This window comes from Ornithodoros turicata, chromosome 6, assembly GCF_037126465.1.
Source record: "Ornithodoros turicata isolate Travis chromosome 6, ASM3712646v1, whole genome shotgun sequence".
Taxonomy (NCBI): Eukaryota; Metazoa; Arthropoda; class Arachnida; order Ixodida; family Argasidae; genus Ornithodoros; species Ornithodoros turicata.
In genome coordinates, this window is record NC_088206.1 from 20,971,755 (window position 1) to 21,041,761 (window position 70,007).

A 70,007-nucleotide genomic window follows, 5' to 3' on the forward strand; every position below is an offset into this window, starting at 1 on the left:
GAAGCTCGAAACGGCCGTCTCCCTTCGATCTAATGATCGCCGTGGAGGGAGACAATGAAGTGCATGCCTGCTCTTCGTTTTTAGGGCGAGGGCAGTACTATTTTTGAACCGTGATGTGGACAAGCTTACGCTTGTCCCATCCTACAGTTGGCAATACAAAACTGCCTCTGGCACATCACTATCGTTTTGAAATCTCCGTCTTCTGAGATCCCTCTTCAAGTTTGAGAACAGGAAGTAGCCACACGGTGTCAAGTCTGGACTGTAGGGTGGGTGGTGGGTTTCTTCGAAGCCGCACTCCTTCAGTGCAGCCTTGGCAACGGAAGCCGTGTGGACAGGGGCATTGTCCGGGAGCAACCGGACACCTCGACTCAACCTGCCGCGCCTCTTTTCCTTGATGGCGTCTCGCAGTCGGTGCAGGTGTGAAGCATATAAGTCGCATTCACTGTGGTGTTCCTCTCTTTGAAGTCGATGAGGAGGATCCCGTGACAATCCCAAAATATTGTTGCCATGATCTTCTGTGTGGATTGTGTGACCTTGGCTTTTCTTGGGGGTGCTTCTCCTGGTTTGCGCCATTCCATCGACTCCTTTTTCGAAATGAGATCATAGTAGAGCACCATAGTCTCATCCCCTGTGACAATTGACTTTAATATTTCTTCTTCGTTCTCTTGACAGAGCTCCAAGAGACACAGACGACGGCACAGACGACGCGCTGTTGCTTTTGAACTGACGAGAGAAGTCGTGGCACCCATCTCGCACTGACCTTTTTCATGTGAAGGCCCTCGCCGATGATGCGAAAAACGTTTGCTTTGGGCCCCAGCCTTTCTCAGATATCCTTCACCTTCAGGCGCCTGTCGCTCAGCACCTCCTCCTCGACAAGAGAAAAATTTTCTTGTGTCACCACTTCCAATGGACGACCATCGCGTAGATCATCTTCAATGGACTTTCGCCCCAGTTGAAACTGCTTAGCCCAGTCTTTTACCGTTGTGTACGACGGAGAGGCTTCCCTGTACACGTTGTCCAGTCGCGCTTTAATTTCTTTAGGCGAAAGTCCCTCTTTTGTCAAGAATTTTGTTACAGCGCGGTACTCGATTTTTTTTTTCATTTTAACTGAAGAGTGCACCCTGGCTGTTTGAAATGCCGCTCTCCAACCGACAAAAGCATGGAGAGGGTTGAGGGTGGTGCTCCGGCCCTCCAACAGATGGCGCCATGCGTCCTTAATCGCATTTTTCAAATTCGCTCGCATTTTCTTCCTCGCGCCGGAAACTTAATGTGCACACGTTTGCGAGAGACCATCTGCAGAAAGCTTTCACACGTATGAAGACTCGCTACGATCGGGCGGCGTCCGGAGGGAGGTTCGAGGAAGGCCAATCGGTGTGGCTCTACAACCCTGTTCGGAAGCGGGGCCTATCTCCCGCTCCCAATATCCGGCTGCTCCCCAGTTGCAGCGGCTGTGGCAGGGACCGTATGTCGTCGCTAAGCGCCTCAATGACGTCGTCTACCGGATCAGGCGGACAGGCCGTGCCCGGCCCCTTGTCGTTCACGTCGACCGTCTGGCACAGTACCGTGGACTCACAACCGGCAACGAGGCACCCCAGGAAGATCAACGCAACAGTGCCAGAGGGGAAGAGAGGGTGTGATGTTGCGAAGACGAAAAAGACGGGCGTGAAAATGGGCGGGCGGTATCGGACCGTCGCGTGGGCATTGGCCGAACGAACTTGGGGCGAGCAGAACTCATCTGGGCACAGACTGCGATCGCATATTACCAGCTCCCGTGGCTCAGTGGTTAGCGTGCTGGCCATGTCACGTCGAGACTGGGAGGTACCCGGGTTCGAATCCCGCTGCCGGCTGTGCTGTCTGGGGTTTTTCCTGGGTTTTCCTCAGACGCTTTCTTTCACACATATGTCGGCACAGTTCCCTTACAAGTCGGCCCAGGACGCACATTCCCCCAGGGCGTCAGTCGTGACGTTGCCCACATATGTGAGGCCGACAACGGCAAGCCCTATCACCACCACCACTGCGATCGTCTAGCATTATGGAACCACCCTCGTATGCTTCATCTGGACTCCCACCGCTAACTTACCGTAGAGAGGTCTAGCGTTTAAACTTTCTTCACAGTACAGTGCGTGGTAAAATTGGATTTAAGTTTCATGGTAACTGAAGTTATAGTACGCGTCGTATAGATAGATGCGTCATAAACGGATCTGTGAGCTTCGTTGCAGGAAACAGCTAGGTAGTTTTTCTTTTCTTTTTTTCCTGGCAGAGTGGGTGAGTCGAGTAAGTGCCCTTCAAGAGCAACAAGCATCTCAATGTTACCTACTTTCTAGGCTGCTCTTGAGAATTTTCTTTGGAATTGCATTGGCTAAGCAGAGTCACACTATTTTTCGGGCATGTGTGAGCGGTGGTTTATCCAGAATCTCATGCAGGGGGGTGTTCATACTACAGTCGACCCCCGTTTATCCGGACGGTGCCGTTCCCGGCGAAATCGTCCGGATACCGGGGCATCCGGATAAATGAAACGACCGAATAGAAACGTCCTACAGAGCAAGGTTTAATTAAAACACAGAAATCTCGTCAATGACAGCTGTTACATAGTAGTGTAGGCACTCGATTCCTGCAAACTTTTGCTAGTTGCATAGAGTTGAGCCACGCTGTTGCGCTGCTCGAAGAATGTCAGTGCGGACGCAAAGTGTGAATGTCGGAGCCTTGTTTCTCACTGGCGTCATCGGCACCGTCTTTCTGCACATCATCGGAGGCAACAGCAGCAATCACACCGTCATCAGTCATAGCTGCACACGCGTCATCATCCTTATCAACGTCAACGTAGTCAGAAACCGCAGCATCATGTACGGCAGTCGCAGTGAGCCTCTGCATCAGGGATCGCAGCTCAGCTAGGGGAATGTCTTCATCGGCCAACGGGCCGTAAGCAGCAGGCCCTCGGGTTGGAGTTTTCCCCTCTAGAACCGGACAGTTGCTCGAGATATTTCCAAATGACTCGACTGGTCAACGTGACCCAACGCACACAAATAGAAAAGGGGGTCATCGTGCACAGTTGTCTCCCCTATGGAGGAATGTAGGTCCCTGACGTGTGACGGGATTCCGGAATAACCCCAACACAGCGAAAAGGGTGACGAAGCGGGGTCAGCGTCTCCTCTTACTCACCGTAGTCCGGATAACTGAAGCTGGATTACAAGAATTTTCCACTTTCGTTCCCTGGAATTCTTGTCCGAGTCCGGAAGCTGAAGTCCGGATAAACGAGAACAAAATACATGGAAGAAAATCCGTTCCCGTGCCTTTTGTCCGGATACCGCGGGATCCGGATAAATGAAGTCCGGATAAACGGGGGTCGACTGTAATTGGTTGGAGTCACTGTTACACCTACGTTGTAACGTCTTTACAAATCACTGTGGCATATCTGGCTGAAAGGCTGAAATGACTCTGGCTCCCCTGTAGGGGCTGTTCAGGAAAGGAAGGCACGGGGTGAAGATTTGGGAGGGGGGGTTGGGGCAGCGTAGGGGTGTAGGTGAAAGATAGGAGGGCGAGCGTCGACCATCCGCGTCAGCGACACTATAGGGCGAGATGTCCGCGGGCGAGAGCGAGGAGGAGTGCACGATTTTTAGCAACATGTCGCATATTCTCGACCAATCAGGAGGTCAACGAAGGTTGCGTCACGCTCCAATTTTCTTTCGGCCTCCCGCGCGGTCACGAGTAGCATAGATTGTTGACAGAGGCGTCAGCTGGAATGTACGAAGGGTGTTGAAGTCGAACCGGGACTTTTCATTTTTCGCAAAAGTAAAATGAACTTACAGACGAGAAATTAGTTTTATTTTTCAACGTAATCTCCAGCTGCGCTAATGCACTTGTCCCAGCGTTTTACGAGGCCTTGGATGCCAGCAGCGTAGAAATCCTTACCGGCGCGTAGCAACCATGGTCGGACCGCATTCTTGACCTCGACGTCGCAGCTGAAGTGGCGGCCCCCAAGGAACGCCTTCAGTGGCCCGAAGAGATGGAAATCGCTGGGGGCGAGGTCTGGACTGTAAGGGGGATGTGGCAGCAACTCCCAGCCAAGCCCCTGTAAGGTGCGTGTCGTGAGATGCGCGGTGTGCGGGCGTGCATTGTCCTGTAGGAGGAGGACTCCTTTGGTGATGACGCTCGGCCGCTTTTGTTTCAGCGCCTTATGCACATCCCTGAGAACCTGGCAGTAATATGCACTATTGATGGTAGTACCACTGGGCAGAAAATCAACATGAACAACGCCAGCCTTGCCCCAGAAAACCATGGCCATGACCTTACCCGCAGACGGGGTGCTTCGGAACTTCTTGGGAGCTGGCGAGCCCGGATGCTTCCACTGTTTTGACGGCTCAGAAGTGAAATAGTGCACCATCGTTTCATCGCACGTGATGATCCGATCAAGAAACGGCTGTCCTTCAGTGTCGAAACGGTACCTTAGCTCTTGGGAGATTTCCAGTCTTCTCTGCCGGTCAAACACGGAGAGCTGCCTCGGGACCCAACGGGCACTAACTTTCCGAAACTGGAGGTGTTCACGAATGATAACAACAACTTTATTTTTTGCTTTGGAGAGTGGGGAGGTTCGTCGCCACAGGCAATACTCTACCCCATTGCTGGTGGGAATGTGGGGAATAAAATAACGAGCCCCTTCACAATAACGATCGAAGTCCGACGGTGTCCAGAAATGTCAGAGGAGCTTTGAGCGCAGAGCGTTGCTGGGCTGGATTAGGCCAGGGACCAAGCAATTTCGTTAGGGAGACGGGGCGAGAGTCCAGCTGACGAAGAAACTCGGAGAGTGTGGTTCGTTAAGGTTGGTAGTGGGAGCAATGAAGAAGAATATGCTCCAGATCCTCAAGAACACCACAGTGGCAGCAGGTGGGAGAGTCAACTTGTCTCAAGCGGTAACGCCACTGAGCTGTAAAGGCTACATCCAGGCGCATTCGGTGGATTAATGCAGCATCTTGACGAGAGGTGTTCCGTGGCATGCGGAAAGCGAGCGTTGGATCAACTCTGCTCAACATAGAGGGGGAAAGAATGTCTGTTGTCCATTGGCGGGAAGCAAGGGGTGTCACTAGGCGTCGCAGAATTGAACGGCGGTCTCCTCTCAGCAGAACAATATTGGCCCCTTTCCGATACGAGAGTGCTGCTTCTGCGGCGCTGTCGGCCTGCTCGTTCCCCACGACACCACAATGGGCTGGAACCCACTGGAGAACTAGCCTGTGACCTGCTGCGTAGATAGTGTGGTAAGCCTCACTTGTGACTAGGGGTGCGGAGGGGCCTCGTGTGCCGGAATTTTCAATTGCTTGAAGTGCAGATTTGGAGTCTGTGAAGACAGCCCATTCCCGCGGCGTAAAATCAGCGATGTGTTGTAGAAAGAAAAGGATGGCATACAGTTCCGCAGCTGTGGAGGAGGTTGGATGTGAAAGGCGTCTTCCATGCACTACGCCTTCGGATGGAATGATGAATGCTTAGGCGGACTTGTTGTTTCGGGATGCGCCATCGGTATATGCTGCCGTAAACGTAGAGAACTTCTCGTCTACCAGAGCATGAAAATGGGCTCGGAGGACTTGAGGGGGGACCTGATTTCTTCTTTCCAGAAGGTTTGGGAGGCGTACAAAAGTGGGCGGTACCGGTAGAGACCAAGGGGTTCCTGGCGGTATAGTGTCCTTAGTTGTGAAGCCAGTGAGAGTCTGGCGTGTCCTCTGCGCTACTCCATAGAAGTCGCTTTCAGGGCGGTATGAATCTTTCGGAGGAGCGGGTGGCGGGGAATGTGAGCACGTAAACGGAGGAAGTGCCGAGTCGTTTCACGTTCACGGAGAACCTCAATCGGGAGCTCACCAGCTTCAGCCAGTACTTGCCGTGTTTCAGCCATTCTTGGAACTCCGAGGCATCGACGAAGGCTTCGAGCAAACAGGGACTGAAGTGTATTTAATGAAGTTGTTGATATCCTGTGCAGAATAGGAAGGCTGTAATGCACAGTCGCCCTCACCAATGCCGCGTGAACCGCGAGCAGGGAACGCTGATCACAGCCTCATCCTGAGCCAGAAAGATGTTGAATTGCGGGGAGCCATCGCTGCACTTTGGTTTCAAGGTGTTTAATGTGCCGAGCCCAGCGCAAGTCCGAGTGATTACCACGCCAAGGAAGCGGTGGAAGTGTACCGGCTCAAGCTTCTTTGTACCAAGCCAAAGAGGGAAATTGACCATAGCTTTGCACGTGAAAGGGAGCTCGACACACTTTTCGGGTGAAAGGTCCATCCCAAGGTGCGTGAGGTACGAATGGATATTATTTAAAGCGAGCTGCAGGCGGCGTTGTATGACTGGGCGTGATTTTCCTACTGTCCAAAGGGCGACGTCATCTGCATACACGGAAAACGGCACTTTACGAGGAATTACTGATTGTAGGCCGGCCATTACCACGTTAAAGAGTGTCGGGCTGAGAATGCTTCCTTGGAGGACTCATTGTGGAACAGGATGCTGAGGGCTTTGGCCTTGGGACGTACGGACAGCGACATTTCAGTCCGTAAGGAAGTCTTGGAGCCAGATGAAGAGCCGACCGGTCGAGAACTGGATCCATGGAGCTTCGGTGGCGACGAAATCCAGCCATTTCGCGAGGGAACGCACGTTGTTTTTCGAGCCACCAGTCGAGGCGATGCAAAACCATTCTCTCCATCAGTTTCCCCATACAGCTTGTCAGGCTCACAGGGCGAAAGGAGGATTGGGCATTTGGGGGCTTGCCTGGTTTCAGGATGGGAACAACCAATGCCTCCTTCCATGTATGTGGTAAAAATCCTTGTTGCCAAGACGTATTATACACATGAAGGAGAGCTTGGGGTGACCGCCCGTCAAGGTTTCGCACGGCGGCATAGGTGATTTTATCGGGTCCAGGGGACCAGCCGGCGATCACAAGCTTCAACGCTGCCTTTAGCTCGATTAGTGTGAAGTCGCGGTCCATAACTTCCGGAGGACTGGACCAGTCTTGGTGAAGTTCAGCTGTCAAACTATGGACAAAGCTGCGATGTAGTGGCGTGGTCGAGGCAGCCGCCGGATTTGTTAGTACCACACAGAAGTCCGTCGCTAGCGTGTTTTCGTCTACACCCTTAACGATAGCCAAGGCCGCGAGAGGATTCTTTTGAGGGGTGCCTCCTTCAGAGATCGGATTGTCCGCCAGATCTTCGTGGCCGGATCAAACGGTGAAAGGTGGTGGCAAAACTTACGCCAACGCTTCCTGTCCTCTTTCTTAAGTTCTCGTGTTACTTTAGCTTTCATCCCGCGATATTCCACAACGTCCATAAGTTGCCCTGTCCGACGAGCCGTTCTTTCTGCTCGGCGACGTAATGCTCTAAGGTGGTTAATTGCTGGGGAATGACCGACATGGCCTGTTACCCTTTTAGACATGACCACCGCTTCCTGAATACCGCGGGTAATTGCTCGAGAGAGAGCCTCTGGGGGACATACCGATGTGCACAGATGTTCTGAGGCCCGCACGAAAAAGTCTCCAGTTTGTGAAAGAAACCAGTCCAGTAGTTGCTGAGAGGGGCAGTCTGTCGTGCGAAATATATAGAGGAAAATGATCGCTACCTCTATTGTCGAGGTCCGTAGCGCACGACAAGTGGCGAATTATGTCGGTTGAGCACCACGAGAGGTCCAATACATCGAGTGACGTTGGGAATCGCATGTAAGTGGGCTCGCGGTTGTTCAGGCACATGTTATTATTCTCCATTGCCTCCAGCAACCTCCTTCCCCTACCGTCCGTCCTTCGGCTTCCCCAGGCCAAGTTATGTGATAGTGTTCACGAATGATAGTGTGCAACGTTCCCGCAGAAAGGTCCGTCTTTCGAGCCAGTCCGAGACATGTTATCCGTCGGTCCTTGAGGATCAGGCGCTCCACAAGTTGGATGTTCTCAGGAACTCTGACACTGGGCTCTGAGCCGCCCCGGCCGGTATTGTCCTACACTGATGTACGGCCGTCTCGGAACCGTTTGTACCACTCAAACGCATTGCTGCGACCAGTGGCGTAGCCACGGGGGGGCTCGAGCCCCCCCTACCTGCCACGGACCGACCCACACAAATCGTGCAAATCCCAGAACATAATATATGGGGGGGACCAGCGTGACGATCATGAAAGTTCTTGCAGTTCATGGCATCTATCTAAGAAGCATTCTTGAATGGTTTTCAAAGTATGACCTTCTCAAAATACTTCCAATCTCGTAACACCACCTCATTGGTCATGACAGCCTATACATGTAATCGTACTGTGAAACTGTGAACGTCTAAATCAACTATTTTCGTTCCTTTTTTTAATCTTCAGTTTGCAGTGTGCACAAGTATGTGTGTGTTGTCGACACAGGATCAGCGGGGAGGGGCGAGTTTTTGTATCGAGCCCCCCCTACCTTGGAGGTCTGGCTACGCCACTGGCTGCGACTAAGTGTATCGTGACCATACTGAGCCTGAAGTCTTCTGTGAATTTCAGATGACTTTACGCCTTCATTCACGAGAAACTTCATGACAATTCGCTGTTCGATGTGCGCGCTCACCTTGTTGTCGGCCATCTTGTCCAGCACGTGTCTTCTTTGTCCGTATTGCACGTTGCACGTGTCAGACTCTTCGGTCCAAAAATTGAATAAAATTTGGGAAGGGGAATGATGTTGAGGGAAAGCGCGGTCAGCCTGTTCGGGGGTGGCGGCTCGGTGCCCCCAGGGAGGGAGAAGACGGAAGGGTGAAAGAGGATTGGGGGAGATTATGATGGCACGTACAGTAGAGGAAGGGGTGTGCAATCCTTCTTGCTCTGGGATTATTTGTAGTCCGAGTGAACTACCCACCACAGACAACATGCGAGCATCCTTCAGTAGCCTTCACTAGGATGCTCCCTGTACCACGGTAATCGCCAGGAAGATTCGCGATGTTACCCCATGATAAAATTCGGGAGTACAGGTAAGTAAAGCGGTAACTTGGTGACTGTCCAGTGACAGGAAGACGAAAGCTAACGATTGTTCACAGGAAAAGAATGCGGAATTGCTGTAGCGGGTAAACCAAACCTGCGTTTCTTGCACATTTGGCGTTGGTTTCTCAATAGCACAGATGTCGAACGCTCACCCAGGTGCGGGTTTAAGGAAGGGCGGGGGGGGCGACCGCCCCCTCTCCTCAGACGGCTGTGTTTTCTATGTAAAAGCGCTATCTCCTGGATGATGCTGCGCCGCAAAGCACGAAATTTCCTTAAGACCCCCCCCCCCCATGGCAGACCCTTAAATCCGCCCCTCCGTTCACCAAGTCGAATTCGTTGTCGTTCGCCATCTTCTCAGGAGCGGTCTCCGAAGCTCTCGCCTATGACGAGATCTTCTTCTAGAGGTATGCACGCGTGCCGCGAGTCCCAGGCAGTTCAGCACATCCCTATACACTCTTTAAAAAAGGGTGTACCGTACTTTAATTCCGGTCTTGTTGTTATGTCACATGTTTGTAAACAGAGGGTCGTCTATACCAGTACCCAAGCAGCACAATGTACTGAAAGTCGAGTGCAATACGGGTGGACGGGTAGGTGGAAGGCCTTGAACACGCTTATGCAACTAAAGAACATTGATAAGACACATACCGTCCACCCCTATTACAATCGACTTTCAGTACATTGTGCTGCTTGGGTAAGGAAAGCGTTAGCAGACCGCTGATAACGTGGCTTGCGAAGCGCTGTATTTACTCTACCCAACTAACGGAGTCATGCACACTGCTATTGGTACGATAACCTTACGGTGACGTTACCAACGCTCTACTCCTGTCACGTGGGCAGTCTTCAATGATTATTGAAACCAATAGATACTGAACATGCGCGTGGCGCCACCACCCGTGTAACCTGTGGTCAGAGTGCATTAGATTCAATGCGCTGTCCGTCAAGTTGTTGGCATTTAGAATATGACGACATTCTGCCATACACAGAGTTGCAGGTAAACTTGCTGGAGAGCGTTCAGAAAGGCTTTGTGGTTTATTGCAATTCATATGGGAGAGAAACATCAATAACGTCGTTGTATGCTGTATCTGGACTCCCACCGCTAGCTTACCGTACAGGTCTAGCACTTAAACTTTCTTCACTAGTATAATAACAATGATTCGGGGCTTTATGTCGCGAGACAACTGTGATTATGAGTGACGCCACTGTGGTGTGTGGTTTAAATTTGACCACTTGAGGGTTCCTTAACGTGCACCGAAATCTCGATACACGGCACGCCACATTTAACGTCCCTCGCGGAAGTCACTAGTAGAGTATGTGGTCAAATTGGACTTAAAGTGCCACTACGGACTAAATCCCATGTCTTCGGAATCCTACCAAAGTTATGTTACTGAAATCTTCTTGTTTCATTTGACATTCCTGCAAAATATTTTGTCTCTACGTGACGCGAAAGCTAGAGAAAAATAATTTTTATTTTTGAGAAATGTGACATCATGTGAGGCTCCGACGGAGAGCCCGGCTCTCATCTGGAAACGTTGCTGCCCTTCACGTCTTCCGGGGGGCTCACTTTTTGCAATCCGTTAGCGAAGCCCCACGTGACATATCATCCGACGCTCCGGCCTTCGAGAAAACACAAAGGAGGGAGAAGACATCTCTCTCATTTTCCCCTCTTTCGATCAGCGTCACGTGACTTCTCCACCCTCCCCGAACGCCGGCGTCGTTGCTAGGAGACCAGTACCCTCTCCAGAACATGACATCATTGCAATTTGTGGGCTTATGATTACGTCACCCGCTACTCGCGTCATCGAAACTTGTGGAGGCTCTACAGATCTTCAAACATTGACAGAAATGCACAGCGTTGGTAAACAGGATCGAAATTTCGCGTATAGAATCCTTGAGGCACCTTCTTTGCAATGACTAAATAAAATAAACGCTGTTTTCCGAGTCCGGATTGGAGTTCGGTACGGATTTAAGTTCCGTGATAACTGAGGTTATCGTAGTGACACTATAGACAGGTGCATGATAAACGGGGCTGTGAGCTTCGTTGCAGGAAAGTTAGGTAGTTCGTCTTTTTTTTTTTTTTCTGGCATAGTCCGTGAGTGGAATAAGTTCCCTTCGAGATATACAGGGTGTTCAAAATTAAGCTTTCACGAGCGCTACGCAAACACAGCGATGACAGGAAACCGGATGATAACTTTACGCTACTTGTGTAAGAAACAGGTGCTGCTAATTATGTAGCGCCTGTTTCTTACTCAAGGAACAGAAAAATAGCACCAGTTTTCTTTTTGTTCGCCTATTTATAAAGTGCTAGTGAAAGCTTGATTTTGAACACCCTGTATACAGGGTGTTTGCTCTAACGTGTCCACAAATTATATTTAAAGCGAGCGATAAAAGAAAAGCAAGTGGTACTTTTCTGCTACTTGAGTAAGAAACAGGTACTGCTTCACTAGTAGCACCTGTTTCTTAGTCAGATAGCTGAAAAGTAGCGCTCGTTTCTCTTTTATCGCTCGCTTTAAATACAATTTCTGGACACGTCAGAGCAAACACCCTGTATATTATAATTGGGGTTTACGTCGCGAGACAACTGACTGCGCAGTCCTTCTTGCTCTGGGATTTGGGTAGTCCGAGAGAACTACCCACCACAGACAACAGCATGAGAGCAGCCTTCATTGGGATGCTCCCTGTACCACGATAATCGCCAGGAAGATTCTCGATGTTACCCAATGATAAAATTCGGGGGCACAGGTAAGTAAAGCAGTAACTTAATGATTGACCAGTGACAGGAAGGCGAAAACTAACGGTTGTTCACAAGAAAAGAATGCGGAATCGCTGCAGCGGGTGAACCAAACCTGTACAGTGGTGCAGTACCAAACAGTGGTACTTGTACAGTACCAAACTGTACCCTTGTACATTGGCAGGAAGTGAACACGTTTGCCGGCGACACCCGTATTTCTCCAAGAGGCCCGTAGCAACCTATGGTCGGGTTTTCCATTTCGCCGCACGCTGTGCTGTGGCAGCGCAGTTCGTACGCGTTTGGCAGTGCGCCAAAGAGTTCAGTGATTTCTTTCTTTTTGATCTGGACAGGCCTTATCAATTGGCGAAGCAAACAAGTGCAGCCTCTATTGTCAGATTTTCCAACTGGAGTGTTCAGTGATAATATGAGTCACTTTCATACGTAAGGAAGCGTACCTATGGCACCATGACTCACGTGCCGCTGTGTAGAACTGAGGATAAAATTTCTGACCAATGGAGCTGTTTTGACGTGCGCCAGACATCTCTGACGGCGCTGGGAGCCCAAAAGCTCTCTCTTTTCTGAGGTCGTCATTCAAGTGGTTGCGGACGTGCAGAAAGGCAGACGACGATTTGTTGTTCAGAACCTGCACCGTGCTAGATCGAGAAGGAACATCGAGGTCTCATCCCAATAAGAATGACAACCGTTAACAACAACAACCCACCTTTGGATTGGCGCGGTTTGACGCACCATCACAGCAGCGCGGCAGTGTATTTGCACATTTGGTCTATCAACCACAGCAGCCTGGTGCTTCAAAGTCGTAAGTATTTAGAGACTGAAAAGTGTTCGCTCAATGCAGACAGTTCAAACAAATGGTTTTTGCGACTGCGCCCAGGTTATCCTTCCACGGCGGTAGCCGTTGAGTTTCTCGGACGTGGAAAGATCGGTGCACACTGCAAAGTGGCTATAATAAATACGGCCGAAGAGGAAATAAGGAATACAGCTCCTCAAACTGGGTATCTTGAAGAGGGATCTCCACTCTTCGTAGACCTGGGATATACAAGCGACTTCATAACATTTGTAAATAAAAATCTTCCGGATGATATACTCAGGCTGCGCGTTGAAGTAACGATACTTGAATCTTCAAGTTCACCTGCGGCTTTCATATTAAATGCACCTCAAGGATCAAGCTTAAAGGACGACTTCGTTCAAGCCTGGGGAGATCGTGAGTTTGCCGACTTAATCATTATTGCCGGTGAGAAGAGATTCCACGTCCACAAAGTAGTGCTGGCCACACGATCACCCGTGTTTCGTGCCATGCTGAAAAACGACATGCAGGAAAGTATTCAAAACGAAGTTGTCCTAAAGGACGTATATCCCGATGTCGTACAAGAAATGCTGCGTTTCATCTATACCGATGCTTCGCCAAATATCAGCACCATGGCAGCCGATCTTTACCAGCTAGCCGACAAGTACGATTTGAAAGGACTCAAGTTGTTGTGCGAATCTGAACTTGCGTCAAGTCTTAGTGTAGACACGGTCGTCGACGTCCTTCGACTGGCAGACAAACTCCAGTGTGACACTCTCAAGAAACTTGCCGTCCTTTACATCAACGCGCATGCCACAGACGTGGGAATGACGGACGGTTGGAAGAGGATGGTCAAAGAGGAAGTTCGACTAGTGGAGTGCTTCATAACGGATGGATTGAAAGTGGTATGATTTGAAAGAGAAGAAAGCAGTCCTTGTCCTGCTGAGGAGATTCGTCTGTGTATTCGTCTAAATAAACAAGTCCATTTGGATATTTTAGAGACTGATCGTAGGGAACTATCGCAAACCAGGGGGGATTGAAAAGGGGCTTGCATATTTTCTCATGTTCCCTCAACAAGAGCTCATGCTTGCGCGCTCATTCTCATAGGTCTCTCGCGACGTCAAGACACGAATTATCGTATTAGTTTTTTTATAAGATATTGCCATGTTGCACTCGCCATAGTTCACATCTATACGTGATCTTCGTGTTCCCATGGAACCGACAGGATCCTGGACCATTAGTTCTGAGAATCGCCTGGGGGACTGACTGACTGAGCTAAGGTGACGGGCATTCAGATCCTTTGTTAAACTTGTCACGAGCATCACGACTCCTTTCATGTACTAAAACCTAACTTTTTCCTTCCTGTTACACACGCACATTTGTATATATATATATATATACATATATATATATATATATATATAGGGAGTGACTTTTTCGGGTTAAACGCCTTTCTCAGATTCGGGGGGTAAAAATCGGGCGCTATTTTTAAATGTGTAATTCGGGGAGAAATCGGGCGATAATTGTGCCTTCGGGTGTTATCGGGTGTTTTTGTTTCTCCTCTTGTCTATTAAGTCCTTTCCTAATCTCTCTTTTTTGTTTTTTCTTGTTGTTGTTGTTTTTTTTGTTTTTTGTTTTTTTTTTTGCGGGATCGTGACCTTCCAGCGGTAATCCCCTAAGGCATAGACAGTGTTGACACACATGGGTGTATTGCTGGGAACGTAAGTGATCCATTCTTACATGTGTTACACGTGGCGATCGTCTTCAGTGGAAACGTCATTTGAGGATTTCATTAGTGATTGGAATTCGGGGAGAAATCGGGTTTAACCCGAATTGGTCGGAGGTCAGTTCGGGGGGGGGGGGGGAATAACCGGGCGCGGAATCGGGTTTAACCCGAAAAAGTCACTCCCTATTAATATGCAGGGTGTTCGTTCTTTCTAGGTGCACCGGATTTTTTTAGAAGGGCTATGCGAGCAGCATTGATGCCGTTCTTTCGACGTTCTCTTGCCAGGGGGATATCCTCTCGAAGAGAGGATGTCCCCCTATACAGGATGAGTAACTGCCTAGAATTCATTAATTAACTTTATAATTAGGGGATCTCGGTCAAAAGCAAGAAGCAGAATGAGAAACAATGCTCGTCAAAAGCCATTCAATTTTTGAAAAACCCTCACCTGCGTTGAAATATCAATAGCCGGATTTTGCTATAAAATGAGCAGAAACTGAAACCGCGCCGGTCACGAGCGCAGAGAGCACAGCTAGAGTCACTAAATAAGCTACGCTTCAGAGTATCGACACTGAGTTCCAGGAGCGAGCTTGCGCCATCTTGTTTCGCGCCACGCTTCCCACGCGCCACGCGCACTGCGCACGTTAGCGCATCGTGCCATCTATCGTGCGCGGGTGAAATGTTCCTTTCGTTTACAGACAGCAGTTGACGGCCTTGAGATCACCTTGACATCTTCCGGACGCTCTAGTGGACAATACATGGATTATCGCGCAACAATTATACACGCTTCTCTATGCCACAGTGAGCATTATGTTAGTCGTCTTTGATCCTCAACTGGGTATGGTACCGGTGTGGTGCGGAAACAAGATGGCGCACCTGCACTCTCCCTTGGACCTCAGTGTCGATACTCTGAAGCGAAGCTTATTTAGTGACTCTAAGCACAGCCAACACCGCCTAGATACAGAAGGTCTGCCTCCACTCCCTCTTTCGCTACGTGGACGTATAAAGTCAGAACTCGTCTGCTGCTGCGATTCATCGTTCTGCGAAATCAAGAACTCGCAAATGATCGCAGCTAACTTGGAACCTGTAGACCTGAATCTGTAGACAAAACGTGCAAGACGCTTTCAATCGCAAGAGCAAATCAGTTTTTAGAAAGATATGGGACCTTTTTGCGCTTTATTTTCAAGTTTTCCCATTTAGTACGCCGGGCGTTCAATCACTATTAGCAGACGACGGTTGTTCGTCTCCATGGCTACGACCGCCGAAAGCTCGTTCGTGATTGGCTACCGCCATTGAAAACACGATCCTGATTGGCTGACTCTTTGTTGTTACGTCACGTCGACGAGTAAGCAGGCTTTCTCTACCTAGGTGGTGTTGGCACAGCGCTCATTCCACGTGCTTTGGAGATTCTTTGGTCAGATCGCTAAATCTCTAGTCAGATCAACCACTCTGGGTACGTTTTTAAACGAATCCTCCGGTATATATACAGGTTGTAGTCTCGTGACAGGGCGCGATCGAATGTTCACTTCTGAGTTATAGCTCACCACAGTACCTTTCCTTTGGGAACGATACAGTGGACCGAGACGCCTGGCGTACAAGCACGAATTTCAATCCCGAATCCCTCCCAGGGCATAGGTCTACCGGCTACAAAAGGAGAAATCCCTCAAGCCAAAGGAAAAAGACGGCACTGACCGCCACTGACCTGTGAATGGGAACGCGCTGACATTATGTCGGCATCGGTCACGTGAGCATCGTCCTTCTCCTCCTTGTTCACCACACGGGGCGAGTCGTGAGTGAACGCGCACGACTGCGTTTGTGTACGTCTTTCTTTTTTTTTTTTTTTTCAACAAAAAAATTGCATACATCAAAATGACGCACATACTTTCATCAGAAGTCTCTAACTGAAAACATTTTGAATGGCCCTCTGTACTCCAAGTATTTTTTTTTAAATTCCGGGTGTTAGCACCGCGAAGCAACTGTGGCTGTGAGTGGCGTACAGAAGTAGACAGATAGAGAGAGGACAGTATAAACAATGAGAATTAGCCGAGGCAGGCCCACAAATATGGACGACACAAGTACGTAAGCCTCGAACGCCCAGAAATTGACAGCAGGAAGGAGTGGGGGACACAGGGTTAATATGCGTCCTGGGCCGACTTCAAAAGGATCTGTCCCAACATTCGTCTGGAAAGACTGCCGGAACTCCCGGGGAAAACCTCGGACACAACAGTTGGTAGTAGGAATGGAACCCCACACCTCCCAGTCTTCAGCAGGACCTTGCTACCACTGACAAACGGACGTTTTCCAAGTAAGTAATTAAGTACAGTAATTACCTTAACCCATAGCAAATGCCCCTGTTTAATTTATATTCCCCCCTTCTCACCCGCATCTCATTTATTTCGTACTTGGATAAAGGAAATACAGTCATGTCTCGCTTATCCGGAGTTCAGATATCCGGAAAACTCGTCATCCGGACTATATCACGGGGGAACTAACCTGCTACCATTGGATTTTGCCTCGGTTATCCGTGATTCATTATCCGTATCCGGACAGCAAGTACGGGGAACGATCTTCCAGGACAAAGCTCATTCTGATTCGCTTATCCGGAGAAGTGTCAACGTCCTCTGTCCCTGGCATGTGCTGTATTCGCACTACTCCGGAAAAGGGTCACATCTCACCGTGGCATTCTGCATACTGTTTGACTCCCCTTTCTTCAGAGGTCACTCCCTTTTGGTGTGTGCGGACACACGATAAGCGGAAGAGGTGCCCTGTTCCCACCGGGCGCAAGCAATCCACATGTGAACGTCGATGTCCAGGCAGTCCGAAAGCATCGTTTGTTTGTTTGTTTGCAAGGAGAGCATCGTCTTTTGGCCTATGCCAAAGACATTTGCAAAAAGACAAAAACATGTATGCTGGACCAACTTTCTGTGACATTACTCTTCTTTGAACAGCAGGGTGATGCAGCGTGTGCCGTGGCTGTTACCAAGATTCTGTCATACGCGTGCCTACTAATTTCAAGCAGCTCACTTCGCATGAATTTCTGAAGTAACGACCTTTTACTTGTTTCCTTTTCTTGACCTATCAAGAGGTCTCCCAAATTTTCAGGTTTCCCCGGAAGTTTGCTTGGTTCGGTTATCCGGAAATTCGTTATCCGGACGAAAACGGACGACTCCCGAGGTGTCCGGATAATCGAGACGTGACTGTATATAGATAAAGACTACGTAGGATAAATTAGATTCACACAGAGCACCACCAACAAAACTTCTCTGAAGCGGTAAGACAGTGAACGAACAAACAGAACAGTTGAAATGTTGTGCTTATATAATTTATTTCCTTCTAAATGAATTAAATAAAGTTATTCCAAAATATTTCTTCTGGGAAGCTTCCTTGGGGGTGCTCTCCTCTGTGTTACTATGGTGCCATCTGTATCATCAAACACTTTTAGAATGTGTATGCCAAAGACTACATAGATAGAGATAAAGTAGATATTTCTTTTATTACGTATTATAAATCAACATCACTCACTACGAAAAAAAAATGATGCTGTCACTCACCACTGCATGCTTCTACGAATTTTTTAAAGAACTTGCTCCTACCAACAACTAGTAACTAACAACTCCTACCAACAGTGCGTGTATCCCCCCTGTCTCCACTCTCCGTCACCAGCAGCTGTGATGAGGAGAAGGAAATTGACCTCCGAGAAGCAATGTTATCACACAGGTGGCAGATTGCACTAACCATAATGTCATACTTCTGAGAACTATACATTAATTTCACGATTCTTCCGTGTCACATGGAGAAATAATCCTTTGCGAGAATACAACGGTAGAAACGTGGATTGCAATGGCATAAATTCGATGGAATTCGAGAGACACAAGGTTTAGTCTGTAGTGGCATTTTAACGTAACTTTATTCATTCTTTGGTTAGTGACACCCAATAACAATTTCATGTAACAGATACCAGGATGTAAAAATCCAGTTTCGATATCTGGAGACGACTGGACCTGTTTGTGCAAAAATTATGCTAGGATCCTAACGTAGGGAACTTCCTTCAGTGCATAGACGGGTAGAAAATCCAGCAAACCGGTAAGCAAATGTTAGGGGAAGTGCATCAGGACAAAAGCTGACGATATTTCGAACAGAGGCTGTTCTGCCCAGAAGAAGAAGTCTCTGTTCGAAATATCGGCAGCTTTCGTCCTGACGCACTTCCCTTTGTACTTGCTTCAGCACAGTTTTGCGACTGCTTCACGCGCTTGCTACAGCCCAAGACTTTGTCCCGGCAAATACACTGTCAAATCTATGGCCAAGGGTTTCCCTTATGGTAGGGTCCTCGCACGATTTTTGTGCAAATGGGCTCTGGAAAAAGAGCTGTAAAGCAAAATCAAAATATCGGAGTCGTCGCGTCGAGAAAGCAAGACAGTGGCAGGAAATGAACCTGCACCTCTTGATTGTCAGTGGACTGCACTAACCACTACACGACATTGACACGGCCCACCACCGACTCAACAAATGAAAGACACACTCATTCTCTTCACATTCTTTACATGTTTTCTCATATATACATCACAGGACCAGGGTAGCAAACATCCTCTGAGGTGGAGGTAATTGCAATCAATATTCTTTCCCTTCTGTTTCACACTAGGCCCTGAAAGTGCAATAAGACTCCTCACACATTACCTCTATGCAGCTGCAACTGAAAATCGTTTATGACGAGTACTGAGCAGATTTACAGCCGACGCCTTTGATCTGAAGGTTGCGAGGCTAGGAAATCAATCAACATTTTTCATGCTTCATGGCATTCTGTAAGAGTTCATTCATGATGGGATAGATGGGAGCAAATTCTTTTCCGTTCCTCTGTTTTACAGTCTGTACATAGGACTCCAAGGCACCCCTAAGAGGAAAGAAGTAGGGAGCTGATGTCTCTTGTGTGTTGCTCACAATATATCTGCTTCAACTTTAGCAGCTCTGCTGTCATAAAACGCTGTAGTAGTTGTGTTCAACTTAAGAAGGAAAAGAAATCTAGTCCATCAACTACATATACCGTTGGAAATAAAGAGATGCAATAGCACGCCAGAAGAAATACTGCAGCGCCACTATGCGACATCAGTAGGGAATCGCACTTTCTGCCACAGCGTAATGTCATACGGCCAGTCTTCACAGCCAATACGGAAACAGAGTGGGTATGATGGATTACATTATCTGGCACAGGAGGGAGCATGACCTCCTGTGTCCAGCCATCGTGTCTGCGGCGTAATAATATTTTGAGAGCTGACGGACTAGACTTGTTTCCCTTCTTAAGTTGAACACAACTATATAACAAGCCATCAATTTGTCTGGACTCTGGAATCACGCAATATCTAAGGGGTACATTGCTTGGGTCTTGCTGAATAACAAAGAAAAGTGTGTCATGCAGTGTGTCGTAGTAAATGGATATCGAAACAGCAGCGAAGACAAAGGTGGGCTGGCGGTAGTGGACATCTACGTATATTCAGAACCCTGAGGTTCAGGAGCACAGAGGACAACCCAAGACGAATTGAGCTGTGCTGGCATCTGTGTTCCTCAATCACATGCTGTTCCTCAATCACAATCCTCCTACATGCTGCCATTTGTAACTTGTAGTGCACCATCACTACAGAAGCTTGATTGAATTCAGTTCCTGTGTCTTGCTATTGTTCCTTTGCTATGTTCATTTGCTATGGCTGGTGTCTTCAGAATTCTGAAGGCTTTAAAAGTACAAATACTCTGACCGAGGCTAGTTCCACCTCAATTGCAGAGCGAGTCAAAGAATTCACCCAATTTACGGAAAAATCTCTCCTGAAACCGTGTCGTTGAAAATCTAGGGTTGATTGTACCGAGCCCATCTGGTGGAGGGACTACCATATTTTCTCAAACCTAAGACGACCTCTTCTTTCTTTTTTTTTCTTCTCAAAATCCTGTGTTCCAAAGTCAGGAGGTCGTCTTAGACTCGAATATTCGCCCCACAATAAAGTCAGGGGGAGGCAGGAGCGGGTGACAGCATCGGGCCAAAAGCGTAGTGAGACCCATACCATGTGTTGTGGTTGTCAGCGCCAGTCAGCGTGAAAGAAACGAAGCAATGCAAATGGGGACGATGGGGACTGACTGTCATGGCATCGTCAATGCAGCGTTCTAAACACAAAGTTATCGCTTTTGCCACTGAACGCGATGACAATTTAGCGGCGGCAAGACAGTTTCAAGTATCGGAAGTAAATATTAGAAGATGGCTGAAGCAACAGGGAGAGATCAAGAATTGCGCCAGCGCAGTGGATTTATGACGCTTGGTGTGATGTGCCTAACGACGCTGTCATGTGTGCTTTTAAAAAGCATGATTCGTCTCACGCTTTGAACAGAACGAAACACAAGTAGCTGTGGGCAGATAGCGACAAAGAAAACAGAGAAGAAGAAAGAGATGATGAATAAATAGGGCCTGACATTTTAAGGTTATACCTGATTACAACCGATATTTACCCTGATTCAAATAAGGAAAAACAGGGTTTAACCCGATATTTCCCCGAAAACTGCTAGACCAGGGGGATCCAAAGTCATCACAACTAACACAGAACTTTGGAAACAGTGTTGTAAATGCATAAACATGCTCATACACACTGTCAAAACAGAGACCCTGCTGCCTCTTACATGCATGTGTCTATTGATGTGCAGTGTGTATTATGCCGAGTAAACTGATGATTTACACCAGATTCAACCTGATTCAACCAGAATTGGGTTGAATCAGGTGCGGTTCAACCCGATTACACCCAAATTATTGAAGCAAAATATAACCCTATATTTACACCCCCCCGATTTTGCCGAAAAATAAAACCCGAAAAAAATCAGGAACTATAAATAAATGGTATTGTGCATCATTTCCAACTGTTATACTGCCTCCCAATCTCTGTATACCTTTTTTTTTTCAAAATCATGTACCCTGAACTTGGGGGGGGGGGGGGGGCGGGGGTTCATGTTAGATTAGAGAAAATGCGGTAATTACTGACCTGATGAGAATCAACCGTTCCTTTTCAGAAGGATGCTGGTCCAGCCATTTTGAATAACGTGTTCGGGACCACGATGCAGTCTGTAAGAAAAAATGTTGAAATATAGCAAAACCGTATATGACTAGAAATTTTTTTCAATGAAGTGTGCCTAATGAATGAGCAGCTGGAAACAAACAGGAATCCAGGGTAACTGGGTCCTGACACACTTGATGGGTACATTCCACAAAAATTCCACAAACACACAAGCCTTTCGATCTACTAATCACACCACACTCACTGCCCAACACACACACATGCATACTTGAACCAACTAAGTTTTTGTTCTTGTTGTTGCGTGCTATATCTGCAATGTCTTTTTGTTTTATCTGGTATGTGTGCAACATTTTCAGCTAAGCGTATACAACTAACTCTACATAATGAACTTTTGTCAGCTGTCTGCATGAGTTTATGCAAGCAAGGTTTTATCTGAGTAGCATAGGGGCGACACAAATAGTCACTGCACAGTTTTTGACAGGGAATTTACATAATTCCGATCATTTACGTAATTGACGTGTACGAAATTTCATGTAACATTTTGGCATTATAGACTTGTGTAGGGTAAAATTAGCTTAATTAATTAACAGCATTAACTAATTTAATCAAATCACTACCAAAGCCGGGACCGTAACGACTACTCACCTCATACGGGGACCTAAGCTCAGCTGGTGCTTTTGCAAACAGAAAGTGAAGTACCAGGGAATATGGCACGGCGTCTCCCAGCAGCGAGGACTGTGCCAAGTGCTGCGGTGTTTGAAAGAGGAGTGGACGAAATGATCGGAGTAACTGCGACAAAAAAAGACCTCTCAGTGTCTGTCATGTCGGCGTACATTAAGCGAGAGTCAGAAACAGAAAAGTTCTGAAGCAGGCACCTTGTATGGTCGGCCCAGATCACCAACGTGCTGGCACAGGGGAGCCAGTGCCATCTCCATTTGCGCAAAATCTGCGGCCAGACGCATCTTCCCACCGTCTCCCAAAGGCCGCACGAGGCTGGCGTGGCGGACAAACAGCTCGATGGAGCGTGAAGCCAGGTACTGAATTCTGGAATAGAACAGTTTCAAGCAGAAGCTCATAAGAACACCAGTAACAAGGATTGCGATCTGCACTATGTTTTAAAGCCCCTAGCTTTCTGCCGTGGAAAATTAACATTTCCACAGAGTGGGATATATGTACAAATTCCACGAGTAAGAGCAAAGCAAACAAAAATTTTTCCCCCGTTCTCCCAAAATTGCGTACTGGCTCGTCCCGCACGCTCTTCCAACTTTTCAGTGCACAAGGAAAATTAGGCTCAACTCTGACAATCTCTCTCCGGGCTTTCCTGCCATTAACTTTTCTTCCGTCGCGGCATATTCAGCCGTGTAAGTGTCATCGCATCAGTCGTGTCAGGCATTGCAGTCGCGACTGATCAGGTATAACGCATGAAAATGTCGCCAATCGATTGATATCCTTACATAATTCTGTAATACGTCTAATATTCCACGAGAAAACACACGATCCCGAGGAAAACATAACGTTCCGTGAGACATGGCCAATTCCACAAAATTTCTCTGATTTGCAGAAAACTAGGGGCTCTAACCATATTGAGGTAACAATCGTTGAATAGTATACTGTGGCATTTGAAAACTTGAATGTTTAGATTTAATTATAGCCGACTACTACCATATCACTAAATTACTACTTGGTATCCTGCATGCCTCAGTTAGAAGTAAGTAAGTGGGTGGGTAAGTAAGTGGCCGTCCATTTGGCGTCAACTAGAGCAAGAATTGGACATCCACACACTGCGAAGATTTGCAACAAATTGAATTTCATCTTATTTCTTATCCCATGAGAAAAAGAAAAAAAAGATGGCTACCTTTTAATCACTATCTCGCAGGAAGGAAACAATGCAAAATAATCATTCCGACATCTTGAGAGAAACTGCTGGAGTTCCCTCATGTAAAGAGAGCATGGGGCATCGGGTGTGGCCGTCTTTTCAGTCGCTGGTCTGAAAGCAGAGGAGGTCAGTGACTTGTCAGCACTTTACATGTGGCTTGTCACATGATCCATGTCATGTTTACTGCAATCGGCACAAGTAAGCTCCGATGAGTTTGGCTGATGTTTGCGTCGACACATTGAAATGATATTAATTTAATTAGTAGAATACATCAACAATGACCTTGCAACACTCAATTCAAAATGTTACCTGTAGCTGAGACTAGAGTCCTGAGGACATAGGTGTAAGGGCACGATATCCTTATGTGACACGATATCTAGGCCAATGGCTGTTTTAGGGCAGAATAAATAAAGAAATAAATAAAATATGGGTCTTACACTGTAGCAGCAAAGTGAGCTGCAATAGGCGTTGTATGTGCGCGATGTAAAGGACTATTATGGGGCATCAATTAAAGGGGTTGGGACACTTTCATAGCGGTGGTTCATTACATCATGGATGTATTGTACTACATGCCAGAATACTGAGGAAAAGAGAATTATTCTTCTACGTGTCGTACGAGGGTGGTTCTAGTTCCAGTGGTTCCGAAGTTTCCAGCCCGAGGTAGAAAATGCGCGCGAATTTGAAAATGAGATTAAGGACGCGTGGCGCCATCTGTTGGAGGGCCGGAGAACCACCCTCAACCCTCTCCATGCTTTGGTCGGATGGAGAGCGGCATTTCAAACAGCCAGGGTGCACTCTTCAGTTAAAATGGAAAAAATCGAGTACCGCGCTGTGATAAAATTCTTGACAAAAGAGGACTTTCGCCTAGAGACATTAAAGCGCAACTGGACAACGTGTACAGGGAAGCCTGTCCGTCATGCACAACGGTAAAAGACTGGGCTAAGCAGTTTCGACTGGGGCAAGAGTCCACTGAAGATGATCCACACGATGGTCGTTCAGTGGAAGTGGTGACGCAAGAAAATTTGTCTCTTGTCGAAGAGGAAGTGCTGAGTGACAGGCGTCTGAAGGTGAAGGAAATCTCAAAAAGGCTGGGGCTTTCCAAAACAACCGTTTTTCGCATTATCGGCGAGGGCCTTCACATGAAAAAGGTCACTGCGAGATGGGTGCCACGACTTCTCTCGTCAGTTCAAAAGCAACAGCGTGTCGTCTGTGCCAAAGAGTTTTTGGAGCTCTGTCAAGAGAACGAAGAGGAAATATTGGAGTCAATTGTCACAGGGGATGAGACTATGGTGCTCTACTATGATCCCCTTTCGAAAAAGGAGTCGATGGAATGGCGCAAACCAGGAGAAGCACCCCCAAGAACCCCCCAAGGTCACACAATCCACAACGAAGATCATGGCAACAATAATTTGGGATTGTCACGGGATCCTCCTCATCGACTTCAAAGAGAAGAACACCACAGTGAATGCGACTTATTATGCTCCACTCCTGCACCGACTGCGAGACGCCATCAAGGAAACGAGGCGTGGCAGATTGAGTCGAGGTGTCCGGTTGCTCCAGGACAATGCCCCTGACCACACGGCTTCTGTTGCCAAGGCTGCACTGAAGGAGTGCGGCTTCGAAAATATCCACCACCCATCCTACAGTCCAGACTTGGCACCGAGTGACTACTTCCTGTTCTCAAACTCGAAGAGGGATCTCAGAGGACGGAGATTTCAAAATGATAGTGAGGTGCAAGAGGCAGTTTTCCAGCATTTTGTGGACAAAACTTCTGGCTATTTTTTCAAGGGTATAAGAATGCTGGTTGAAAGGTGTCAAAACTGATGCACTTGTTTCGTCTCTATGACTATTAAAAGTTGGTCGGGCTGGAAACTTATGGAACCACCCTCGTACTTAGCGAGATACAAGCTAGTGAACACACTCCCGAGCAAAGCTCAGATGTCACAGAGCTCAGAGCTGCATCCATTCCCATTGGCAGCCGTAAGCATGCGACTTCTCGTGCGCTGCCTCACTGGCAGCGGCGAGAGCGGTGATGTCAGAGCCGCGTATTCTCGGTGCCCATTTTCTCCGCTTCTATTACCCCCTTCGCTTAGAAACTTGCAATGCAGGTTCACATCGGTGTGAAGGACCGTCTTTTACGTTTATCTGGTATAACCTGGGATGACCTGTCGCAACCGCTTTAACTTTGGACTGAAAACTAAGAGCACCAATCATCAAATATAGAGCCCCGCAGAGCTGTATTAGTTCATAAATTTTGTGCAGCTAGCATCAACAGACAGCAACAAAATAGACATCTACCTGTCGTAACTTGGCAGTTCGAAGGGAACATTTTGTAACCCTTCTCAATGAAAGGAAAGTTCTAAGTACTCACTGGGAAAAGTTCTCATTGTGCATGGTGAGAATAATTGCTTCTATGGAGTCAGCAATAGAATCCAAAAGGGGCTGGATTGCATTTGTCACCACACCGTCTACATACTGCAAAATAAAAGAGACTATTCATGGAGGCAAAATTGGATGCATATCAAACGAGGCAGACCCTAAAATAAATCGTTCTACTTTTACCACAGAATTTACACAGCAGTGTACAGCTGTCACTGGGACAAACACAGAACACAGCACCACTTGCCTGCAAAGAACCCCTGATAGCAGCTACAGCATCAGGAGATAGGTTACTACCTCCGAGATACTGCAATGAAATGTAGGCTTTGAACGACACAGATGCACACTGACAGTAGGATTTGGACAGCACAGTTTCAGTTTAGGTTGACATACGTTGTTCATCTCTACACTGAAATGATGTAGCAAGTGGACGACTGCACCATTGCACTGTTGTGCTCCTGTAGGGGGTCCAATGACTTGAGTAGCATCAGCACCGTCCATGGCAACTAGATGTTCACATCTTGCACACAGATGATGTATTGTCTGGACCACATTCTTCGCCACCGTGCGACAGAGCTTTCCATCCACGCTGGCAACCTTCAGTTCACTAAAGGCGTCACACGGGACAGGTGAGGAACGCGTCCATCATTAATTGCGCCATCAGCAAGTTTAAACTTTCTATAAGCTTGTCTTCTTATTATAATTATGAAAAGAAAAGTCGTTGATCAACATAACAACAATTGAGTGCTGTGTCGCTTAGAGCACTGCCAATGCCACCTAGATACAGAAGGCCTGCTTATTGCCTCCTCTCCCTCCTTCGCTACGTGGACATATAAAGTCAGAATTCGTCTGCTACTGCGAATCGCCGTTCTGCGAATTCAAGAACTCAGAAATGATTGCAGCTAACTTGGAACCTGTAGACCTGAACTGGTTGACAATAAGTGCAACATGCTTTCCAGAAAGTCAGTCTTGAGAAAGATAGGAGACTATTTTGCGCTTTATTTTAAAGTTTTCCCATTTAGTACACGGGGACGTTCGATCACTACTCGCAGACGACGGTGGTTCGTCCCCATGGCTACTATGACCGCTGAAAGCTCGTTCGTGATTGGCTACCGTCGTTGAAAACATGTTCCCGATTACCTGACTCTTAGTTGCTACGTCACGTCGATGAGTGAGCAGGCTTTCTCTATCCAGGTGGTGTCGGCACTGCGCGGGACGCATCTTTAGGCCCGGCCTGAGCCCGTCGTTCCTTCGACTAACCCTCCCAGGTCGGGCCCGATGACTCTATACCTGGCCCGGTCTGAGAAAAGGAATTTCCAGGTTTTCCCGACTCGGGACCGGCCCATCAACTACAGAGTAGCTGGGTATAAAAATTTACCACACGGCTAACTAGCTGTGGCGTAGCACAGGTTCGGGCTCAATTTAAGCTCGGCAATGTACGGGCCTGGCCTGGGCCCACAATGAGACCGGGCTCAGCATAGGCCTATGAAAGGATGGCCTTACCCAGCTTGAACTTTCAGATAAGCCCGAGCCCATGCACTGTTCAAACAATGTTTGCCCCTTCTTTCATCTCTTACTGTCACTTAGCCAGATTGTAGAGAGTGCTGCTGACCTGGCAATAACTCTGAGGATACCATCAATATCTTCCCGGGTTGGAGTATCACGAGTGCTAGTCGAAGTTGCAACGTTGACAGTATCCAGAAGGCGGGACAATGACCGGGTAAGGTAGGCATTTTCGAAGGGTTTCAGCGTGGTCCACAACATATCTTCTGGGCTGAAAACATTATTTGAAATCTCTAAGCATTTCTTAAACAATAAACGAGCAAGACAAGAAAATTACCAAGCAAGATTTGATTTGATCGCTTAGCGCCAGTAGTTGTAGAGGAAACACCATAACCACAAAAGCCATAACTGTAGCCAAAAGCAATAACAGCAAACTCAGTAATGTTGCTAAGAAAGGCATTTGCGGCCCAAGTACGCACTGAAGTCGTCTGATTTGGTGTGGCCTAGCGAATAATCGAGGAAAATTAGCTCTCTTGTGCCACACTCTTGAAAAGTGCCACACTCTTCGTGCTCCCCCTTCTGTGGAACAAAACAACAACTTTATGTTTAATGACGATGATTGGGGAGTTTCTTTCATCCAGGGGTGATACTCTACCCCACTGCTGGCGGTAATGTGGTAGAATGGAGTAATGAGTCAGTGAGGACCGAAGTCATAAGGTGTCCAAAAGGTTTGGAAGTGCTTATAGGGCTGAGTGTTGGTGGACTGGATCTGGCCACGGACCAAGTGGATAGTGAGAGGGTGAGAGTCCAACTGATTTAGAGACACTGAAAGTGTGGTTCTCAAAGGTTGGTAGTGCAGGCAATGGAGAAAGATGTGCTCCAGATCTTCCAGATAAGCACAGTGACGGCATCCTGGATGGTGATCTTGAGGAACTTGAACGTCTTGTTTTACAGCAGATATGAAACTGGGTATCGCAGACAAGACTGTCCTCGGGGAGAAAGTGATGACAGAATCTGAACAATGTTTTTACAAGAACGCGATGAAAACGGGATTTGACCAACGACATCATTCTCACATCCCAAACAGTAAGGTAGAAGACATGGTGCTAGTTAGAAAAAAATGACCCTGTACAGCGGATCCAATTTCATGTTGTACGAGGGATGGTGTTCTCAAAAGTGTTATCTACAGCAAGGCCGATGGGGAAACAAGAAGTTGCCACCATTGGAAATGTTTTCATGAGATAGTCGGACGTGACATATACGAGGAAGAGGATGGCGAGGAGGAGGATACAGATAAAATGGTTAAATGGATAAAAGGAGGAGGAAGTAGTAATAAAGGATTTTGGAGTTCGGTTTAAGAAGACACCGGGAACAGTTACAGAAGTGCACGTGTACATACTATATTCTTTATCAGCACTGTACAAAACTGCTGTGGTCCAAGTGCAGGCCTAATCGCTAGAGAACATACATATCCGGACAAAGGCATAACCGTTGACAACCTGAAGTTACGTCAGTACTATTTCAAAGTTGATGCAGAATTTCTCACTCGAAATCGTTGTCACTTGTCAAGCACCAAGGCTGTTCGTATTCAGCTGACGAGTCCGCAGATAAAGATGATGCTTCCCCACGTGTTGCTTGTGAACACTCAAGGTTTGTCAGGCGTTTCCATAGGTCATTGAAAAGGCTTAGTAGTTTGGGATACTCGCTTTCAAAGGCCTGTTTCAGAAATGTGGAGTCTACAATGGAAGCAATCAAATTACTTAGTATTTTTGCTAACATATATGCATAAGCACAAACTACAGAAATTAACATCACCATTGGAAGCCTTAGTGAGCTCTCTGGAAAGCATGTCGGTAACTGACTCCCAAAAGTACTTCAAAATGTTTTCGTGACCATTCTGAAATGACAGTCATAATTAGGGATATTTTACAACAAACAGTAATGATGTGACAGCACAGCACAATCCTGTTTTCCTAATACTAAGTGGATTATTCTAAAAGTAGTACATAATTTTTGCGAGGACCTAATTTTTGTGATTTCTACAGTCACCATTCTTCCACGAGTTTAAGGTCCTATAGAAGATTGTTAGCGATGAGAGGAAATTATAGAAAAAAATAAAAAGTTTCACTAAGTTGAGTAACCCACTGAGTTCAACTTATTGCAACACTATTTTAGTGCTGGTTTAGCACGCTTTGTGCACATTGACACTACTGAATGTCAGTTTTGCACTCATTTGAAGACGATTTCCACCATGGCTATCAAATGGATAATGTATGCTTCATTTCTTCTTGCATATTGCAGCTTTAATTACCATGCTGATTGCCAATATTCAACGCTTTCGCTGACAAGTGCGGCGCATGGTCAAAGGCATCATTGAACGCTTTAGAATCATCTTTCCTAATGCCATCAAACAACTGAACTGGTCAACATGGTGTGCACACGTACGATGGAAAAAGGTTAATTTTTCAAGGTTATCATCTCGACAAAATGCAGGTCGCACACTGTTTCTGACTCGATACCGGACACAAATGCAGCACACTATGTGCTGAGCCCTCGTTACAAAACACCCATCCATTCAAACATACGGATAAGTGAAGGTGGGGTGTTTTCCTCAGCGGTTCCTGGAAATCCTTGTTAGGATCCAGAGAGTGAGAGCCAGATACATTAAGGCAAATTGCATACGCTGAAGCGTGTCCCCATGTTTTTGGTCCCGATAAGTGAAGTCCGGATAGGCAGGGGATGACTCCACACACACACGCCTCACACTGCATCTATCACAGAATTACTATTGTCCAAATGGCAAGAGGAGAGCATGAGAACCAACCTTTTCTAATTCTTGCATGAAGTGTGTATGTGTGACAGGGTCCTTTTTCTTCGCGAGTACTTTTTCCAGGTGGCGAATCTGAAAGTGCAAGTTCACCCTCAGAGTCCAGTACATAGCTTGGTAGCACTGTACATTATAAATTAATTACTTTGCTGAAAGCGCGGTAGATGTTGTCTGTCACACGCTCAGTGTTTGTCCAAAGTGCTGCTCTGAACTGAGCGCTATTTCCTGCGATGGGGATACTTGCTTTGCCTGGGCCTGGAACGCATCAGAACAGTCGTTTCACTCAAAACAATTCAGAAAACAAATTCAGGAAAACGTCAATTCTTCATGCTTCTGTGGGAGCAAGGCATTCAACACACTCAACATCCAGCATCTATTATTAGGCTATATTTCTGCTAATTTTTCGAAAAAGTACTTCATTATGCTGAATGAAACGCATCACTGTTCTGGATCTATTGCCCTCACGAATAAAATTTCAGTGGAGTTTCGGAATCACCCGATCTGAATGAGACTGACTGTTCATCTACACAATGGGTCTTCTCTAAAATGAGCTGCACACTTTGCATAGCAACAATATACAGCTCCTCGGATTGCTGATTATACTGAGAAGGTTTTCGATTCACCATCCAGCTCTCAGAACGTGGGCATTCCAAAGAGGAAGTATTTTATTCACGTGACAGCTCGCAGTCTAACCTTTCGATCCAGGAATGAAAACTTGCTGTGTCAGGTTGGCTACATCCAGGGCACTACTGGTATTTTCTTGAAGCCTCTCTATGGCTTTCTGGACAACTTGCAGAACCTGAGGCTCCAGGAGTTGCAGGTTGAAGAACACTTGCAGGGCAGCCCCCACAAGTGACTGATTCTGCAGGCAGAACAGACACGTATAGAAGACGTATGTGCAAGTTGAAAACATGTCACCTGTGTTTCTATTCCTCGTTCTAACATATTCTCTGCCTGCAGCTTCACGTCTTTTTTTGCTTCACGAAGAAATGCCAAGTCTTCTTGAACAATCTCAATGCCATCCATGTCAATACCCTCCAAGAAGTAATCTGGAAGAAAAGCAACCTGTTCTCTGCAACGACGACAAAAATTAAAAATAAATATCAAATTAATTTTTACCGGCTTCACTGAGGCTCTGGGCCGCCTTCGTGATCTCCTTTGCCCCTCCTTGCAGCTGACCTTTGAGACGCTTTGTGAGGTGAAATATGCGTCCCATTCTCCGAATCAAATCGCACGTTTGTTGTAACCTAGCCAGCATTGCAGTTTGGTTTGATGTTTTGTTGTACGGTTCTATCACCTTACTCTGGAGCCTATGCACGAACGTACAAAAAAAAATAAAGCATGAATGTTGAATTTCAGTATACAAAATTTTAACAGACGACATAGTAAATACATAGCCATCACCTTATATGAATGGGCAAAACTGTTGCACCTAAACACAAACATTATGCCTCGAACTCATAGGAACCAAAGCGCGAGATCAATCGACCAAAACATAACAAAATAATTTGATGAGAGCAGGGCATTTTACAGGGTTGAAACTACGGTGATGGTAGACAAATATCAACGCGCATACCTTTCTGCTGTAATTTGGAGGTTCTGTATGGACACGAACATGGATTGAAGGACATCCTGAAGCGTTTCAATGCCTGTTGCTTGAGCCAGAAGGTCCTCATAATGAGCAGCCACCTACGTTTACATCAGTAAGCAAGTGTTATTCTACGGCAAGGTGCATTTACAGGAAGCTACCTGGTTATGTAGTTCTTTATCAAGCAGTGTAATGCCAGCAGAAAGCTTGGAAAGCCGCTCAGGGATGGCCAGATCTTGTATAGCACTGCAGGCAACTGCCTTTGCATCGAAATCTTCCGAAAGAAACTGCTTGTACACATCTGTGGAACAGACATTGGAACTGTTTTAACAGCCACTTCCACTGGAACAGAGCGTCGCTGAAGATGACAGCTACACGCATGTGTGTCATTTCTGTCGTGTTTCCCGGACCTGCCTTCGACTATCATTCTAAGCAACAGCAACAAGACAGACTGCTAAGAGACAAATACAACATTACCATCGCTCTGAAACTGTTTTATAACCTCCGATACTTCAGACGTGTCGGCTTCCATGTTTGTTTACTAAACGTCACTTCCTATAACAGCTTCCGGTTTACGTTAATGCACGTGGTTATTTGCGCCAATGGCGCCTATTCATTTCGTTGTACACGTGCTTTGAAACTGTTTTACACGAAATGGAAAGCGAAGCAAAGGACAACTGCTATATGAAACCGCTTGAGTTGCTCTGTGGCCGTGATCTAGTGAAAATATGCGCTCCGATGGTGCGTTATTCGAAGTAAGTCAAGGCGCATGTTGTCAAAAATAGTGCGACACCACAGCTGTGTATCACACCGATAGGAAATTAAACTAAGTCTTATTTTCCAGGCTGCCGTTTCGCATGCTCGTCAGAAAATATGCCGTCGATGTGGCATACACACCCATGATCATGTCTGACTCGTTTGTAAAGTCGCAGAAGGCTCGAGATGCCGAATTCACTACCGGACCCGGTATGATCATGTTGTTCCTGCCTGACAGTTTGTGTCCTCGATTGATTTATGCTATCTTTCGCAGGAGATCGACCTCTAGTTGTGCAGTTTGCAGCAAACAATGCCATTGATTTAGCCAATGCATCCGAGCTAATTTTCAAGTAGGTTTAACCTAGCTTTAACTTTTTCTTGTAAATTGAGTACTTTCAGCATCATGTAACTGTGACCTACATAGCTCTGCCTGTCAATGGATGGCAAGGGAGAGCACAAGTGCAGACTACAGCCACTCTTGTATTTTCTACTGTCTCTGCTACATCTTTCTCGGACCTCAAAGAGTTTCTCTGCATGCAGCAGCAGTGGTTTGTCCAGAATCTCAAGCACGGAGGGGTGTTGGGAAAAATTGGGGGGGGGTCATTATTATAGTTACGTCATTACCGCTTAACATATCACTGCCGACGTCTGTCTGAAGCTGAAATCGCAAGGGCGCCCCCTGTAGGAGGTCCACAGGCGAGAAAAGTTAGGGGGGTGTCACTGAATGAACATTTGGGGGGGGGGGTGCAGGGGGGGTCTGGATAAATGACTGTGCAGCAGTCTTCCTGTGTAGCAACTATGAAAACGGGTTTGTGGGTTCGAGTCCTACAGCTGGCTAACCTTTTCAGTGACTTCCAGCTTTCATCATGAAAACTCGTTCGTTTTTATTTTCCGGGCACACAAGCAGTGATTTTCCCAGCACCCCTCCACACACCCCTAATACCCTAATTCCCCCAAAACGGAAATCCTGGGAAAAGCCATTGGGTCACATCATACGTGACGTCATAGGATATGGTCACGTGATTGTGACATCATGCGAGACCGTCACATATTATGTCGCACCCCCCCACTGATTTCCAACCCCCCCCCCCCCCCCCCGGAAGAAAATCCTGGGAAAATCACTGGTGCAAAGGCTGCACTTCTGCTGAATCAAATGTGGGAACTTGCACTGTTTGCGTTAGTTCATCAAGTGCAGCCCAATCCAAGACAGCTAATGTGAAACATAGTCATTACAGAACAGTTGTAAGCATAACAATTTGTAGTCAGTGGTAATAAGGAGAATTCGCATTTTCCTTCGCACACTTTTCATACTTTTGCTTTCTACATATCTTTCCTCATTTTGACACCTAAATTGCCACCCTCTAAGTACATCTGGAGACAGATGGAAATAGCTCCTGATTGGTTAACCAAGTGAGATGGATGTTTGGATGAACTATGGCTATGGCAACACTCAGTGGGTACTGTTGGGTAAGTGATGTGCCATGCTTTCGCTTGCACTACACTCGACCGATTGGGAAAGGTGGCACAGAAGTGCAGCACGAATTAATGCTACACCTCTTCCGGCGCCCGTGCAATGTTACCTGCGCAGTGGCGCAGATGACGTATAAGGTAGCCGTGGTTATCGGGGATGTCTTAGCATTGATTTGATGCATACTGGATATTAATTTTGTTAAGATAGGGCTACGGCTGCTGATCGAGTCAGTTAATACGACAACAGTCATTCAGAATGTTGCGATGCCATGTAGACATCTTTGACAAACAATCTGAGGCTTACGCTTTTCTATTCAGTTGGGCTCTAATGTAGTTTCCAGAAGGGCAGCACCCTCATTTGCACACCTTTATACTGTCCCTTGCACTTTTTGACGAATGAAAGACGGCTTTGTACTAATGTTGCTTTAACGGTGGAAAGCTGACCTGCAGATATTGTAGGAAGGATTGAACTAAACCCGCTTCTATTTGTGTAGGCATGCTGATGGTGTGGACCTTAACTGTGGCTGCCCACAACGGTAAGTTCTCCCCCTCCTAATATAATACCCAGACTGTCACATGGGCAGCCTTCAATCATCATTGAAACAAACGACCATTGGACATGCCCATAGTGCCACAAAGCATTTAATGTGTCAACTTCTCAAAGTGCATTGGATCCAATGTTCTATGGCAGGTTGGCACGTTACATGCTTGCTGGCAATACATGCATGAATGGCCATTGGGTTCAATGGTCGTTGAAGAATGCCCATGTGACAAGGGTATTAAATGTAGCAAATATCACACACATCGAATGTTTCAGATGGGCCATGGCAGAAGGCTACGGGGCATGTCTCATAGAGAAACCCGAACTAGTCCGCGACTTAATTCACCAGACAAGAAATCGGATAGCGGACCCGGACTTCACAGTGTCGATGAAGATCCGCATCCACAAAGACATACGGTAGCTTCGTTACATTCCCGTCTTGTAACTCGCCCAAAAATGTATTTGTCCAATTTTGCAGGAGAACGGTAGACCTGTGCAGAAAAGTCGAGTCGTGCGGTCTTTCTTTTCTGACGGTTCATGGGCGAACAAAGGAGCAGCGATCTGAGCCTGTGGATCTGGAAGCCATCAGAATCATCAAAGAGAGCCTAGATATTCCAGTTGTTGCAAACGGAGACGTCAACTCGGTAGAACGTGCTCAAGAGGTAGCGAGGATTACGGGTGTTGATGGTAGGGATTGACGTTTAAATTTATTTACGTTTGGATTACTGTTCGGGTCACGTCGGTTGAACGGAGACGCTGCATACAAAATTAATTCATTTATAGGTGTCATGGCTGCGCGGAGTCTTCTGGAAAATCCGGCGATGTTTAGCGGAGCGAAATTTACTCCAGCATGTTGTGTCCAGGACTGGCTCGACCTGTCAGCATCGCTGGGTTGCCACTTCACACCGTTTCATCACCACCTTATGTTCATGCTTGATCATGCACTACCTCGGACAGAAAAACGTATCTTCAATGTGCTCAGCAGCACTTCTGCTGTTTTGGACTATCTTCATAGTGTGTACAGCTTCCAGAGTTCTAGTGACATAGTGCATAAATTTTGGACATTAGATTGTGGAGGTGATGGAAACTAGTTGAGTAAAGGTGTATACAATTTTTTGCTCCGCTGAAAATGAGGGCGACACCAAGTGCACAAGGTACTGCAGGCTATCATACCTTGTGGGAGTCTCCAGAGTTCCACATTGTTCTCAGTGCACTAAAATTCCATAAACCACTTTGGCTGTGGCACCACCAGTATGTGGTATGCATAGTACAAAAGGACATACATTTCCTTACAAAAGAGAAACCCTGCAATCTCACAATCTCTCATCTTTTCCAGATTTCCCATATGACATGATCTGTTTGTCTGTTGGTGATAGCTGGTCTGTTATCACCACAGGTTACAGACATGCCTCATGATGCAGAGGCACTACTGTCAATCTTTGTGGACAAAATGGACAATGCTCGTTTTTGGGCCCGGAAAATTTTCAAATGTAGGGTCACATCATATTTTACTGATGTTGTTTAATGATCATATCGAAGCAACAGTCCTGTTTGTATGCCATCAGTCACTTTATATTGCCCAACCATAGGTTTTTCTCATCATGAAACTGGAATACATTGTCACATTTCACACAAACTATGTCAGCATAAGGTACATAGCCAAAATTGAATTTCATAGTCGATGGTTTTGCTGTCGTCATGTCAGTGCTAGTGCTTCCATTTTTTACTCTATGATGCACTGGAGCCATTGATTCAAGACAAAATGTGCAGATTGCATTTTAGAAAATTCCAAGGTGGTCGTGTCAGTCGTCTTTGGCACGCATCGCTCAGTCTGTCCGTAGAGGTGCACTCACTCATGCTTATGTTACCCTAAGGCTGGAACTAGTTCTGTACATGTGGTTAGTTTTCATGTTTAACTAAAACAATCTGCGTTAATGAAGTATTACACACACGCACCACAATGATTCCAGTGGGAGGTCCGGATGTCTCTATTCCCCCTCAATTTCTGTCATCACAGAAGTGCATCGCTTGATCTTTGGCAGCATATGTAGCATACTGTCCTAGACTGGACACCCTCTGAACAATCCTGGATCCATTTCTGAGGGCATCTATGCATTGGTGCAAGCTGTATGTCATACAGGGTGTTTCGCATAACGTGTTAGAAAATGCTATCAAAAAAGCCTACCTGTCCGAGAATTATGAGTAGGGCCCTCAGTTTTCGGGTAAAACCCGATAAAGCCCGTTTTTACCCCCCGATTTACATCAAAATAGTTCGGGTTTAACCCGATAAAACCCGTAAACCATGCAGGCTTGCAAAAGTGCAAACCAAGGACTTGAGCCGCACGCGCGCGACCGCTCCCGACCGCGCCGCGTTACAACGGGTGAAGTAAACAAAACATGTCGGGTTTGGATTTGTGGACGCTTGCATGCAGGTCCGATTTCTCGCGTGAAAAATATTCCTTTGGTAGGCGTCACCGTTTGAAAGTTGGCTTCGCCTAACACTTCCGTGTATTGCGGTTAAGCCCACTTCAACGAATGCCTATGACATCATACACTTTGTTTAGTGATATACAGTATTAGGTTAGATTAGTGCGGTGGCAGCTTGCCTCGCACTCCCAACTTCATTATCGAAGCGGCCATGGCCGTATTAATCTAACCTAACTTCACTAAACAAAATACAGAAACTCTCACTAAACTAACCTAAGACTTCATCAACTTGGTTAGTTCAGTGATAAGTTAGATTAATGGGGTCATGACAGCTTCCCTTGTCCCTCAAAATTCATTTCAATAATGAGGTGAAGCCGCCTTGCAGATTGGCAACGCCAACCAATGTAATGCCCTGGTTTCGTACCAAAAATTCCCTGTTTTTCACACCCGAAGAAATGTAGTCTGCTACATGAAAGCTTGTGTCAATAAGAAAACTTCAGTGTTGCAGTTTTGTACTATTTAGTGCTTTCCGTGGATGTCGACAAGACCCTGTGCTGTTACCAAAAACAGCAAAGGAATCGGGAAAAATCACGCTAAACAGCGAAGAAACAAAGAGTTAAGCAAAGCTCGGTGTTCCTTGAAGTGGGTTTGCCCGCAATACACGGAAGTGTTAGGTGAAGCCAACTTTCAAATCTTGTAGGGAGTATCTTGTATCAGCAAAGTACGCGGAGTAGTAAACAGGATGCAGCAACAGCCAACGATATACGAGGCATACCAACGCGAGCGCGAGCATGCTCTCAACGCTCATCGATGGATAATGCTTTACTGAACATGCAACTTATTCTTTCTATAAACAGGGGCCAGTGCAAGCCTTAGTGGATATACAGTGAATTATCAACCAATTTCTTAATAAATATTCTTTCATTTAATTTCAACACTCCACTACTACTGTGGCGTCGCTCATGATCTCAGTTGTCTCGCGATGTAAACCCCCAATTATTAATTTCAACAGATAATTCTTTTTTTCACCCGAAAATACATCACTTCTCAGCATATCACCCGATTTTACCCTGTTTGGCAGGTCCTGATTTTCAACCCGATATTTACCCCCTGATTTTCACAAAAAATAAAACCCGAAAACTGAGGGCCCTAATTATGAGGTCAACAATATCTATCTTCAGCGCACATTTGCCACAAATTACGACCACTTTGATCAATTTTTTGTTTCAACAATTTTAGTTTTCTGAATTGAACTCCAAAATTATCCGAGTCAATGTAATGCTTTTTTTTTGCTTTTTTTGCCAGAAAAAAAAGTGCATGTCAGGTTTACCCCCATTCCATACAAAATAATTCCCTGCTACACTAGTAATACCCGAAAAAAAAAAAAAAAAAAGCGAAAGCGCATCGAGACGCACAAGCTGTCGTCCACCAGCGGTCCTCCGTCAAGTTAATGCGAAAAACGTAAAAAAAGGAGCAGTGACCCACCCATTCCCTTCTCACTGTTGTCTCACATAACTGGCATGTAGCCTTGCTGCTGCTATCAGCAGAAGCCTGGAAGAGGATGCTGAACGGTCAGATCCATGCCCCCTTCCCCGCTTTGCATTGACTTGACGAAGAACTGACGTCAGCTGACAATAGCGCATCCCAAAACAATGGTTTATGCAATTTTTTTTCAGCTATTGCAATTGTAGAATGGAACGTATTTCATAACGCAATAAGGTAGATGCAACATGCACTTTTTTTCTGAAAAAAGAGGTGGCAAGCATAATGTACAAAACAAACTCGAGATGAAAGGAGGTCGGAGTACACACCGGGAAGGGGGCCGCGGTTCGCTGCGAATGCGCCACGACTCCAGGAACTTATGTAATCCCCGCCACACCGCAGCGAACCAACCGCCTGTAACGTGAACTGCGGCTCAACACAATTTTTGAACATGTTAGGTGAAACACCCTGTATATCACAAGCGACCAGTCTACACAAGAACACAGCAATGGACACCGAATCACCGAAGATCCACAAGCAATGAGAACAAACACTACATTTGATGTATCGTGTACAGTAACTGCACAGTAATGGCATAGCAAAATTGGAGGATGCATTGTGCATATGAGTAATTTGGTCCCAAAAGACAGAATCTTAAAATATTTTTTTGTGTACATAACAGAGTGGCTGCAGTGGTGGTCCAGCCAGCACTTAACTGCTGGGACGATGTGTGCATATAAAGTATGCACACCGACAACGCTTTACGTGCGTAGAAGTGGGTTTATTCTATCTGCACACATCCTGTACATGACCCATTTGGTAGTAGTGCTACATTAACAAGAGCTGCCACTAGCTCGCTAGAGAATAAACAATGAGAAAATGCAGGAAAACAGAGATGCTCTGTGCTACAGCCCACACTCGTAACTTCATCTAACATGACAAAAAATTAGGGCAGTAGGAGTTCAAAGTGTCTAAATTGGGGTCTGCCTACTTCTTTGTTTACACTCGAACAAGCGTATTTGTTTGTAATAAACATAGGTCTATTGTGTTATTGCCTTGATCTTGACAAGGAAAGCTCAAGAATTCATTACATAAAGGTTTATTTTACATAGAAGCTCAGTTGTTCACTCTGACAGGGGGTGAAACGAGGATGACACCATCTCCTCTGACGAACAGCATTGGGATGGAACGTTTCGTGCTCTAGTTTGTGAGGAAAAAAGTAGGCAAATTAAGTATAAGGAGTTTCTGAGTTTAGGTATAGCATAGACAAAAAACATGCAACAAGTTTTGACACACTAATTGAAATTCAAAAGGAACCAAAGCCAGAAGACATGCTTGATATAACATGAGAAAAGAAAATTGAAAGTTGTACATTTCAACAGCTCTACAGGCGTGGTCATCAACGCGTGAGCAAAATGTGTCGGGGAGGGGGAAATGAACAAGAACAGTCTCCTTTTAAATTTAGACTACGTTTTGTTCATGTACTCATGACGTCCAAAAAGGTGTCAAAACGTCTTTAGCTTTCAATTTTTGTTTTGTAAGCAATGTCAATCTGGCGTACTTTATCAGCACACCAGGCTATGTGCATGTTTGTCTTTGAATTCCTCCTGGTAAAGCCTCTTATTGTTTATTCTCGATATGTTTGGCTGGGTAATTTGGGACGCCTTAGTCCTGTGTGCTGTCTTCATTTCAGGAGGGAAAATTCTTTTGTAAATCCAGAAGTACCACCAGATGCTCCACCATCACAGTTGGGAGATAGCTTGAGAAATACAATGGCACATTTGCAGCAGTCCGCATATAAACTTTTGTGACAATGAAATAGATGAAGTGAGGCTTGCATGATTTCTGCGAGTACTGCACAATGTTGTTTCTTTTCCTTTTTTTTTTTTTCAGTCCACAACACTGAATGTGTTACTAGCTCTAGAGCATGACGGATCTCTTTCTGAATGTGCACACACCGACTACTTCTGGTGAAATTCCTTTACATTGCAAGGCCTGTGGAACAGACCCCTTCCAACACCGGGCGGAAAATGATTACCAAGAGGACAAAGACGCGCAACAAAAGCAACAACAAAGTCACACAAATGTAAATACGTAGTGTTACCTTGTACACCTCTTCGTAGGTTTCTTCGTCGATTTCAACACTCGTTACCGTTTCCTCGACGTCGCCCAGGATCATGTTCAGATGCTGGTCATAGGCCTGTAAAAGTACGTCCAGCACACAAACGAAAACGTGTGACTTTATCCTTTTACTCACATGAAGTCTTCCCCTAAGTTCTCGTTCGTTTCTCATTTTTACATAAATCTTCTCATCCAAGCTGAGGCGCACCAAGTCCAGAGGCTCTTCAACGGCACTTGGTGCCGGCTGTGAAGTTTTTGTAATATTAGTAAATGTAAATGTCACAATATCCTGACAATGCGATGTTGTACACATTGAGGAGCGAACCACTGATGTATGAAAAATATGGTTTTAATAATAATAACAATTCAAAGGAAAGAGCATCACACGTACTTGCTCCGCATCATCCGCCATGTTTCAGTCTCAGTTGAACTGGCCGCGCCAGATGTCAACTAGTTTCGAATGTTCGCACAATGGTTCGCATAATAGATTGTCCATCTACCTTGCAGTGATATAAAGTAAATAAATATAGTTGTGCACAGTACAAATGTAAACGTACCTAAATGGGCCTGTAAGGTGGTTCGAAACTTCGAAACCAAACAGAAGGGGTACGAAACGCTCGTGTTCCATTGTGCGGGAAGTTCAAATGCTGAAAATCAATTAGTAAACTGGTAAAAAGTTCATGCATACACACGGGGATTTCTCCCGCACCTCCCTCACACAACCTTGATATCATTCCAAGGACCTTACAGCACCACCACAAAATACTTGCCCAAAAGGCCAAGAAAGTCCGAAAATCCAGCAGATACACACACCCCACGGAATTCCAACACTCCCTTCCGGTCAGCTTGTGGACAGGGGTCCCTGCCCTCCCAGCGCCCCCACCCCCAAAATATCTTGCAATGCCCCTTCAAAATGCCACCCAGAAAGGCCGAAAACGCCACAAAAGCCGGGAACATGCCGATCCCCCTAATCTAAACAGTACTTGTTTGGTAGTTAATCTGTATAGTTCTCTCTGCCGCCAAAGGGATGAAGTGATACCTTTAGCGGAGCGGGACGGAGGGTTAGAGGAAGGATTGTATTAATTCCACATTTGCGAAACACCATATACAGGACCGCATCTCCATGCCACGGCGTATTGGACGGAAAGCACTTGTGATAGGCGTGGAGAAATATCTGAAAAAGCGAGACATGCATGCCCTTGCTGGCTTGAACTTACAAAATCTAGCATCTCACAATAACAGAGCAAAGTTCACAGTATCTTCGCGTCGTCGGTACTTCTCGAAAGTTATGGGCAAAAAAAAATTTGTACTACAGCAGCACGTCATTCCGTTTATGCACGAGACTCCTCTCTGAAACTGATGTATGACGGTTCTGTACTTGGTATATACTTGTAAATACTTGGCGTCGTACTTGATTTGGTTGGTCCGTCCCGGTATCTCTCGAGAGGTACCGCATTTACCAAGAAGGTTGGACAACGTAAACTTGGAACACGAAGAGGAAAGCACGCTCCTAGCCAACCATCATCTTGAATGATATCGTTATCTGCCCTGATTTGTTGAAAACAGGAGGCGTACGCCTTTTTTGTGACAAATATGAACAGCATAAGTGTCACGAAGGCGTAGGACTCCCGTGGCACTACCATGCACTGTGATGACCGCCCTATTCTAATGCATGGAAGCCCATGTTTTCGCGCTCTGTTTATTTTTTTACGCTGAGTATGGCTTCCAGGATTTTTTTGTAGCTTTCGCACGCATAAATGCGCCATCACACGCCACCGGGAGTTCCTCCGGTAAGTAGACAACGAGTTACATGTAAAAATGCGGGTCACGTTTTTCTGCACACACCCTGTATTTATTAGAACAAAGAAAAAAAAGGGAGGAAAGGTCCAGAGTCCCTTTAGAACACAGAAGAAGACACTGATACATCGCAGCCGGGTTCGAATGAGGGTCTTTCAGGCCCATGTCACATCCTAAGTACTCGGTCATGGAAATAATTTGAAGCAGTCAGACCGCATTGTCATAGGTGCCGCACACTGCCACCAACATCGACATCAGCTTGCGTACAATGTGGCACGAGCGGTGAGTACACTGCTCCGAGGACGAAGAAGAAGATATAGAAAACGAAGCCCTCAGTGGCTAACGGCCATTGCCCTTTGTGGCTGGTGGCCACTGTTCCTAGTGGTGGAAGAAGAAGAAGAACGGCCATTGCTCTGAGGTAGAAGAAGAAGAAGAAGAAGAAGAAGCAGCAGAAGAAGCATACCTTCACGCGTCGCGTTGGCCCCCAGCACGATGCCGAAGCAACCGGACCAAGACCCAACGAATCCTTACTTCCTTTTCCCTTACAGAAGCGAAACTGAAGTAATAGAAATCTGCGAGAGCCCATTGCAGAGCCTCCTCAACCGCTTACCCGTCAGCTTATTTGCCCCAGAGGCCATAGCGTCTTCGTCCTCCGACGTCGGAGCAACACCGGCAAATTCACCTCGCTCGCCTCCTTTTGTCCGTCCTATCCAGAAGCCACCTAAAAAGTCGACGCAAGTCCAGACAGACGACAGGTTCATTGATGGCTCACCCAGGTTCCAGACGACCGCTTGTCAAGCCTCTATTCCAGAGCCAGCTGCCGCGAGCCAGCCGCCAAGCACCGAAGCTCCGGTGCGCCAAGGTAGCTGTTGCTGTTGCAGCTCCGAGTCGTGCGTTGCATCGTGCCACTCCCTGGGGCGGAGCGGTAGCAGGGAGTGGTATGAGAGCAGCCGCCAGCAGTACGACTTGCAAGCAATGTTGCAAGATATGGCTTTGAGAAATCTCGCGTTGCAGAACGCAGCCTTGGCCGCAGCGTATCGTAATTACGCTGCACCGCAAATCTATTCGTGTCCTACAGCCTCGTCGTACTCCTACTGGTTCTATCCCAACTACCCACTGTATCCACCTTATAATGCTTGGCTCGCAATGTACCAAATGGCGCAGTACCTGCAACAGCAGTACGCGCTGTCCTACTGGCAAGGTCAGTACACTTACAGCCTTCTTCCGTGCGCTAGCTATGTCTGTTGTCCTTCATACACGTCATGCATTACAACATTCCAGTGGAGTAACCAGAAAAAAAAAAATTGGGGAGGGGTTCTATGGGGACTTCACATGGGGACAAGACGGCGTGTGTGCAGGCCAGCTGGTGGATGAACTCCATAATGTAAAAGCTTGAGTTTGAGGCTTTTACATTATGGAGTTCACATGGGGAGGAGGATTTCGCCCTCTCCCAAATGCACTACCAAGGGTACGATTTCGAGAGGGGTTGAACTCCCGAACCACACCATGACTGCGCGCCACTGCAACATTCTACATGTGGAAGCGGTCCCAAGAGAGAAAATTAATGTTGCGGATATTTTAGAAGTACAAAATAGTATGCAGTGCTTCACGTAACTTTCACGTAAACAACGACAAAAAAGAAAAAGATGGGTTATACGAGGGTAATCGACTCGGTTGGCAGTCGTCTTGTCAGAATATTGTCCTTTGTGTGGGGTTGCTGGGAACAGCCCTACGCAGACAGGACGGCGATAATATTAGATACTATACAGTGAATTACTTTTTACAGGATTTTCGTTTTGTGCTCGTGTGTCTGTTCGCTGACACATTGTGTACCGCAGTAGTACGGTCAAGTCGCAATATCTATCATTCAGGGGGAAACAAAAATAAACAAAGATTACACCAGGGCAGGACGACTTCTTTGTTGGCATCTATGAGCACCTTTTGTAGCTTCTGCGGTGAATCATGTTAGTGCTATTTCACAATGCCGTATCATCGTATTGTATTACCTATTCACTGTATTTATACTCTGTATGTCCAGATCAGTGGTACAATAGGAGTAGCTCGGAAAGTCTGCCAGAACCCCAAGATGATGAACCCAAAAAAGTAAAAAGGATCTTTACTCGACTCGATGATGGTGCCAGGAGGCGGAGAGGTATTCGAGCTCTTCCTGCCCCACAAAGCAGCGAGTGTTCTCTTTGCGGAGGAGTATGCAGGTTGTTCGGCGAGGGCGGAAGACATCGGCGGGATCATCGGCGTGAGCAGGGGCCGCGAGCAGCAGTCAGCAAGAGTCACGCTGGATCTCGGCGGGTGACAAGCGCTACGGAGTATGCAAGTCCACAGGGGGATAAAGCACGCTTTAACCACAAAAGGCCAAAATCAAGAATTGATGCAAACAACGCGATGAATGGAGATACTGCTGGAAGAGCAATTCCAAGCATTGAGCAGACCAGAGTTCTTCAAGACACTGCAAGGGTAGAACGTTCAGCTGTGAAACCAGATATTGTACAACCGTGTGAAGATCAGACAGCTCCGACGATGGTCCAAGAGAAGTCATCTAACGTTGCGCAAGCTGCCGCTGTTTCTGGCCTGTCCGGAACCGCTGCAGTGAACATGGCACTTCCTGATGCGAGTAGAAGCATTTCACCCAGCGGCGGAAAGGTGCAACAAATGGTCATTACGCCTCCTGGAGTCCGTTCACCGGCAGCCAACGATGCCCCAGGCGGAGGAGCGGTTCAGCAGCTTCCGGTGGTATCCGAAAATGCATCTGGCCAGCCACCGATACCTGAAGCCGGATTAGTTCCAACGGACAAATCAGCTAGTGGAGCGCCAAATGGTCAGGGCGCGAAATCGATAACGTCACCTACGGAAGTTCCAAAGGGCGCTGCAGGTGGTGACAACAAGTCACAAAACGGCGATGAAGTTTTGGAACTGAACCCGATTGCCAAAGTAATAACCCCCATTGGATCTCCAACGAATGCGGCGAAAGCAATGGCCCAGGAAATATATTCGCTCAAAACATTGACAGCTGAAGCGGGAAGTCTCTCGCCCCTTGGAACCCCAGAAAAGAAAGGGATCTGTAACGTCCAGCCGGCAGGCGATCAGGGTATGATGGAAGCTAATGCGTCCCCGAGTCAGTCGACAAAAACAGCGAAAGCAATGACCCAGGAAATAGATTCGCTGAAAGCACTGACCACTGTAGCGGGAAGCCTCTCGCCTATTGGATCCCCAGAAAGGAAAGAACTCTGTAACGTCGGGCCGGCAGGCGTTCAGGGTATGCCGGAAGCTACTGCGTCCCCGAGTCAGTCGACAAAAGTGGTGAAAGTAATGGCGCAGGAAATAGATTCGCTGAAAACATTGACAGATGAAGCGGGAAGCCCCTCGCCTATTGGATCCCCAGAAAGGAAAGAACTCTGTAACGTCCGGCCGGCAGTCGATCAGGGTATGCTGGAAGCTAATGCTAATGCGTCCCAAAAGCAGTCCCCGGAAGGCGGAGTGTCAAGCGCTGAAGGTGCTGCTTCACCGAACACCATAGTTCCTGTACCTGAAGGCAGCCTACCGGTAGGCGCAGGTGAAGCTCCTGGTGGGAACGCCAGCATGGCACCCGTACAACCTGCTTCCGAAGGAATGCCGCCAGTCAATCATGGCAGTGCGGCGTCTCCTGAAGCAATCATGAGCGCTGAAGAACAAGGAGTGCCTCAGAATACTGGCGGAGATAACAATGCGGTACTGTGCCCTCCAATTTTGTAGTTATCTGTCAAACTACCATAACCCTTTTAAAACAGCAAGAAAAGTGTGTTTAGGATTGCTCATTTTGTCAATTAGGAGCGACCAAAATTGTTTCGCTCAACGGTGTCTCTACAGCGCAATTCAACTTAACGAGAACGGGTTTGAAAGATCAGAAAATGTGCGCAGTGACGTAATTCGTCTGCTACGGACGACAGCGCTGCTTTGGCCTCAGTTTGAGGCTCCCTATAAGCTCGATCGAGGCGGTTCACCCCACTATCAACCTCGGTGGCGTAGCCAGAAGGGAGGATTAGGGGCGTTTAAATCCCCCGAAATCATACATCTGGTAGTGGATTTGGGAGAGGAAAACGATGGTCAAATCCTCCTCCGCCATACGCAAGGGGCACTGAAGTGCAAAAGTTTCTTCTCGCGAAATGAAGGATGCAGTTACCTTGAGAGCAATATAAAAGGAACGGGATTCATCGTTCGTGATCTATGAGCCAAGGAAACAGCAGTTTACGCTATCCTTCTTATCTCCTCAATAGACGCGGTGTCCAATCACGACGGGAAATCCTTTGCGGAGACCAATGGGAGGCCGTTAGTCGCGCCTCTTGAGAATAGAGGAAAGGGAAAGCGTAAATTGCGGTTTCCTTCGCGCTTAAACCATAGACGATGATGCAACGGATGAATACCGTTCTTATTTTATTGCTATCAATTGAATGCTATCTTTCTTTCCGCGAGGAATTTCAGTTCCCCTTTAAGTGTTCGAGCGAGCGGCACAAAGGGTAACGCTATAATTTTGACATTTTGTTATTTTGGTGGGACGAGATCGTGAATTTTTAATTACAATTGTCTTCCGGCGAAGGAACTGCTCTCAAATTGAAGTTGCTTATGATCGCGATTTATTTATGAAATAGTTGCAAAAATTTATTCTACCAAAGCAATGATCCAAGAGTGAAAACACAAGCGGCCAGTAGTTCGGCTATAGCCAGGGATTTCACCAGCACGCCCCCAAAGATCCTACAACACAACCCCCTTCAAAGAAAAAAAAAAAATACCTGCAGAAATGTAAAAGAAGCAACAACTAACAAAAAATAAACATATCAGGTGCCACACGCAACCAAACTTCCAACACCAATAATTCCAACACCTCCTGATGTGAAAATCCCGCGCAATCACTGCAGTTAGCCTCGAGCATGGTGGATCCGCGCGCCTTCAAGAGCAGGAAGAATCGCAAACCAATATTGCTATAGACTTGTCCTATACTATCAGTAAAGTTCCCTCGTCCAATCATTCACAGGTTCAACCTCAAGTAACGGCGGAAGAGCATATCGTGAACGTGGACCCTGGCAATGCCAATGGAAGCGTCCCAGCAGCCCCTGCAGGGGGTGATACTAATAAACAAGAGTCAAAGGTAGACGACAAAGGGGGCTCTGGCGGTTCGAGTTCCACGAGCTCGGATTCCGGAGGCAATGTGGCTTACAGTGGCAAGGCTAACTTGGTCTTCTTCGCTGCGGCTGCCGTGGTGTTGCTCATAATCATAGTTGCCGTAATTTTGTTCTCGGGTAGTGGAAAGAGCGGCAAAAAAACCAAGAAACTCGTGCTGGTGCAGGGTACGACGCATTTCATAGACGTCATCGACAATGCTACGTCTTACGAAAGGAAGGTGGTGGACGAAACAACTTCGCAGACAGCTAATTTACTGGATATCTGAAACACTATACCTACTGCACTACTACTGCACTTGTGCAGACGCGTGCGTATTTACCAAAATAAAGTAATAGAACAGAAAATGACTCGTCTCATTGCCGATGACCGCATACTGTCCAGTGCTCGTCTGGTGTCGTACGTGCTGTCGATATCTTGTTGACGCTATCAATTGGCTCTTTCATCATGCAGTCACTACTAATTTCTATTAGTTGGCAGGTTGAGGCGAGAACGTTTCAAGACAAATACAGTCGAGCCCGTATATTTTGATCTATAGTCGTGTTCAACCTGAGAATGGCACACCAACACAGCGATAGTGTTGTGAAACAGTTTCCATGATTCAATCTTATAACTAGAGATAAACAAAAAGAGCGCGTTCGTTATACTGAAATATATCTGGACGAACGCAAAGAAAACACTCTATGGTACGTCTCATGTTGTTCTGCAGCTCGCGAGATGCCGTTCTTAGGTTGAAGACAACTATAAACTGTAGCGATGCCTCAGGTATTACGATCTAATTGCTACATCAGGCTGCCTATTGAAGCAAACCTAACCTAACGATAGTGGTGAAAATCGTTTCTCGCAAATAACTATCACAATTACAGTCATGTCTCGATTATCCGGACACCTCGGGAGTCGTCCCTTTTCGTCCGGATAACGAATTTCCGGATGACCGGACCAAGCATACTTCCGGGGAAACCCGAAAAATTTGAGACAGCTCTTTATAGCTCCAGAAAAGAAAACGAGGAAAAGATCACTACTTGAAAAATTTGTGCGTAGTGAGCTTCTTGAAATTAACAGGCACGCGTGTGACAGTATTTTCGCCACAGCCACGGCACCAGCTGCGTCACCCCGCTGTTCAATAAAGGGCGATGTCTGAGAAAGTTGGTCCTGCGCATATGTTTTTGTCTTCTTGCAAATGCCCTTGGCAGAGGCAAAAAGACAGGCCATGCTTTCAGACGGCCTGGACTTTCACGTTCACATTGACGTGTGGATTTCTTGCGCTCCGTGGGTGCAGTGCACCTCTTTCGCTTATTGTCTACTATCTCCGTGTGCCTGCACACACCAAAAGGGAGTGACCTCAGAAGAAAAGAAGGTCAAACACTACAGAATGGCCCCGTGAGATGTGACCCTTTTCCGGAATAATTCGAACACAGCACATACCAGGGACAGAGGACGTTAACACTTTTCCGGATAAGCGAATCAGAATAACATGGTGCCTGGAAGATTGTTGCCCGTACTTGCTGTCTGGATACGGATAATGAATTCCGGATAACCGAGACAAAATTCAATGGTAGCAGGTTCGTCCCCGGTAATGTAGCCCGGATAACGAGGATTCCGGATATCTGAACTCCGGATAAGCGAGACATGACTGTATACAGTAAAACTCTCGAAAACCGTGAAGGAAGGTTCAATTTTTGCGGTGAAAAAAGAGAACCCGATGCACGTAATCCAGTGATTTATCCAGACCTCCCTATACCCCCCGGCACCCCCTGGCCTTCTTTCCTGTGTACCGCGTACAGGCCGCCACTTCTTATTTCAGCTTTAGACACACATGCCAGCAATGATGCACTGAGCTGTTTCTACGTGTACCTACGTGTACGAGGCCGCCCTAAGCCTAAGAATGAGGCCGCCCCCGATTTTTTCTTCTTTCTTTTTGCAGCACGTGCGTAGTACGGTGCCTTCTAAAATGTGAATAGAGCTCCCCGTGTTATGTAAACATTGCAGCGACTGAAGCGTCACAGTGATGGGTGCCGGCTAGAGTCACGTGCCGGCCACCCTTCGTGTGTTCTGTCGTATATGACCATGTTGTTTGTTTTGCCCTCCAGTGGGGGCAGGTCACGTGGCAATGACGTAGTTCTCGGGGAACTCTATTGGGAGACAGTTGCGAAAGTTCATGCATAGCGATGCTCTGGTATAACGATCAGGTTTGACGTTCCGGCCAATGTCGTTGTAAACGGGCTCGACCTATCTTCTTGTGGTTACGTATACTGCAGAGACGGATTAGCTAGATGATCGACACAATACAGCTGAACTCGTTTGCTCCTGCATGAGTGCCTTGAAAGTATAGGAGTCAATATGCATTCTCTAAAAATGCAGATGATCTCCGCCTAGCTGGATAGGGCTTCTAGAACTCCATAATAGTCATGCTAATAAAGCATCTGTGTACATGTTTAGTTAGCTCTATATTAATTTAACTATATAAAATGTTGATCAAGGGATGTCATAGAGAATAGACAGCAAGCCTCAATGGCAAAGATGATTCCTTCATCGCTTACACCTGCGATCAGCATTGTTCCTCGACTGTTGACCTCAGGAGATTGGTAATGAACGTGTCTAACGTGCAGTAACTGGTGTACAACATTAATCCGAACAGATGATGGTGCTGGTGAAACTGCTTGCCGTAGTCGGTCACGCTTAGGCGGGAACGCACTATCACAGTGGGGGATCGTGTGTCCTGGGCCGACTTCACAGGGAACCCCCCCCCACTCCAAAATACCTGCCAAAGGCCAAAAAAGGCAGAGGAGCAGCATATATGGGTGTCACTCCCCTCCCACCAACGCCCGACACAAAAACCCTGGGAAAATCGCAGAATACACAGACCAAATGCTGCCGCACCTCTCGTCACCAATTGCAATTAAACTAAATAATAATTATTTAGTATGTCTAAATTTCCACAACGCTTTAATTATGTGCTGAGCAAATGTATTACAGGAATTCAGAATGTTACTCGGAACGTTATAATTGCTCTCGGATAAACTTCAAAACATGAACGGTTAGCGATGAAGTTCCCATTTGACAAAACTTTCTTTGACAGGCATCCTGGAAGTCTGGAAGGGAGTTGCCTCAGGACAGAAGCCGCCGATATTTCGAACAGAGACTGTCCTTCTTCTGGGCACCGTCCTCATCATTGGCATGGTATTTAAAGGGTTAGGTGTGACGTGTTTAAAGGTTCATACGAATTGTGGGTCAACAGCCCGGAGGGAAGAAAGGTTCCGTACGGGCTTTTACGGCCGGAGTGAATGGCTGCTTTGTTAGAGTGTGGAGGGGATTATGTGAACGTAGTGATCTAGGCTACAGACCGGTTACAGAAAAATTTTTCTGTAATCGGTCTGTAGCCTAGATCACTACGTTCATAAATTTAAAACCCTTTAAATACCATGCCAATGATGAGGACGATGCCCAGAAGAAGAACAGTCTCTGTTCGAAATATCGGCGGCTTCTGTCCTGAGGCAACTCCCTTCCTACATTCTACCGGTTCACTGGATTTCTACCCATCTACATCCTGGAAGTCTGTTTTATGCCAGTTCCCGACATGCAGCTGCCAGTGTGCCCGGGCAGCAAGGTAAAACTGGCTTCCTTAATGGACCTGGGTGTTTCGGGGAGTTCAAACCGCCTCCTGAAATCCTACCTTTGGTAGTGCATTTGCGAGTGGGAAACGAGGGTATAGAATCCTCCTCCCCATGTGCGAAGTCCCGAAATATTTTTTCTGTCTACGCGAGTGCTTGCGACGTTCGTAACAGCTTATTAAACATCGCCACTGTTTGCAGGGGACCTGTGTCGACGTTCGTGTGGATAGTTTGCCGAAGAACCTGGGGAAAATTTGAGACATCACAGTTGGTGGTAGGAACCGAACCCACCACCTCCCACTCTTCAGCACGACCACCACCAACGAGCAGGCACTTGAGCTTGGTGACATCTGATGTGGCTCTTTCATTCGTCAAGCCGTACATCAGGAGGCAAAATACATTACGAAAAGAGCTATAAAGGATACACGAAAGCTCGAACTATGTTTTCTTTGGCTCTTTTCGCAATGTCCTTGTCAAACCAACTAACCCAGCTATCTATACGTTAAGTTCACGCAAAATATTTTCGAACTGCGGTGTATTATAAATGTGTAATCTAATTTACAAAAGTAGTCGGAGAAAGCAGTAGCGGACGGCCAATACGATCCTTCCCTACGGAAGTTCTCAGTGCCTTTTTTTCTTTTTCTTCTCAGTTTGTGCCACACTACGTCACGAGTCACGTTGTCACGACGTTCCCTCGTTCTCTGATACGCTCTTTCCAAGAGTGGAGGATTTTGGAAAGGTGTGCGGAAGAGGGGGAGGCCTCGCGCATGCGCTGCAGGTCACTTCCGCTCGTCGTTCTTTCGCAGGAGCTCATTTTCTTCGTTGGAGGACACGCAGCAGAGAATAAAAAATAAATAAGAAAAGATAATGAATAAATAAAAGGTCGCCGCAGTGCTCCTTTAACTCGCTCAGCAATGCCGCTGTTGCGCGGTTTTGAGCAATAAAATTTTATGCTGTAGATTCTACTCATTGGTCGATATTATGTGTTCCTTTGGTTTTAAAGGGGAACTAAAATAAAATATATATAATATAAATAAAGGGTGATGATGATGATTGGGAGTTTAATGGCGCATTGACAACAAAGATCATAATGCGCCATAAACTGAGGTATGATTGAGACATTGGTGATGTTATGATTATTTAAGAGTAAACACGATGACTAATAAAAGATGAGTGTATACGTGTAAGACTACAGAAGGCTAATAACGCCAACGTCTCTCAGGAAATCAAAGACGCTTCTAAAAGGGACGAGAGCCTCGTCACCAAGCAATAGGGCTGGGTGAAGAGGTAAGAAGTATTTATAAAATACATTGAAGTGATGTTTGCGATGGATTTCATGATGTGTGCATGTGATGAGTATGTGTACAACAGACAGGAGCTGACCACAGTGCGCACACTGAGGTGGCTCCTCTCCCCGAAGTAAGAAACCGTGTGTAAGGTATACGTATGGCCTATACGTAACCTTGCCCGTACAGTGCACAACAGGCGGTTTTCCAGCCGGTCTCCTGTATCCTGAATGTGAGGTTTAATTAAGTGGAGCTTGTTATTTGTTTGTGTGTTCCAAAAGGCTTGCCATATTCTGTGCAGTGATTTCTTGAGTGTCAGTCTCATGTCTTGTACGGACATATCAAAAGGTGTGGTGTTATTTTGGAGAGCAGCTGCAGCTGCTTGATCTGCCAACTCATTTCCTTTGATACCTACATGGCTGGGCACCCAGCATAGGATGAGAGAGTAGCCCTTTGTTTTTATCGAACTGGCTAAGGATCTTGCTCGCTGCACAAGAAAGTTTTTTGTTATGTGCTGATTACAGATTGCATTAATGGAGCTCAAGGAGTCTGTATATACAACCGAAGACTTTATGGAATTTTGAAGGATGTAGTTGAGCGCCAAGATGATGGCGTAAACCTCGGCAGTGAAAATCGATGCAGAGGTTTTTATACGATGAGACCTTGTGTGCGTGCCACAAATCATGGCACAACTCACTCCTGCACTGGACTTGGACCCATCTGTGTAAATCTCAGTATGGTTATCAAAACTGTCTTTCAAGTGTGCAAACTCTTCTTGGAGTACTGATGAAGCAGTGTCTTGTTTCTTGTATTTTGCCAAGGAAGTGTCATATCTTGGAGGTGGTTCCCAGGGTGGGATCTTCCTGCTACACTCTACAACTTGTAGGTCACAGGATGAGAAACCATGACAATCAAACTCTGATGCAATTCGTAAAGAGAATGGAGGGACAACAGAGGGCTTGTTAATAAACAGCTGTTTAAAACGTGCGTGCTTGACGCAAGTTGAGGCAGGATTTTGGGGTAGGCTACGTATTCTAAGTGCGTACGACGTACCGAGGTAAGAACGCCGTCTTTGCAAGGAGCATTCCTTCGATTCAACATACAGACTCTGTACTGGGGACGTTCGGAAGGCGCCAAGCACAAGCCTGAGCCCCTGGTGATGGACAGGGTCCAGGGCTTTCAACACCGACTCGCGAGCAGAGCCGTAGACAAAGGACTCATAATCAAGTTTTGAGCGAATACATGCAGTATACACTTGGTGCAGTGTTTCCTGGTCTGCACCCCAAGATCTGTGAGAAATGATTTTTAGAATGTTTAGTGACTTGACACACTTTATCTTTAGGTTTTGGACATGAGCCTTGAAGGTCAGCTTTGAATCAAAAGTGATGCCAAGAAATTTGGCTTCTGGTTGAACAAGGATATCTTGTCGGTTAAGCTGGAGTGTAGGTGGTGAAAACAGTCCTCTAATCCTAGAGAAATGGACACACACAGTTTTCTCAGCTGAAAATTTAAATCCATTTGATGAAGACCACTTGGCCATATTGTTGATGGCCACCTGCATCTGTCGTTCGCATATTGACAGGTTCGTGGAGCAACAAGATATTTGAATGTCATCCACGTACAAGGAGAAAGATATGGAGGGTGGGATGACATTGGTCACTGAGTTGATTTTCACAATAAATAAGACAACACTGAGAACGGATCCCTGCGGGACACCATTCTCTTGTACGAAGGGGCGGGATAGAGTGGTTCCCAGTCGCACTCTGAAGGATCTGTGCTGGAGGAAGTTTGAAATGCATTTAAGGAGTCTGCCCTTCACGCCAAAAGAGTAAAGATCCTGCAGAATACCGTGTCGCCACGCGGTGTCATATGCTTTCTCTAAATCAAAGAAAACGGATAAGCAATGTTGTCTTCTGACGAAGGCTTCACGGATAGTGGTTTCTAGCCGAACAAGGTGATCCATAGTGGAGCACCCCATTCGAAAACCACATTGAAATTCAGAAAGGCAGTTATTTTGTTCCAGATGATGAACCAGCCGGTTATTGACCATTCGCTCAAACGTCTTCCCAATACAACTCGTAAGGGCGATAGGTCTGTAACTGGCTGGATTGGATGCTTCCTTTTTTGGCTTGAGAAGGGGAATGACAGTCGCAGTCTTCCATAATAATGGTAGTGTTCCCTCTGCCCAAATGCGGTTAAAGAAAAGGAGCAACATTTTTTTAGAGTCATCAGACAGGTGGCACAGCATGGAATAGGTTACTCTGTCTGGGCCCGGGGCAGTGGCTTTAGCAGTGAATAGAGATCGCTGAAGCTCCACCATCGTGAACGGCTGATTGTATACGTACTCATCGCCACCACTCATTGGAATTTTTCGTTTCTCAGCGTTTGTTTTTACTCTAAGAAATTCGGGACTGTAATGGGATGAATCAGAGATGCGTTCAAAATGTTGTCCGAGCGCATCCGCCTGTTCTTGTAGGCTTCCGCACACCTGCCCATTTACTTCTAAAAGAGGGATTGTATAACTGCGGTGTTCTCCTCTGATTTTGCCAAGTCTGTCCCACACCACTTTGGATGGGGTACTGTGAGATAGGGAAGACACGAAGTTGTGCCAAGGTGACCGCTTTGCTTGTTTCCGCGTCCATCTGGCCTTGGCTCTCGCCTTTTTAAACAAAAGAAGATTTTGTGATGTGGGGTACCTCCGAAATGTACCCCACGCACGATTTTGAAGTTTACGAGTTTCCTTGCACTCGCTGTTCCACCATGGCTTCGGTCGTTTCGGTAGACGACCGGAAGTCTGGGGGATGGATTGTGTTGCTGCATCGAGGATGACGTTGGTAATTACATTGTTGGCCTCTTCAATCGTCATCCTCTCCACAGGGATTAACGACAGGTCACATTTTTTGGAAAAAGCATTCCAGTCGGCATGTTGGAACTTCCATCTAGGAGGGCATGCTCTTAGACTATTGACTGCACACATATATTTCAGGACCACTGGAAAGTGATCACTACCAAGTGGGTTTTCTTCCACGCTCCATTCTAAATCTTGATATAGAGATGGACTGCAAAGAGATAAATCTAAGACCGAGAAAGACTGACTTGAACAGTGGACGTACGTCGGTGCTCCTGTATTTAAAAGACAGATGGAGGTTGATAACAAGACCCTTTCCAACATTTTCCCTCGGCTGTCGCTTCTTGCACTGCCCCAAAGCAGATTGTGGGCATTAAAGTCGCCTAAGAGTATAAATGGAGTTGGAAGTTGGCTGATTAAGTGTTCTATATCCCTCTGTGCAAAACTTCCTGATGGTGGCAAATAGACCGAGCAGATGGTGACAATTCTGTCCAGACACATCTGCACGGCTACGGCTTCCAAATCTGTAACCAAGTGGACCTCTTTGGACGGAACAGTTCCTCGTGTGACGATAGCCACACCGCCAGATGCGCGAGTGGCGTCTGTTCGATCTCTTCGAAATAGATTGTGTCTACGAATTGGATTTGGTGTGTGTGTGTTTAAATATGTTTCTTGGAGGCAGAAACATGCTGCATTGTACTTGTCGAAGAGATCGTTAATGTCGTCTAAGTTAGAAAGTAAACCACGGCAGTTCCACTGGAGAAAGTGGTTCATAACGGTCACACTAAAAAGGAGGAAAAGAAAGCGCAGCACTTGGTGAAACCGACTAGAAAAGACTTGTACCATTTAGGGGGGCTGGACCCTTCGCGGGGGTTGTTTCTGTTGTTCATTCCCTTTGAAACCCCTTCCTCGTCCTTTTTCTCGTTTTTCCTTCCCTTGTGAAGGAATGCTGGGAAGGCTCGACGATGACTTCTGCGACATGCAGTCGTCTTCGTCGACCTCCATACTTTGGGTGCCTTTTTGGGAAGGGGCTTTTACGACCCCGTCCCAAACTGACGGTGTGCCATCGACCTTAGAGGAGGCCGTGGACACCTCTTCCTGACCAGTTGGCACGTTGGTCAGGGAGGAGGAACGCGACACTTGCGCATTCTCATGTTTTTTGGGGGGAGTGTGGAGTGGAGGCCCCAGAGTCTGGGTCCCCACGGATACACTGAGCGGTGCCACTCCCCTTTGCACCGACTCAGCGAAACTTTTTCCTTTTTTCCGGAAGTCCAACTGTGCTCTAGCTGCCTTGTAGCTCACATTTTGTTCTGTTTTTATTTTCAAGATTTCCTTTTCGTCCTGGAATTTTGGGCAACTTCTTGAGTAGGCCGGGTGATTGCCGTGGCAGTTAGAACAACAAAAACTGTTTTTGCAAGATTCTGGTGTGTGTGTTCCTTCCCGTCGCCGGCACACTTTGGGCAGACTAGGTGCCCACGACACACTTGGGAATGGTGCCCAAAACGCTGGCACTTGAAACATCTGCGTGGGTTGGGTATGTAGTGGCGCACAGGGCAGTTTACATAGCCTGCTTTCAACTCGGAGGGAAGACTGTGAAGTTGGAATGAAAGAACAAGATGTCTGGTGGGGATCTCTTTGTTGTCCCTACGAATAACAATCCGCTTTGCGCTCACGACACCCTGATCTCTCAAACCCTCTTCGATCTCCGATTCGGAGCACAAAAGTAGCTCATCACAGGAGATTACCCCCTTTACTGTATTCAAAATGCGGTGTGCTGTCACTGAGATCGGGATCTCACCAACCAGCCTCATCGACAACAAACCCGAACTCTGCTGACTGGTCTCAACCTCGATCTGGATCTCTCCACTTCTCAACTTTTTGGCCTTGTATGTTTTTCCAATCACGTGTTCAAGAGATTTAGCGACGATGAAGGGAGATACCTTATCAACTGACTTTGTTTCATCATCAGACTTCATTATCAGGATTTTAGGGTACCATGGTTCTTCGTTTTTCTCAAAGAGATGCATGGCTTGAACCTCGTTGCGGCCCCTCTTTCGAGGCCGATCATGTCTTAAGGGAGGGAATTGATTGGAATCCATGAAAGATGGTTGTACATTCGGTGCAGATGGTGTGCCAGCCACCATCGACCCCAACAAGGGAACATGCTACGCATGCTAGCACTTGCCACTGCACGATACCCAAGTGCAGTTTCTAGGAGATAGAAAGAACTGCCCAAGGTTGACCCTAGCCGCCAAAGAAGGTGAAGGGAAGAAATGGAGAGCGAGAAGGAGAGAAAAGGGAAGGTGATGAAAAGAGAGATGGCAACTAGCTGAATAATCCTGGCCGGGCCTTCCAGGACCACCCGACTATGGGAAGCAGGGGCCAAAGCGGTGTGTTGTTTTCCCGGAGGGGCCCCGAAGGGTCCTAAACAACCTCCGGGTCCACTCAACCGCCAGGATCCCCCTTTCCCCAGACATGGGAGAGCCACGCACAGCTATACGTGGGGGTCTCCCTCCTGCGGCGACCCAACCGTTGGTGCAGGGGGGGGGGGGGGGGGGGGGCTACTGCGGCTGCTGCCGGGCGATGGGGGCGCCAAGTTCCCGACGCCGGGTATAAATAAAGGGGAACTAAGTAAATGACAGAGATGATCGTAGATACAGTATTACCTGCTCAGCTAAACACTCCAATCCTTATCGTGTTTTCATTTCAATGTCCGGTCAGTAGGAAACAAATACGACAGCTTATATATGCTGTTCAATGAGATACACTATTCTTTTGACGCGATTATGTTGTGTGAAACATGGTGTAAAGGTGAAAATGAAGTTTTTTGTGTTCCTGGTTACAAGTGGTTTTACTTAAACAGAACAAATAAACAAGGTGGCGGCACAATTTTGCTAACAATGGCTAGCGGTTACCAGTTAGTCACAGAGTTCACAACCTTAACTGATGACTATGAAATCATTAGCGTAACCAATGGTGAACTTATGTTTTCAACTATGTATCGTCCACCAAGCGGTAATGTTGAAGCCTTCTTAGTGTTTATCCAAGCTTATATGTCCTTTGCAAACGACCGAAATTGGAATACAATAATCGGCGGAGACTTTAATATTGATATGTCTGAAGGCTCTTCACATCATGCACGCGACTTTAATAATTTTTTGCTGCATAATGGCTGCATGAATACCATTAATAGCCCGACAAGAATCACCTCCACATCAGCTACTACAATCGACCTTCTGATTACAAACATGTCTCAATATGGCTTATCGTTCCACACAATGATATCAGTGATCACCTACCAATCTGTTTGTTCGTTGATACACAATGCCGTAGAGAAACACAAAAGATTGTGTATCAGGGGATAAATGACAACACTCTAAATGTTTTTCGGGAAAAACTTGCCAGGACCGAATGGGATGCTGTTTATGAGCAAAGCGATGTTAGTAAAGCATATGGTGTGTCTTTCGAAAAAGTGAAAACCTGCAACAATGCGGCTTTTCCTTTAAAAACGTTTGCCCCATCAAAAAGAAGTCGAAGGCCATGGGTTACACTTCGTCTCATAAGAATGATACCGAAGAGAAACAAACTCTACAGACGATTTCTCACGTCTAGAGACCTGGCAGAATTAACACGCTACAAGTCTTACAGAAACCGAGTAACAAAGGAACTAGGAATTGCCAAAACAAACTACTGCAACAGGTTATTTTATAACACGACGGCGGAACGACCACAAGAAGTATGGCGTGCTATCAACGAGGTTATTAAACACAGTTCATGCAACACAGTCAAGCAACTTTCAGTTGGTGGCAGAGTCCTAACTGGTGTAGCTCTTGCCAATGCATTTAACGACCACTTCGTGCGAACAGGTAACCTTTTTGGGCCTCAACCCCCCCCCCCCCCCCCTTGTTTAAGCACCACTAAAAACAGACTCAATTTTTCTAATGCCAATCGCAACGGCAGAAGTTATAAAAACATTTTTAGGGCTAAAAAACAGCAAAAGTAGGGACGTTAATGACATGCACATAAAACGGATCAAATTCGCCATCGATATCCTTGCACCATGTTTAGTATTCATCTTCAATATGTCACACTCGCAGGGGAATTTTCCTGAGCAGATGAAACGTTCAAAGATCTCTGTAATTTTTAAAGGGGAAGACGCGAACTAATTCACCAATTACAGGCCAATATCTATATTGCCTGTGTTTTCAAAAGGTTAGAAAAGATAACTGAAACACGTTTCAATGATTTTTTATCCAAGAACAGCATTTTGATAGATGCTCAGCACGGCTTCCGTAAAAGCAAATCAACTGAGGCCGCGCATATTGTTCTGAAGGAAACAATCATTCGAAACCTTGAAAGAAAGCTGCTCACACTAGCCGTCTACATTGATCTTTCTAAGGCATTCGACTCCCTGTGCCATGATACTCTCTTACATAAATTGCATCATTACGGTTTCCGAGGTATTTGTTTTTCTTTCCTAAGGTCCTATCTAGCAAACAGATACCAGTACGTTGTAATAAATGGCCACTTATCTTGTCCTATGACACCAAAAACAGGCATACCACAAGGAAGTGTGCTAGGACCACTTTTGTTTAATATCTACATAAACGATATAACAAGCGTCAGCCAAATACCAACATATATCATTTATGCGGATGACACGACTCTACTGTTTAGTTCCACGAATGCAGATGAGTTAATCAATGAGGCAAACTCTGTGCTTGGAAAAATAGCTGACTGGAGCTACGCGAACGGATTAAAAATAAATAACACAAGTAGTAATAGTTGGATGAGATTCACAGACCATGAGATTCAGAGACCTGGACCCTGTGCCGTTGACCCCCGAGTCCTTCGCGAATGTTTCACGCTTATCGGCGGGGGCGGCGCGTGTGCGGAGGGTTGTCCGCGAGGTTATAACATGCATAGGCATGCAAAGAGGAGTCATACACAAAAAGTACAAGTTGAAATATATTTATTAAAGCCAATAGTGCTGTGAATTGTACCAGTTGTACTGCCAATTGTAATGCCAATCAGGTGAAGGAGAAAAACCAAGCCGAAAAACCTTCACGACCTGTAACAGAATAAATAAAAACACAAGACAGTACAGGTAAAGAATATACATATTTTATTCGCTATTAATATTTCAAGTCATGAGATTCTGAAAGAAAACATAATATCAACATTCATCGCATTGCTTACCAATTGTTCACTTACGGAGCCCCGCACCAACGACCTGAAAGATTACTTATTATTATATGAAACTACATTCGCATTCAATAATACGTACAATACTGCGGCCACACTGGATAATTTGAAAAAGATACATTTTAATATCAACAATCATACTCCCATTATAGCAACAATAATCCGAAAGAGAATATAATTTAATATCATATTCTACTTTCAATAATACATACACTGAGACGGCGGTGGACCCCAATAATCTGAAAGAGAATCTCATTTATTATCATAATCTACTTTCATTAATACATACAATACTGCGGCCACACTGGATAATCTGAATAAAGAGACATTTTAATATCAACAATCATACTTGAATTATAGCAACAATAATCTGAAAGAGAATCTCACAGGATTATAACTACAAGTGCCGATAGATGTATGTAATTAATTGTGAACAGCAGAGACCCTGGAAGACCATGGGACACGAACGACAAGAACGACACGAACACAAGAGGAAATAAAATCTATAACACCACATTTAATCAAAGAAGATATTCTTAACCAAACAACAGAGGAGAATAATCTATCATTTTAACTATCATAAAATCATCCTCGTGACTTAATATAATCAAACACCATACAATTTTCATTCTAAGAGACACTACAAACCTTACTTTGTTTTATGAATCCAACGCAGAAAATATGTAAAAAAAATGATCTTCACCCCATAGCACGCTCCTAGTCAACAACCAGCTCTAATAATATCTGCACTGATTTGTTGAAGACGGGAGGCGTACGGCCTGTTTTGTGACAGTTATGAACATTTCGAGCGCAATAGGGAAGATAAGTCGATTATTCCAACAATACGCAACTTTTAATTAATCAATTTCTTATTAAGTGAATAGCATAGACATAAGGAAATAATGAGAAACATCACAATCAACAGCTAGCATTAATAGAGAGCCAAACCTGCAACTCCTAGCCAACACGTAAACAACAGATACATGCAATAGCGAAACAACCTATCAAAACAAGAAACATGACGAATTTAATACTGTGAATAGCACAGACTTAACGCTGAAGGAAGGAAGAACACAGAAGGAAGAACACAGGAACACTATAAGTGGCGCCACGTAAACAACAACAGAGGAAATAATCTATCATTGAACCATCATAAAATCATCTTCGTGATTTAATCTAATCGAACACCATACAATTTTCATTCTAACTGACGCTAGAAACCTTACTTTGATGGAGACATCCAACACCCAGGCACCACGAGAAGATCTCGGTTTTTCTTCAAAACCCGGAGACATATCTCTCTGTCTATACGGCCAAATCACTGCGCATGCTTTATCATCTCAAAGGGTTGGGGGCTATATTCCTTTTCTTTCCTCAAGCAAACAGGGCGCTCTCGAGGTCAGATAAGATAGTACACAGGCGATATATTTTATTGTGCAGCGCAAATATATGTCGATATTATTCGTGGGGATCACTATCTTTTCGTATCCTTTCCTTGAAACGGAAGTCTTTCGTCGAAGTGGATGACATAGTCGGCTAAGTTTGTACAGAGGCGACATTTTTTTATTGAATATGTAGAGAAAGTCCAAATTATTAAATGATAGCAACAATACTCGATCAAAAACGAGAAACAAATTTAATTACATCATTTTTGTAATATCTTGCAACAGAAAGTTCTATATAGATGAACCACACAGAAATATCAAATGTGAAATGCACCTCAGCAATATGAGGCATTCCCAACTCAGAGATTATTTTTACTGTTGTCAATCGAGTATTCAATTGAAACAAATACAAGACAATAATTATTTCAGGCAGTAACTTTCTAAGCAAGCGAGAAATACTTAAAAGTTTTCCTATAGAGGAAATCGACAGACACAATTAATACATCATGCATACATAATGCCCAACGCATAGAATATCATTCGAACCTGAAACAAAACAATAATTTATTCAGACAAATCATTTCTAAGCAAGCAGCGTGAATATACCACAGAATCTGTACAGAAACTTGTCATTTCAAATTTTCAATGAATAAAAAAGATCAACTAGTGGGTTCAAGCGATAAAGTGAGTGATGGATGAAAGCCGACGACCCAAAACACCAACATCAAGTTATGGAAGGGAGGGTTCTAGCATGGTCTTGTACATACTACATAGAATCATTGAAAGCACACATTTTTTCTTACTCATCACATCTTTTTGTAAATCAGTTTCCATAATTCTCATGGCAGGTGGATATTAATAACAGTCTAAACACAAAAAAAAGTTTTAATCAATAAAATGAGCATAGATATGCTTTTAATTAAGTGTAGACGCGCACTTGAAAACAGAAGAGACAATTGCTCTACATTGAAGAGATGGACAGATTTTGTATACTCGCTACCATAAGTGATGGGAAGATGTGATAAAAAACTGCTTCGAAAAAGAAGAGCCGCGAAACGATTCCATTATCGCTGCATTTCAATACGTCCTAAACATGGTCGTATTCGGAGATATGGTACAAACTACAGAATTGGAGGTGCAAGAATTTGTATGCCGGATCTACAACACTTATAAAAATATCTGCACATCAACGTCGGAAGGGCCACGGGGATTGACGGCGGAGTTTTTGAGGTTTGCTAATGAAGAATCGAAGTACACTAGACCAGATGTAATTGTAATCATTGCAATGGGCATTGCGTTCATCAAGAAAGCAGTCAGATCAAATTATCATATACAAGCGGTCTATGTCGCACGATTCATTACGGATTTGTTGAAATTACACCTAACTATTGAGATGGAAAGTACATAGAAATCGTATCACATGATATGTTCCACTACCACGGCAACGCAATTATTTTCTTCTACCAGTTCTTGCAACGATGTCGAATGCGCAGAAGTTCAATATTGTTGTACAAGGTCTGATGTATCATCACTTATTGAAACTCAACGAACATATCAACTGTGGTGGACCACCGGACGATTTTCATCTAATACTGTCTTGTACGCCGTTCAAGAATCTCCATACAAAGAAAGGAAACATCAATAAGAGATTGTGCAAGTTCGTCGCAACAAAGTGCAAGTTGCTGAAGCAATACAAATACGGCTACAACATTATGTAATACTACTGTACTACATCATTATGTAATACATTCCGAATTCATCAATCAAGACAACAAACGAAAACTTAAATTATTAATTAACTTTTATTATTATTACAAAAATTAAAATTATTAGCATATAACTGAAATAATAAATGTAATCTTTGTCATCAATATAATGAATTCTACGCATCACAATGAAAAACACTTTGCATTTAGCGTGGCTAGATTGAGAACAATGATCGCTATGGAAACGAATACTCCACACCAGGTGTAAGAATTCACATATGTAATCAGAGCTGACCATCAAATAGGTTTTACCCGACTACACTCTGTACAACTTCAACACCCGAAGGATGGAACTGCCGGAGAAGGATCGGTCATTGAAATTTAGAGGCATGATACATCAGCCTTTGATTACAAAAGAGGAACACTAATCTTTTGTGAAAACTTATCATATTTCATGAATAAAATTCCACAATGCATGTATATTTCTCAAAAAGCAGGGCTAGACCTCTTATGCATGAGCAATCGAGAAATGTATAATTCAAAGAATGTCTATAACATCTTTTGACAATATATATTGAAAGGATTCTATTATCAAATGCCGCGATGCAAATGGAGGATTTTACAAGCATGATGTGCAGGCGAAGTCTACATTTCTAATCACGTAATCTTCGTAACACACGGCACACAAACGTATATGAAATAATTTTCGAGTGGCAAACAGATTTTGGGAGAAGCGGATCACACAACCGTCATCAGAAATGCTTAACCAATATACAATGAAGATGAGCATTATGCATAAACACAATGGAAGATATGTTATATTAATTATAAAGCAGATCAGTACAGGGCACAAATAAACGTAGATCAAATTCACAAAATATACTCGAGGTTTCCCATAGTCATACTGAAAAACTATCACATTACTTTAGTGTCATAGCATCCGGGCACTACAAATGGAAAGGCCATACTTTAATTTTATAAATTTTTAGCTCCACACTAAAGATCATTTTCTTCCTTAAATTTTCAAAGTCAAAACTGCACGCCATTTCTTGCATTTTTTTTTAAAGATATAGATTAAAAATTTGTGCATATAGTCACACATACTATACAATATTTTTGATTGTGGCTTAAATGCTAAAATTTATCTATTCACATTCAGGAGAAGTGGAGGCTACCACACATAAGAGTACACACGTAAGAGTTTAATTAAAATTTGAACAGGTGTCGCGATTTACGATCAGTGTTGTAGAATGTGTAATTTCACAATACGCAAGCTTTAGCTCGCTCACTTTGACGAGCACTCTTTCATGATGACAGAGAATTTAATTGAATGGATTGATATTTTCTATATACACTATAACGTAATGCGAATTCTCTATGTCGTGGATATTAAAAGTTACGAATATTTTTCGAACGAAATTTACTTAAAACTCGAAGAAAGGGTCACCCGCGTCCTCGAAGACGTTTCGGCAACACGCCGGGCCACGTTTCCTCAACCCCGTACCCGAAACCGAACGCGATTCGGCTCCCGACGCGTTAACGCAGCACCCCGCGCGAGCGTGTTGCGTCCTTCCGGAAACGGGTTCGTCGATGCGGGTGACCATTTCTTCGAATTTTAAGCACATTTCGTTCGAAAAATATTCGTAACTTTTAATAATTTTAACTTTTTTTAATTAACTTTATTTAACTTTTAATAATCACGACATAGAGAATTCGCATTACGTTATAGTGTATATAGAAAATATCAATCCATTCGATTAAAATTCTCTGTCATGATGAAAGAGTTCTTAAAACCTTCGCGTGTCAAAGTGAGCCAGCTATAGCTTGCGTATTGTGAAATTACACTTTCTACAACTCAGTTCGTAAATTGCGGCACCCGTTTCAAATTTTAATTAAACACTTACTGATGTGTGATAGTCCCCACTGGTCTGGAATGTGATCTGATAAATTTTAGCAATTAATGTACGAACAAATATCTTGTATACAATGTGTGACTATATAGACAGCTTTTTAATCTACGTCTTAAAAAAATTGTAAGAAAGAGTGTACAGTTTTGACTTTGCAAATTTAAACAAGAAAATTATCTTTGGCTTGGAGTTTGCGTTTTGTCTCATTATGAGCTAAAAACTTCTAAAATTAAACTATTCCCTTTCCATTTGCAGTGCCTCATATGCCGTGACATTATGAATAGGCTGATAGTTTTTCAGTATGGCTAATGACAAAGCTCAGGTACATTTTGTGAATTGGATCTATGTTTATGTGTGATCTGTGCTGCTTTGGTTAAGTTTGCAAAAGGAATATTTACTTATTATAATTACATATCTTCCATTGCGTTTATGCATAGTGTTCATCTTCATCGTATAGTGGTTAAACATTTCTGATGACAGTTGTGTGATTCGATTCTCCCAAAATCGGATTGCGTTTGTGTGCCGCGTGTTACGATGATTAGAAATGTAGACTCCGCCTACGCGTCATGCTTGCAAAATCCTTCACTTTCATCGCGTCATTTGATAATAGATTCCCTTCAACATATACTGTCCAATTGTTTGAGAAATATATACAATATGCAATTTAATTCATAAAATAAGATTTCGCCAAAAGATTAGTGATCCTCTTTTGTAAACAAAGATTGATGTAACATGCCTATAAATTTCAACTAGCGATTCTTCTTCTACAATTCTTTCCTTCGGATGGCAGTGTTGTACAGAGTGTAGTCGTGTTAAATCTCGTTGATTGTCAGCGCTGATTCCATGCGAGGATCATTGTACATAGTGTGGAATATTCGATTCCTTAGCAATCGTTGTGTTCAACCTAAACATACTAAATACAAGCTGTTTTCGTTGCGATGCATAGAATTCATTACATTGATGACAAATATTACTCGTACATTTATTATTTCAGTTATACACTTGTTTATTTCGATAAATTACAATTATCCTATTCTGAAGTCTGAAGTTTTCGTTTGTTGTCTTGATTGATGAAATTAGAAGACATCAAATAGTTTAGTCTTATTATTGGGCGCTTGAATCCAGCGTTGATTGATGCAGGCGATATGTTGTAGCCGTATTTGTATTGCTTCAGCAACTTGCACAATCTCTTGTTGATGTTTCCTTTCTTTGTATGAACATTCTTGAATGGCGTACAAGAGAGTATTAGACGAAAATCGCCCGATGGTCCACCGCAATTGATAAGTTCGTTGAGTTTCAGTAAGTGATGATACATCAGACCTTGTACGACAATATTGAACTTCTGCTCAGTCGACATCATTGCAAGAACTGATAGAAGAAAATAATTCTGTAGACGCTGTAGTGGAACATATCACGTGATAATATTTTTTTATGTACTTTCCATTTCAACTGTTAGGTGTAATTTCAACAAATCCGTAATGAATCGCGCGATATAGACGACTTGTATATGATAATTTGATCTGATTGCTTTCTTGATTAAGGCAATGTCCATTGCAATGATTACAATTACATCTGGTATAGTGTATTTCAATTCTTCGTTAGCAAACCTCAAAAACTCCACCATCAATCCCAGCGGCCCTTCCGTTGTTGACGTGCAAATATTTTTATAACTATTGTAGATTCGGCATACAAGTTCTTGCACCTTCAATTCCGTAATTTGTACCATATCTCCGAATACGACCATGTCTAAGACGTATTGAAATGCTGTGATAATAGAATCATTTTGTTGCTCTTCTTTTTCGAAGCAGCTTTTTATCATGTCCTCCCATGACCTATGGTAACGAGTACAAAATCCATCCATCTCTTCGCTGAAACTTCCTTGTTCTGTTTTGTAGTGTGCTTCTACACTTAATTAAATCATATCGGTGCTCATTTTATTTATTAAAAAATTTATTATGTTATCAGGTTTAGAGTGTTATTAATATCCACCTGCCGTGAGAATTATGAAAATCAATTTACCAAAAAGATGTGATGAGTAAGAAAAACGTGTGCTTTCAATGATTCTACGTACAAGACCGCGCTAGAAACCTCCCTTCCCTAACTTGGCTTGCAGGAGCCAGACATGTACAAGATACTCAAAAATGTATTTAAGGTAAGATAATAAATACTGACGTTAGAATGTAATTAAGATAGAGTATAAATACATGAAAATTAAAGTAATTAAGATAGAGTACGAAATACTTCAAAAAGTATTTGAAATACAATTAAGATACTATTTATCCTTGAACGCAAATCGTCACCGGTCACTGGTCAATGCAGCAAGGCGCCGCTATGTGACATGTATCACCTAAAGCCCGCGTACTACGCAAGCCGCCCCTGTGTGATAGGAGTCATCTAAACACAAGTCCCAAAAAGATGATAAAGAGATACCACATAACATCACTAAGCACATGTGACCCAGAACAAAGCAAACCTCTACAGGTCCCTGCCCGGCGAGGTCAGAATTCGGCGTTACCGCGTCAGGGCCACACCGCACACATAATAGAACCCTCACTCGGCGAGGATTAGTATACACGGGGCAAGGTCTCTAAATGGGAACTTCCAAGAAGGGCCAATGTCCGGGTCAAGTCCGAGGGACTCAGGAAATTTTCACAGAACAAGCAAGATAATGGAAAGACGAGACACAGAAAGTTTGAGAGTGAGATCCAAAATATGTAATTAGAGTATTGAGTAGAAAATACCATAAAATGTATTTTAAATAGAGTACAAATACACCAAACCGAAAGTATTGAGTAGAGTACCAAAATACCGCAAATTGTATTTAAAATACAGTATTTTAAATACAATACTCCAAATACGTACAAGTCTGGCAGGAGCGAGTTTATGGTTTTCAACTATACATTGTGTACCAAGACCATTGTAGAATTCCCCTACTCCCTGCGGGCGTAACCTTAACGAAAGTGCACCCCCCTCCCCCCTTGAGTGCAGTTCGCCCTTACGCCCGGGAACTTTATGGGTAGCGGCTTCCCTCTTTCACTTCGAATCCACTAGTGGGTCCTGAATGAAACAGACGTGTTTCTGTGATGTATTTGCGATGTCATCATCACTTCTTCATTTATTGTTGTTGTTGCGCTGCGTGGTTAGGAAAATGTTTGCCTAACTTAATTACGGCTTTGACTTTGTTTCAGATGGTCACTCGATTGACATTAATAAAAATATTCTACTAGATGGGAATGTATTTTTTTAGCTGTGTGCGTTGATTTCCGATGTAGAAAGCTTTTACAATAATTTGCATTTCAGATTAGTCGTTTGTTTGCGGCTTCTGCGTGTAAAAATTGATGTTGCAAAGTTATCATTAAAAATGATGTAATTAAATTTGTTTCTCGTTTTCGAATTAGTATTGTTTCTATCACTGAATAAACTTGACTTTCTCTCTTTGCTTCAGATGTTCACTCGATTGATATTTTGTGAGTTGAGAATAATTGTGTTGTAAGTTGAGATAGTTGTGTCTGATCTGAAATACATTAAATGCAACGTTTCTCGTTTCGATTGAGTATTGTTTCCGCAAATGATATTTCTCGCTTGCTTAGATAGTGACGTCTATCCCTAGATTTTTTGGTTGCTATTGTTTGTTTTTGATAGAATTCTTATGGTGTTATTGAGAATCGAATAATGCTAACATCTATTTGCGATAGTTTATCGATAAAAAGTTTCGCCTCTGTGCAGCAGTCCTAAGAATATTTCCCTTTGGAGGAAAGAATGTGAAAGAGAGAGAGAGAGAGAGAGAGTTCCCCACCCTATAGATTGACAAAGGACGTTCGGTTTCTTCGCTTTGAGCTGTATAGAGGAAGAGAGAGAGAGAGTGTGACCCCCACCAGGCTCAAGCAGCAACGATTGGCTGTACTGTGTAAAGCTTGGCTGTACTGTGTAAAGCTTGGCTGTACTGTGTAAAGCTTGGCTGTACTGTGTGTGTTGGATACCTCTGTCAAGGTAATGTTTATAGTGCCTGAGTAGGACGAAAATTGTATATTGTTCGACTAGATTAGGTCGCAAGGATGATTTTATGATAGTTCAAAAAATAGATTACTTCCATTTCAATTTATTAAATTTGTAATGTTTCCTGTTTGATAGTTTGTTTCGATATTATTTTCCTGCATGTGTCTGTTGTTTACACGTTGGCAGATGCGCCGCACCAGCTCCCGTGGCATAGTGGTTAGGATGATCGCTTTCCACGCCGAGACTGGGAGGTGACACGGGTTCGAATCCTGTCACCGGCTGTGCTGTCTGAGGTTTTCCCTGGGTTTTCCGAAGACTTTCCAGACGAATGTCGGCACAGTTCCCCCTCAAGTCGGCCCAGAACGCATACTAACCGCCCTGTCCCCCACTCCTTCCTGCTGTCCTCTCTCCATCTGTACACGTCTGTACGCCGCTCATAGCCACAGTTACTTCGCGGCGCTAACACGGAATAAAAAAAAATGCGCCGTTTAGAGTGTTCCTCTGCTCTTCAGTGTTAAGTCCGTGCATGTTTATCGTTTTGATAGATTGTTTTTAAATTATTTTTCCTTTTGTGCACCTCTTGTTTACGTGTTCGACGATGCATTGGTTTGGCTCTCTATTAGATGTTGATCGTGTTTCTCGTTATTTCCTTGCATGTCTCTATTGTTTACGTGTGGATGATGCGGCGTTCAAAGTGTTTCTCTGCTGTTCAGCGTTAGCTCTGTGCTAGTCGCTGTACTAAAATCGTCATGTTTCTCGTCTTGATAGATTGTTTTTCAATTATTTTCCAGTACGTATCTCTTGTTTGGATGATGCATGGGTTTGGCTCTCTATTAGCTGTTGATCGTGTTTCTCGTTATTTCCTTGCATGTGTGCTATTCACGC

General features: G+C 45.1%; 5 protein-coding genes and 2 long non-coding RNA genes across 9 annotated transcripts; 4 read left to right on the forward strand and 3 right to left on the reverse strand.

The window, feature by feature from the left end:
* Positions 1-12,112: 12,112 nt before the first annotated feature.
* LOC135397721 (speckle-type POZ protein B-like) lies at positions 12,113-13,470 on the forward strand. Its single transcript, XM_064629328.1, has 2 exons — positions 12,113-12,491; positions 12,567-13,470. Exons 1-2 carry the CDS (start codon positions 12,368-12,370, stop codon positions 13,388-13,390), a joined length of 948 nt encoding a protein of 315 aa, XP_064485398.1. The 5' UTR covers positions 12,113-12,367; the 3' UTR covers positions 13,391-13,470.
* Positions 13,471-18,090: 4,620 nt separating this feature from the next.
* LOC135396389 (conserved oligomeric Golgi complex subunit 5-like) lies at positions 18,091-31,979 on the reverse strand. 2 transcript variants are annotated; one of them, XM_064627332.1, is made up of 19 exons: positions 31,893-31,979; positions 31,577-31,716; positions 31,404-31,516; positions 30,947-31,137; positions 30,746-30,876; positions 30,521-30,689; positions 29,973-30,082; positions 29,825-29,902; positions 28,816-28,897; positions 28,547-28,736; positions 27,110-27,271; positions 25,891-26,104; positions 25,745-25,804; positions 25,490-25,593; positions 23,098-23,229; positions 22,118-22,286; positions 21,888-22,031; positions 21,210-21,289; positions 18,091-18,844 (listed from the first exon to the last, which is right to left on the reverse strand). In XM_064627332.1, the coding sequence occupies exons 1-19, from the start codon at positions 31,945-31,947 to the stop codon at positions 18,838-18,840; spliced, it is 2,331 nt and encodes a 776-aa protein (XP_064483402.1). In that variant the 5' UTR covers positions 31,948-31,979; the 3' UTR covers positions 18,091-18,837. The 2 variants fall into 2 exon arrangements, with proteins under 2 accessions (XP_064483402.1, XP_064483401.1); XM_064627331.1 differs by having other exon boundaries at positions 18,091-19,090.
* A 17-nt stretch (positions 31,980-31,996) lies between these two features.
* On the forward strand, positions 31,997-35,296 carry LOC135396390 (tRNA-dihydrouridine(20a/20b) synthase [NAD(P)+]-like). Its single transcript, XM_064627333.1, has 7 exons — positions 31,997-32,170; positions 32,260-32,381; positions 32,446-32,521; positions 34,136-34,177; positions 34,459-34,599; positions 34,661-34,869; positions 34,966-35,296. Exons 1-7 carry the CDS (start codon positions 32,070-32,072, stop codon positions 35,271-35,273), a joined length of 999 nt encoding a protein of 332 aa, XP_064483403.1. The 5' UTR covers positions 31,997-32,069; the 3' UTR covers positions 35,274-35,296.
* Positions 35,297-39,174: 3,878 nt separating this feature from the next.
* On the reverse strand, positions 39,175-42,704 carry LOC135396391 (U6 snRNA-associated Sm-like protein LSm3). 2 transcript variants are annotated; one of them, XM_064627334.1, is made up of 7 exons: positions 42,620-42,704; positions 42,473-42,565; positions 40,770-40,859; positions 40,604-40,708; positions 40,349-40,456; positions 40,196-40,291; positions 39,175-39,291 (listed from the first exon to the last, which is right to left on the reverse strand). In XM_064627334.1, the coding sequence occupies exons 4-7, from the start codon at positions 40,622-40,624 to the stop codon at positions 39,208-39,210; spliced, it is 309 nt and encodes a 102-aa protein (XP_064483404.1). In that variant the 5' UTR covers positions 40,625-40,708; positions 40,770-40,859; positions 42,473-42,565; positions 42,620-42,704; the 3' UTR covers positions 39,175-39,207. The 2 variants fall into 2 exon arrangements, with proteins under 2 accessions (XP_064483404.1, XP_064483405.1); XM_064627335.1 differs by lacking the exon at positions 42,473-42,565 and having other exon boundaries at positions 42,620-42,634.
* LOC135396388 (nascent polypeptide-associated complex subunit alpha, muscle-specific form-like) lies at positions 42,287-47,525 on the forward strand. Its single transcript, XM_064627330.1, has 3 exons — positions 42,287-43,210; positions 44,048-45,732; positions 47,033-47,525. The coding sequence occupies exons 1-3, from the start codon at positions 42,502-42,504 to the stop codon at positions 47,444-47,446; spliced, it is 2,808 nt and encodes a 935-aa protein (XP_064483400.1). The 5' UTR covers positions 42,287-42,501; the 3' UTR covers positions 47,447-47,525.
* A 3,117-nt stretch (positions 47,526-50,642) lies between these two features.
* Positions 50,643-51,754, forward strand: LOC135397722 (uncharacterized). The gene is made up of 2 exons (XR_010423702.1): positions 50,643-50,785; positions 50,991-51,754. It is a non-coding gene; the product is annotated as an uncharacterized LOC135397722 (long non-coding RNA).
* Positions 51,755-59,878: 8,124 nt separating this feature from the next.
* On the reverse strand, positions 59,879-61,452 carry LOC135397723 (uncharacterized). Its single transcript, XR_010423703.1, has 2 exons — positions 60,123-61,452; positions 59,879-59,994 (listed from the first exon to the last, which is right to left on the reverse strand). It is a non-coding gene; the product is annotated as an uncharacterized LOC135397723 (long non-coding RNA).
* Between the last annotated feature and the right edge of the window lie 8,555 nt (positions 61,453-70,007).

Bases quoted from the DNA above. Each gene is read 5' to 3' on its own strand.
- LOC135397721 (XM_064629328.1), top strand. From the start codon at position 12,368: ATGACAACCGTTAACAACAACAACCCACCTTTGGATTGGCGCGGTTTG. The intron at 12,492-12,566 runs GTAAGTATTTAG...GACTGCGCCCAG, and splicing joins CAGCCTGGTGCTTCAAAGTC to GTTATCCTTCCACGGCGGTA.
- LOC135396389 (XM_064627331.1), bottom strand. From the start codon at position 31,947: ATGGAAGCCGACACGTCTGAAGTATCGGAGGTTATAAAACAGTTTCAG. The intron at 25,805-25,890 runs GTATGTCAACCT...ATTTCATTGCAG, and splicing joins TCAGTGTAGAGATGAACAAC to TATCTCGGAGGTAGTAACCT. The intron at 22,287-23,097 runs GTAGCCATCTTT...GTTCTATTCCAG, and splicing joins TGCGAGATAGTGATTAAAAG to AATTCAGTACCTGGCTTCAC.
- LOC135396390 (XM_064627333.1), top strand. From the start codon at position 32,070: ATGGAAAGCGAAGCAAAGGACAACTGCTATATGAAACCGCTTGAGTTG. The intron at 32,382-32,445 runs GTATGATCATGT...TATCTTTCGCAG, and splicing joins CGAATTCACTACCGGACCCG to GAGATCGACCTCTAGTTGTG. The intron at 34,600-34,660 runs GTAGCTTCGTTA...CCAATTTTGCAG, and splicing joins CGCATCCACAAAGACATACG to GAGAACGGTAGACCTGTGCA.
- LOC135396391 (XM_064627334.1), bottom strand. From the start codon at position 40,624: ATGGCGGATGATGCGGAGCAA. The intron at 40,457-40,603 runs GTACGTGTGATG...AAAACTTCACAG, and splicing joins TGGCGGATGATGCGGAGCAA to CCGGCACCAAGTGCCGTTGA. The intron at 40,292-40,348 runs GTGAGTAAAAGG...GTACTTTTACAG, and splicing joins AACTTAGGGGAAGACTTCAT to GCCTATGACCAGCATCTGAA.
- LOC135396388 (XM_064627330.1), top strand. From the start codon at position 42,502: ATGCCGAAGCAACCGGACCAAGACCCAACGAATCCTTACTTCCTTTTC. The intron at 43,211-44,047 runs GTCAGTACACTT...CTGTATGTCCAG, and splicing joins CGCGCTGTCCTACTGGCAAG to ATCAGTGGTACAATAGGAGT. The intron at 45,733-47,032 runs GTACTGTGCCCT...AATCATTCACAG, and splicing joins CTGGCGGAGATAACAATGCG to GTTCAACCTCAAGTAACGGC.